General features: G+C 44.8%; 2 protein-coding genes, 1 long non-coding RNA gene and 1 other non-coding gene across 9 annotated transcripts in view; 1 reads left to right on the forward strand and 3 right to left on the reverse strand.

The window, feature by feature from the left end:
- Positions 1-4867: 4867 nt before the first annotated feature.
- On the reverse strand, positions 4868-28353 carry TRIM4 (tripartite motif containing 4). Of its 3 annotated transcripts, XM_057528926.1 has the most exons (7): positions 27770-28353; positions 25388-25462; positions 21221-21316; positions 20294-20524; positions 19244-19266; positions 18880-18977; positions 8405-11469 (listed from the first exon to the last, which is right to left on the reverse strand). In XM_057528926.1, the coding sequence occupies exons 1-7, from the start codon at positions 28160-28162 to the stop codon at positions 10883-10885; spliced, it is 1503 nt and encodes a 500-aa protein (XP_057384909.1). In that variant the 5' UTR covers positions 28163-28353; the 3' UTR covers positions 8405-10882. The 3 variants fall into 3 exon arrangements, with proteins under 3 accessions (XP_057384908.1, XP_057384909.1, XP_028023312.2); XM_057528925.1 differs by lacking the exons at positions 8405-11469; positions 25388-25462 and adding an exon at positions 4868-5443; XM_028167511.2 differs by lacking the exon at positions 25388-25462 and having other exon boundaries at positions 27770-28349.
- A 5292-nt stretch (positions 28354-33645) lies between these two features.
- On the reverse strand, positions 33646-38794 carry GJC3 (gap junction protein gamma 3). Its single transcript, XM_007186672.2, has 2 exons — positions 38711-38794; positions 33646-34718 (listed from the first exon to the last, which is right to left on the reverse strand). The coding sequence occupies exon 2, from the start codon at positions 34715-34717 to the stop codon at positions 33893-33895; it is 825 nt and encodes a 274-aa protein (XP_007186734.1). The 5' UTR covers position 34718; positions 38711-38794; the 3' UTR covers positions 33646-33892.
- A 9485-nt stretch (positions 38795-48279) lies between these two features.
- LOC114238424 (uncharacterized) overlaps positions 48280-70924 on the forward strand; it is a 25819-nt gene continuing 3174 nt past the window's right edge. For 2 of the 4 annotated variants that reach the window (XR_009005371.1, XR_009005370.1), the window contains exons 1-5: positions 48280-48437; positions 55485-55564; positions 55722-56602; positions 58698-58882; positions 60794-60883. This is a non-coding gene — a long non-coding RNA (uncharacterized LOC114238424). The remainder of the gene's footprint in view (positions 48438-55484; positions 55565-55721; positions 56603-58697; positions 58883-60793; positions 60884-70924) is intronic. The other 2 variants (XR_003623797.2, XR_009005372.1) reach the window with 2 other exon arrangements.
- Positions 65188-65294, reverse strand: LOC114238470 (U6 spliceosomal RNA). The gene has a single exon (XR_003623822.1). It is a non-coding gene; the product is annotated as a U6 spliceosomal RNA (small nuclear RNA).

Consider the following 70924-nt stretch of genomic DNA (forward strand, 5'->3'; position numbering starts at 1 on the left):
TATGTTTTCTTTTCTTTTTCTTTTTTCTTTGGGGGGGCGGGGTCTGTTTTCTTCATTGATGCATTCCCAGCATCTAAAACAAAATTTGAATTTTCTAACCACAAGCAATTTTATACAACCATATTACCAGGATTGGTTAGAAAATAAACCAGAAGTTTAATACATTTGTTTGAATTTCTCTGATCATACAGCCACATTAGAATTCACTTTATAATGATGTATATTACACATTAAAGTTATGTAATTTAATTAGAATATGACAAGCATTAGTGTAGTCAAGAATTTCAATTAAATAAAACATGTTGTATAGTGAAAATAGAATCAGAACAAGAGGGAAAGAGATGGCTTGAGTGTGGGAAAAGAATCCTTTTCAAATTGTTTAAAACATACGTGTAAGGACTTCTGACCAAGATGGAGTAACATGGTGGTGGAGAGGGGATTTTCCCTTCTGCCTGAAACAACTAAAAAAACTACACAGAATGTATGAAACAACAGTTTAAGACACTGGACATCAGACAAAATAGGACAGTGATCCTTGAGAGCTGGGGGAAAATGAGATGAGCCCTATAATTGTCTCATATTATTGTCTTGAGAGTTTTCAGGCTGCAGTGTCGGGAGGAAGAAACCAGATAGAGCCAAACCATTTCCCTAAATTGAGGAGATAAAGTTGAGAGTCTAGGGGAGATCAAGCTTACAGGAATTTGCAGGGCAGAGTAATGGAGAGAAAAAAGTTGCACAGAGAGACAAACCCAGAGATGTGCAGGAGCTCTTCCTTGGGTATTTAGCAGAGTATTATTCAGCACATGTGCTTCATGAAACCACTCAAGGCTAGGGAAAAGAACTACCTTGACCTGGACCTGAGCCAGGCCAGGAACAGTGCCCGTTCCCACCAGCCAAACTGGAAAACCAGTCTGGAGTACTGGGTGTAATACTCAGAAGGGTCTTGCCTCAGTAGTGAGGAATAATTAGACCTAGATTAAACCCTGCTATAGTTCTGCCTAACAAATCCTAAAAGCAAAATCCAAAAGGATCAGATTCCCAATGACTTCATTCCAAAACAAAGCTCAAGAATATTTATAGGAATACAAAAATATCCAGCATACTAGATAAAATTCACAATGTCTGGCATTCAATAAAAAATAACTAGGCATGAAATTAAATATAATGAATAGAAAAATCAGCGACTTGAAGTCTACTCAGAACTGATACTCAATAGAAAATTTGAGGTATTTTATTGATTATGTTGGTTAGGTCAGACAGAATTAGAAGACAAAAGGAGTTCCCTGGTGGTCTAGTGGTTAGGATTCCAGGCTTTCACTGCCGTGGCCCTGGGCTCAATCCCTGGTTGAGGAACTGAGATCCCATGAGCCATGAGGCACAGCCAAAAAAAAAAAAGACAAGACATTAAAACATTTATTACAACATATTCCATATGTTTGAAATACTAGAGGAAAGATTAAACATGTTAATAAAGACAAAGAAGATAAAACAAACACACACGAGTTTCTAGAGTTGAAAACTAGTGTCTGAAATGAAAAACACACTAGAGGAATTAGCAGCAGATTGGACATTGCAAAAGAAAATATTGATTCATGAAGACACAGCAATAGAAACTATCAAAAATAAAATAGGAAAAAAATCTAAAAAATTAATGAACAGAGTATCTGAGCTTTAGAAAAACCTCAAATGGCCCAATATATATGTATAATTGGATTACTGAAAGAGAGGAGACAGAAAGGACAGAGAAAATATTTGAAGAAATAATAGAACACTATTAACTAACGACCTAATTGAGAACACTCCACTCAACAAAAGAATAATACACATCTTTCAAGTGCATACGAAACATTTATCAAGATAGACCATATTCTGGGCCATAATAAGAGTATAAATAAATTTAGAATTTAAGTCATACAAAGTATTTTCTCAGATCACAGTAGAATTAGAAATCGTAAGAGAAAGATCTCCAGAAAAATCCCAAATATTTGGGAACTAAATAGCATACTTCTAAATAACTCATATCAAAGGATAAGTCAAAAGAGAAATAGGGGGGTATTTTGTTTAAAACACTTTGAGGTATGACTGACATACAAAAAGCTGTACAAATTTAAGAAGTAAAACTTGATAAGTTTGCAGATAAGTGTACATTCATGAAACCATCACCATAATTTATGCCATAAACATACCCATCACCTACAAAATTTCCTCCTGCCTTCCTTATTATTTTTTTGTGTGTGATAAGAACACTTAACATAATATCTCCCTCTTAGCAAATTTATACACAATACAGTATTGTTAATTACAGGATCTGTGCTGTACAGATCTCTAGGACTTACTCATCTTGTATAACTGACACTGTACATTTTGACTAATCCTCCCCATTTCTCCTTCCCTCAGCCCCTTGCAACCACCATTCTAATCTCTACTTCTATGAGGTAGACTATTTAAGATTTGTTACATAAGTGATATAGCGTAGTATTTGTCCTTCTGTGTCCGGCTTATTTCACTTAGCTGATGTCCTCCAGGTGCATCCGTATTGTCACAAATGGCAGGATTTCCTTTTTTTGTAAGGCTGAATAATATTTCATTGTATGTACATGCCACATTTTCTTTATCCATTCACCTGATAATGGATAATGGATAATGGTTGCTCCCATGTCTTAGCTATTGTGAATAATGCTGCAATGAACATGTGAGTGCAGGTATATCTTTGAGGTATTGATTTCAAGTCCTTTGGATATGTAGTCAGAGGTGGGTTTGCTAGATCATATGGTAGTTTTATTTTTAATTTTTTGAGGAACCTCCATACTGTTTGTCATAATCTTTTGTTCTTTTGATGATAGCCATCCAAACAAGTGTGAGTTTTATGGTTTTGATTTGCATTTCCCTGATGATTAGTCATGTTGAGCATATTTTAACCATTGGCCATTTGTATGTCTTCGTTGGAAAAATGTCTATTCAGATCTTTTGCCCATCCTTAATAGGGTCATTTAATATTTGGTATTGAATTGTAGGAATTCCTTATGTATTTTGGTTATTAACCCTTTATCAGATTATGCTTTGCAAATATTTTCTCCCATTCTGTAGGTTGCCTTTTCATTTTGTTGATTATTTCCTTTGCTGTGCAGAAGCTTTTTAGTTTGATGTAATACCGCTTGTTTATTTTTGCTCTTGTTGCCTGTGCTTCTGGTGTCATATTCAAGAAATCATTGCCAAGGCCAATTTCAAGCTTTTTCTCTGTGTTTTCTTCTTAGGGGTTTTATACTTTTGGGTCTTACATTTAATTACTTAAACCATTTTGAGTTGATTTTTGTGTATGGTGTGTGATAAGGATTCGACTTCATTCTTTTGTATGTAGATATCCAGTTTTCCAAAAACCACTTATTGAAAAGCCTTTTAATTTCCCCATTGTGTTGAAGAATAGTTAACCAAAATGTCAAATTTAAAATTATTTTTAAAGGAGGTATAGCTCTTTAAAGATCCAATAGCTGAAATAAAATAAACTTTTAATATATTCTATTAAGCCAAAAGAGGGCAAGAAAAGAGTAATAGAGAAAAAACAGAAAGGGCAAATTTTTTAAAAGCAAGTTGATAGATTTAAACTCAAAGATATCAATTTTCATTAAGTATAAATGGACTAAAGTCTTTCACTACACATGAAGTGACATATTGTTTGAAGGTAGATTCAGATCAAAAGCCAGAGATTTTTACAGTGGATAAAGAAGCAAGACCTGAAAGTGTGTGCATCATGCTAAATGAGAAACCAAAAATGAGATCATCTGTCAGCAAGCATTCTGTAGGTCTACACCATGACACCAATAATGGCAAAACTGTGAGGAAGAACAGATAAGATATACTTTCAAGTTTATTCAGAGGACCATGATCCCTTCGACTCTGGAAATCTTTCCCACTTCAGAATCACCTGTCTCCTGCATTCTTTCTCTTAGACTTGAAATGAGCCCAGGTTACCAAGAATTAAAGGCTGGACCCTCAGCATCCAGACTCCAGAGCAGCTCTGATTTTCTCTCTTTCCTGAGAGTCTCTGTTGGCTGCCTGAATGTAGTCTATCTTCTAAGTCATCAGCATGGATATTCTATGACAAACAGCTTTCCAAAATTTCTTATGATTCTTCAATTACCTGGATTTCTTCATCGTATCTCCTTTCCACTTTTTTTAAAATAAATTTATTTATTTTATTTATTTATTTTTGGCTGCGTTGGGTCTTCATTGTTGCACGCGGGCTTTCTCTAGTTGTGGTGAGTGAGGGCTACTCTTCGTTGCAGTGCACGGGCTTCTCATTGCAGTGGCTTCGCTTGTTGTGGAGCATGGGCTCTAGGCACGCGGGCTTCGGTAGCTGTGGCTCGCCAGCTCTAGAGCGCAGGCTCAGTAGTTGTGGCGCACGGACTTATTTGCTCCACAGCATGTGGGATCTTCCTGGACCAGGGCTTGAACCCATGTCCCCTGCATTGGCAGGCGGATTCTTAACTACTGTGCCACCAGGGAAGCCCCACTTTTTTTTTTTTTTTTTGGTCATTTCATACCACCTTAACACTTTTCAACATACCAGAAGAAGACGTTTAAAGCAAATAAGTGTTTAAAGCATTGATAGTAACAATGTATTGGGTGTTTATTGCATACCTAAAAGTGAAATGTATGACAAAAATGGAACAAGGACTGGGAATCAAGATCACACTGTTATCAAGTCTTTCACCACACATGAAATAACATACTATTTGAAGGTAGATTCAGATTTTTCAAAATGTACATTGTAAACTCTATGGCAATGACTCAAAAGTTTTTAAAAGAAGTACAAATAATAAGTATATAAGATAAAATTAATTTTGTTTTTTAAATAATAAAACTAGAGAAGGCAGAAAAAAGAAACAGAGGAAATGAAACTAATAGAAAACAGCTAGCAAGACAGTGTATTTTAATCCAACTATACACAGTATCTTTAAAGGTGAGTGGATTAAGAATAACTGTTAAGAACTGTTTAGAAAAACAGCAAGAACCAACTATATGAGGTTATATTAGTCATGGTTCTTCAGTGAAACAGAACAAATAGATCATTGGCCATTGGCTCATGTGACTGTGGAAGCCAAGAAGTTCCACAATCTGCTGAGAGCTGAAGAACCAGGAAAGCTGGTGGTTTAGTTCAGTCCAAGTCCAAAGGCCTGAGAACCAGGGGAGCTGATGGTGTAAGTTCCAACTGAGGTCCAAAGGCCCAAGGATCAGAGGGCCAATTGTGTAAGTCCCTCCGATTTGAAGGTCCAAGAACCAGGAGCTGAAGTCCAAGTCTGAAGGTCCAAGTCTGAAGGTCCAAGAACCAGGAGCACCGATGTCCAAGGGCAGAAAAGAAGATGGATGTCCCAGCTCAGAGAATAAATTTGCCCTTCTGCCTTTTTGTTCTATTCAGGCTCTCAACTGATTGGATGATGCCTACCTACAATGGTGAGAGAAATCTTCTTCACTCAGTCTATGGATTCAAATGTTAATCTCTTCTGGAAACACCCTCACAGACACCCCAGAGATGTTTTACCAGCTCTCTGGGCACCCCTTAACCCAGTCAAGCTGACACATAAAATCAACCATTACAGAGCTCTATGAGCAACCTATTTTAATATTATAAAAGAATACTTCCAGTTTCAGCTCCAACATGTAAAGAATTTGGAAATCATAACTCACATCCTTACAAGAAAAAGATGAGAAAACTGAAAATTATTGGCTTTTCTTGGGCCCATCAGAGAACTGAGGTTGCATGGCAAATTGCCACCCCAAAATCTGGATAGACAGACAAATCCACAGAGTTGAAGCTGAGATCTGCTTAACAGTGGAAGCAAAATCCACTGGAGCCATAAACTAGTAGGAATACTTAAATGGTAGTTTTGACGAATTGCTGGAGGTTGAGTGTGGGCTAGCTTAAAAGTAAGAAGCTTTGGGGAGCTGCAGTATGGGTGAGCTGCGTATGAGCTGAGTGTAAAGTTGAGAAAGATCACCTCATGGCTCTGGCAGGGGGAGGAGGACTAGAAATCATTGGAAAAATGTGGCCAGTGTTTTCCATAGCAAAAGCCTGGTCTCCAGGGGAAAAGACTTCTTTTGTAAAAAACATTTATTTATTTATTTACTTGGCTGCCCCGGGTCTTATTTGCAGCACACGGCATCTTCATTGCCGCATGTGGGATCTTCATTGCAGTATGCAGGATCTTTAGTTGTGGCATGCAGGATCTTTTAGTTGTGAACTGTGTAAGTCAGACTGGGACTTGAACCCACAGGCCAGGACTCGAACCCAGCCAAAACCCAGATTGGGAATTGAACCCACAGTCTTTTAACTGAGATCACACACCTGGTCTCAGGACTTAATGAAGCTCAGTTTCTTGATGTCTCATCGCAGAAAGAATTCAGTGAGAGACAAAGTGATGGGTAAGAAGTGGATTTATTTAGAGAGAAACACGCTCCACAGACAGAGTGTGGGCCACTCAGAAGTCAATAGCGGCACCAGGGTATGGGGTTGTCAGTTTTTATAGGGGTGGGTAATTTCATAGGCTAATGAGTGGGAGGAGCATTCCAGCTATTTTGGGGAGGGGGTGGGGATTTCCAGAAATTGGGCCAGCACCCAATTCCTTATGGTCGGCCTTGGAACTGTCATGGCACCTGTGGGCATGTCATTTAGCTTGCTGATGTGCTACCATGAGGCTCAAAGTCTAGTGGAAGTTGACTCATCTGCCATCTTGGACCTATTTGGTTTAATCAGTTTATGTCATGTCATCAGGCTATGTCATTCTTTTAAAGGTTGTGCCCTGCCCCCTTCCCTCCTGTTTCAGTTGCAGCATGTGGGATCTAGTTCCCTGACCAGGGATCAAACCCAGGCCCCCTGCATTGGGAGCACAGAGTCTTAGTCACTGGACCACCAGGGAAGTCCCTATCCAGGGGAAAAGACTTTAGCAGAACCTTATCCAGGGCCACAGAGTGTGGGTGGCTTATAGCACCAATGCATGTACCCACCAACTCTGGGGGCTAGAGGGGACAAGCTAGACTGAAATCTGAGATGGCCAAGATCACCTCAAGAAAGTGCAGGCTAAACAGTGGTTGCCAAACTATCTTCTGGGGAGTCTTCAATGCTGCTCCCAGAGCTAAAGTTTCTGTGGTAGAGAACTGTGTTCAGTAGCCTATGATAAACCATAATGGAAAAGAATATTTTAAAAAAAGAGAGAATGTATATATATATACATATATATATATACACACACACGTGTATATATGTATACATATATACATGAATCACCTTGCTGTACAGCAGTAATTAACACATTGTAAATCAACTATACTTCAATAAAAAATAAAGTTTCTGTGGTGAAATAAACTTAAGAAATGGTGAATAAATACCCCTCCTAAAGAGTCATATAACACACTAATGAAGACTCAGAGAAACTAAGTAAAATAGGAAACTGACTGGGACACATTCTCAATCCTGTTTGTACATCAGAAGCATCAGAAGAGTTTATTGTCAACCAATACAACAACTGGGTCCCATTCCATATCTGAAGAGATGAGAGACGGTCCAATATCAAGACCCAAAAAAGAGGCAAAAAATTGTTAATCAGATGGGTAGAAGAATTTTTATCTCAGTAAAAGATGCAAGTTCTTTGCAATAATAAGTAGTGATGGAAACCAGAACGTGTCACCCCAAAATATGCCTCTTTGACATAAAAATTATTTTGAGCTGAAGGCAATTAAGAGGCAGCAAACCCAGAAACCCTAAAGGCAGGATATAAATTCTTCTTTTACCGGAGACAGACTCAGCCCAGAGGCAGTGCCAGAAGAGTCTGCAAACACACATTGACCCATTTGTTTCCACACATATATTTACCTTCACACAGTCTGCCACCCTTGGAAGACTAAAACTGCTTTCCTTTGTCCTATCATCTCTTCACAATTTTACTGTTCTTTGTCGAAGATACTATGAAAGCCAGAATTCTAAGCCACGGCTTTGAGTTAGTATTCATTTTATGTTTCTCCTGCATGATGTGTTGCATGTGTTAAAGTTTTTCTTGTTAATTTTTCTTTTCGTTAGAGTCCCAGCTGAAAACCTCAGATAAGTAGAGGTAAAGTTTTACCTCCGTTACAGTAGTAGAAAGGGAGGCTTATAAAGGCCTTTTCTTTGAGAAAAGAGGAAAAGGTTTGGAATCACTGCCGTCAGAAGATGTAAAAAGGAATTTAAGATCAAGCCTGTCTACCAAGCAGCCCAAAGAGCCTACTTGAAGTCAGAGAACAAGTCTTTGTAGCAGAACCAACCAACCTGGTTCAACAGCCCAGAAAGAAGAGTGGAGGAAAGGTACTAATGAGTTTCCCAAGGACTGGAAATTAACAATGTAGGTATTGTCGACAAAAAACTAACTAGTCAATCTAAGAAAGAAATGCGAAATTTTATTCGAGCCAAATTTGAGGATTATAACCCAGGAAGAGCATCTGAGAAAGCTCTGAGAACCGTTCCATCCGTTAGAAGTCAAGGCACAGTTATACCAGTTTTTTGAGACGGGGGCTGTACATTAAATGACATATTAATGACAGTTTACATCGGATCTAAGCACCATGTGACCCCTTATCAAGAAGGAATGTTCTCTTTTAAGGAGCTGTCTTGTTGATGCTGGGAGAATGTTGCTCTTTATGGCTGAGCAGGTATTTCTGCTGATGGGGGAGGTGTGGTCGATGCATAATGCAGACACACAATGCACAGTGCAGGCACAGAGACCAATGGGCAGAGAAAATTTTTTATGTTTAAATTTTTCTTGTCTTGCCATAAAATATGAATATTATTTCACAGTACTGAAGGAAGTCCTGATGGGCAAGTGTGTTAAATTCCTAAGTTCCACAAACTGGCTGGCTTAAAACAACAGAAATTTACTGTCTCACAGTTCTGGAGGCTAGAAGTCTGAAATCAGCGTGTTTGCAGGGCCATGCTCCCTCAGAAGCTTCTAGGGGAGGATTCTTCCTTGCCTTTTCCAGCATCTAGCAGCCCCAGGCATTCGTTGGTTTGTGACAGCATAACTCCAGCCTCTCCCATAGCCATCTTCCCTCTGTGTCCTCACATGGCATTTCCGTGTATGTAAGTGTATGTGTGTGTGTACAAAATTCCCTCTAAGGATACTAGTGATATTGGATTAGGGCCCACCCTAGTGGCCTCATTTTAATTTCCAGATAAGGTCACATTCACAGCTAGGACTTCAACATATCTTTTTCTCTGGAGGACAGAATTCAACTCATAACGGCAAGTATCTTGGAGAGTTAAGGAGAACTCAGCAGAAATCACTGAATGAGGGGGATTGCTCCAGCTGCAAAGGAAGACAAGCCAGGATGGGCTGGGACACAGGAAGGGGAGGAGGGATTAGGGAGGGTGCTGGAAGTTTTGTAAGAAGCTGCCAGAAAGCCTATTGAAAGTCTGGGAGGAGACACATTAAAATGTTGGTAGTGGTGGAATTATCAATAACTTTAATTTTCTTCACACTTTTTATATGTTCCAAAGTTTCTATAATAAGTACATGATTTTATAACCAGAGAGAAACATTCATTATTTTTCAAATAACTATCCAGTAATAGTCACAATCCTCTGAGTGCATACAATCTAGAGCAGGAAGGTAAAGAGAGAAGAACACTCATACAGGGTAAAAACATGTAACAAAATAAAAACCTGAAACAAAGGTGTTGGAGATCACAATCAGCATTCAATATGTGCTCACAGGTGACCGTAGAGTAGAAAAGATCAGGACCTTCCTCTCAGATCTAGATTCAATCCCAACATGCCCATTTGACAGCTGGGCAGGACTGAATGAGTTAATCTCAAGGTTTGTTTTTTCTTTTGTAAAGACAGGATTTTAATTTCCATCTCATTTCCATCTCTGTTGCAAGAGTCACGTGGGAGCATTATGTGAAGAGGCTAGCACAGTGTAAATACTTAACAAGGGTTTCCCAACATTTTCAGGATGACATTAACAACCTTGTGCGCACAGTATACGAATCTGACGAATGGAGAGCATAATGAACCCTTGAGGGCAGAGACACGGTCAGGTGAAGAGTAACAACACGGGCAGAGGAGGGGAAGACTGCCTCAATCTTCCAATCCAAGAAAGTGAGGAATATCAGTACTTACTGGAAAGAAGAGGAATTACATGACTAAACAGAAAGGGATTCTATAAAGCTGTCAAATTTCAGGAAAAAAGTGAGATAGGCCTATACCGTGAGATGTCCAAGCTACGTGCCTATAGCACCGGTCAGGATGCTTCAGCCTGCAAGTGGCCAGAAGGCAACTAGAACTGCCTTATACAATAAAGAAGCAATCATCTCATATAACAAGAAATTCGGGATTAGGGAAATTCCAACCATTTTGTGACGCCAACAAAGACCACATTTCTCCTCCTTTTTCCACGGTTACTGCGCTCCTCTCAGTTCCAGTATACCTACTATAACATCAGAAGAGGGGCTGTGTCTTCCCAAACATCTCTTTCTAAAAGCTAAAAAACCTTCCTCGGAGGCACCTTGGAGAATTTCTCCCCCCACCTCACTGGCCAGAATTCCCTCCTATGGGCCTGTCTCTCCCCGAAGCATGTGGAGAGCACATCCTGAACAGTTCAATTAGGAAGAACCAGAAGAGAAGGAGAAAAAGTGGGCCAAGTGGCTACTGGAAAGATACCCAGCAGGGTCTTCCACATCTGTCTACACACATGATGTCCAGGGGGGCTGAACAAAACGTGAAGTTGGAATCTGAATGGACAGAATTGAGGGACCACCCAGGATGGATTTATATATGAAGTCAAAGATGAGGGCCAAGGGATGTATGTCCCTGGGCTGGGGTACAAGGCAAAGATTCTTGGGCAGGAGAAGAACAACCTCATTTCCCACCAGTCGCTGGTGGGATGACTAAAGATGCTAATGGACTCAACCAAAAAAACGGCCGGAGACGTGAGATGGAAGGACAGGAAAAAGTGTAGAGGTGCTCTCCATCCACAGCACTGTAGAACGAGATTTCCCCAGCCCTGTGATCTAGGAAAACTCCCACCCGGTGAAGAGCTGGCTCTAGCTTGGTAGGCCTCACAGAGATGCCTGTCAGGGGCCAATAGCCAGCAGAACTCCAACAAAGAGCCCAGATTCCCATGCGGGGGGACAGTGTTGAACCACCAGTAATCCCCATGATGTCCTCCCGACACAACCCCACAGCAACCTCCAGGCTACCTTGGTGCTCAACTTCCCAGTAATGTTTCCCTGAAGTGAAAACGTTTTTTCCCAAAACGCAGGGTAAGTGCTGAAATCTCTCCACAAAGTCTGTGGTCCTCTGAGGATTCCTCCATCCAGTGAAGTAGCTCCATGCTGTAGAAAATAGTGGCCAAGAACTGGCTGATGCTCCATTTTTCACGTATCTCCCTTCCTGGGAGAAGACAAGGTTGGGATAAGCAGTGTCCTCAGCTAGATTTACAGCCACTGCAGAGAAAATGAGAGCTGAGATCAATAATGCAAGAGCTTACCACCAACCCTCCTCCAGAAATGCCCGTCTGTTCCAGCTTCAGTGCCGTCCTTCTCCCATCACTCACTGTTAGGGATAAGACTCCTCACCGTCCTTCAACGGATCCTCAGCTGGGCCTAACAGGCCATAATATGTGCTAGTAACCTGAAATCTTCATTCCCCTTCTGCTTTAAAAGACTATGATCTAGAAAACGGGGAGCCCATTATTTCATGGCCCCAAGTCTTCACCATCAGCATAGAATTTGGAGAAACAGTAACAAATACTGACTTGTTGAATCAGGACCAGAACCAAAGCTGTCGACTGGCTGGTTCTTTGTACAGGAACACACAGATGTCATCATTAACAAGGTTTCTCTTTACTGATTCCAGCTGTTCACTGGGCATCTCCGCAAGCCCCCAGCAGGTAACTCAAAACCTAATTCAGGGGCTTCCCTGGTGGCGCAGTGGTTGAGAATCTGCCTGCCAATGCAGGGGACACGGGTTCGAGCCCTGGTCTGGGAAGATCCCACATGCCGCGGAGCAACTAGGCCCATGAGCCACAACTACTGAGCCTGCGCGTCTGGAGCCTGTGCTCCGCAACAAGAGAGGCCGCGATAGTGAGAGGCCCGCGCACCGTGATGAAGAGTGGCCCCCGCTTGCCACAACTAGAGAAAGCCCTCGCACAGAAACGAAGACCCAACACAGCCAAAAATAAAATAAATAAATAAAAAATAAGTAAAAATTTAAAAAAAGAAAGTAAAATCAATCCCCAAAATATTAAAACAAACAAACAAACAAACAAAAAAACCTAATTCAGAGCATCCCAAGTCCCCTTCCACTCTCGAGACTAATCCTCCCTCACATGCAGACTTCTTGTTCTCTATGCTCTCTAAGGTCTAAGAATATTAGCTCCACCCAAACACTCACACTTGGAAATCTTAAGGTTATTTGATTCTTCTTTCCCTCTGACCCTCGGTGGCTAATTAATCACCAAGTCCTATCAATTCTACCTCTGAAATATCACTCAGGTTCTTTTCTTCCTCTCCTTTCCCATCGCCATTGTCTTCACTCGGACCTTCAGCATCTTTCACTGTAACTGTGTCTATAACTTCCTCCCTGGCCTGCCTCCAACTTCTCTTCCCTCCCAGACTCTCCATGTCTCTTTAGTTTGCTGAAAAGTTGTGTTTTGTTTTGTTTTGTTTTTTTAATCAGAAATGAATGTTAAGATTTTTTTTATTTAGCATCGTCATTGGAGTATAATTGCTTTACAATGTTGTGTTAGTTGCTGCTGTATAACAAAGTGAATCAGCTATACGTATACATATATCCCCATATCCCCTCCCTCTTGCGTCTCCCTCCCACCCCTCTAGGTGGTCACAAATCACTGAGCTGATCTCCCTGTGCTATGCAGCTGCTTCCCACTAGCTATCTGTTTTACGTTTGGTAGAGTATATATGTCAATGCCACTCCCTCACTTCGTCCCAGCTTACCCTTCCCCCTCCCTGTGTCCTCAAGTCCTGAATGTTAGATTTTGACAAGGGCTTTTTCTGCATCTACTAGGTGATAAAATAGTTTTCCTTTTTTTAATTTGCTAACATCGTGAATTATATTGACTTTCAAATGTTAAACCAAACCTGCTTTTCTACAATAAACCCCATTTGGTTGTGATGTATTATACATTGTTGAATTCAATTTGCTAAAATTTTCTTTAGAATTTTTCTATGTTCATGAGGGACACTGATCTATAGTTCTCTTCTCTTGTAATGTCTTTGTCTGATTTTAGTATCATGGTAATGCAGGCCTCATAGAACAAATTGGGAATAGTCTCTTCAACTTTTTGTTAAGAGTTTATGTAGAATAAATATTTTTTAAATGTTTGGTGAAATCACCAGTGAAGCCATTTGGAAAGGTTTCTAACACAAATTTCTTTAATAGAAATAAGGTTATTCCAGTTATCTATTTTCTCTTGAGTCAGCTTTGGTCATTTGAGTCTTTTAAGGACTTTGTCCATTTCACCTATGTTGTCTGATGTATCAGCATAAAGTTGCTTGTAATATTCCCTTATTATCCTTTTAATATCTATAGATTTGTAGTGATGATGCCTCTCTCTCATTCTTAATACTAGTGATGTATCTGGTCATTCTGCTAAGAGTATATCAATAAAATTGATATTCTCAAAGAAAGAGCTTTTGCTTCCACTAATATTTCTTTTGTTTTCTGTATTCTATTGCAATGATTTATGCTCTGGTTTTTATTATTTCCATTCTTCTGTTTTGGGGGGCTTTATTTGCTCTTCTTTTTGTAGTGTCTTAAGGTAGATACTGATGTCACTGATTTAAGAATTTTCTTCTTTTATAATATAGGTGATTAGTGCTATACATTTCCCTGTGTCGCTTTAGCTGTATCCCACAAATTCTGAAATGTTGTGTTTTCCTTTTCATTCAGTTCAAAGTATCAACACTTTCTACTTCCCTTTTGATTTCACCTTTAATTCATGGGTTATTGAGAAGTGTGTCATTTAGTTTCCTAACATTTAGGGAACTTCCAAGGATTTTTTTTAAACTGATTGCTAACTCAAATGCATTGGGGTCAGAGAACACACTTTGTATGGCTTGAATCCTTTTGAATACTGAGATATGTCTTATGGCCCACCCTGTTCTACCTTAGAAAATGTTCCATGTATGTACACTCAAAAAGAATATGTATTCTGTTTTTGTTTGGGGCAGTATTCTATAAATAACAGGGTGGTCAAGTTGGTTGACACTGCTATTCAAATTGATAGTGTTATTCAGTCTACTATATCCTTACTGATTTTCTGCCTACTTGTTCTAAAAATTATTTTTAAAAGGTATTGAAAATTCCAGCTATAATTGTGGATTTGTCTGTTTCTCCTTGCAGCTCTATTAATTCTTGCTTAATATATTTTAAAGCTCTGTTATTAGGTGTATAAATGTTTAGAACTGTTATGTCCTCCTGATAAACTGACTCCTTAATCATTAGGACTTGACTTTATCTCTGGTAATAGTCCTTGCTCTGAAATCTTCTTGATATTAATACAACCATTCCAGATTTCTTTTGGCTAATGTTAGCATGGTATAGCTTTTCCAATTGTTTTACTTTTAACATATATGGGTCTTTATATTTAATGTGCGTTTCTTGCAGCATATAGTTGGGTCTTGCTTTTTTTATCCAATCCAACCAGTCTCTCCCTTTTGATTAGGACCATTTATACTTAATATGGTTATTAATATGATTAGGTTTGTGTCTATTATGTTATGTTTTCTATTTGTCCTATTCTTTTTTCCTCTTTTTTGCCTTCTTTCTGATTAACCAAGTATTCTTATGATTCCACTTCATCTCCTTTGTTGACTTATTAGTTACAACTCTTTTATTTTAGTGATTGCCGTAAGGTTTATAATATACACCTTTAACTTAACAGCCTACCTTCAAGACATATTATACCACTTCACATATAAGAATTGTATAATAGGGACTTCCCTGGTGGTCCAGTGGTTAAGAATCCACCTTCCAATGCAGGGAACGTAGGTTTGATCCCTGGTCGGGGAACTAAGATCCCACATGCCCCAGGGCAACTAAGCCTGCACGCCGCAACTACTGAGCCCACTTGCTCTAGAGCCCACGCTCTAGAGAGAAGCCTGCTTGCCTCAATGAAGAGCCTGCACGCCGCAATGAAAGATCCTGCATGCCGCAATGAAGATCCCGTGTGCTGCAACTAAGACCCAACACAGCCAAATAAATAAATACTTAAAAAAAAAAAAGAACTGTATAATGGTATACTTCTATTTCTCCCCTCCTAACATTCATGCTATTGTTGTTGTGCATTTTACTTGTAAATATGTTATAAACTCCACAATCTGTTATTTTCTGTCTGTTTACACAGTCAATTACTGTATTTGTCAGGGTTCTCCAGAGAAATAGAACCAATAAGATGTACGTGTACAGAGAAAGAGATTATAAGGAATTGTTTCATGTGATTATGGTAACTGGCAAGTCCAAATCCACTGTGTGTGACAGAAGGCTTACGACCCAGGGAAAACTGATGTTCCAGTTCAAAGGCCACAAGGCAGGAAGAACCAAAGCCGCAGGTGGAGTCCTAAGGCAGTCTGCTTTAGAATTCCCTCTTGTTCAGGGTGAAAAGTCAGCCTTTTGTTCTATTCAGGCCTGCAACTGATTAGATTAGGCCCACCAGCATTATGGAGAGCAATCCGCTTTACTCAAGTTTCCGGATTTAAATATTAATCTCATCCCAAAACACTCTTACTGTCACAGCAACACCCGAAATAATGTTTGACCAAGTATCTGGGCACCTTGTGCCCCAGTCAAATTAACACATAAATTAACCATCCCTATTACCTTTTAATGAGATTTAAGTAATGACAGAAGTACATATTTCTTTATGTCATTATCATTTCAGAAGATGTTTTACTCCTTTGTGTAGATCTGACTTCCATCTGGTATCATTTTCCTTCTGCTTGAAGGACTTCCTCTAACATTTCTTGCAGTGTTGGTCTGATAAACTCTTTCTGTTTTTGGATATCAGCAAACATCTTTGTTTCACCTTGTTTTTTTGTTTTGTTTTTTTTTTTTAAATTAATTAATTTATTTATTTATTTTTTGGCTGCGTTGGGTCTTCGTTTCTGCGCGAGGGCTTTCTCTAGTTGCGGCAAGTGGAGGCCACTCTTCATCGCGGTGCGCGGGCCTTTCACTGTTGCGGCCTCTCTTGTTGTGGAGCACAGGCTCCAGACGCGCAGGCTCAGTAGTTGTGGCTCACGGGCCTAGTTGCTCCGCGGCATGTGGGATCTTCCCAGACCAGGGCTCGAACCCGTGTCCCCTGCATTGGCAGGCAGACTCTCAACCACTGCGCCACCAGGGAAGCCCTCACCTTGTTTTTGAAGGGTATTTTTGCCAGGAATAAAAGTCTGGGTTAACAGTTATTTTCTTTCAGTCCTTTAAAGATTTTGTTCACTTGCATTGCTTTCAATGAGTAATGTGATGTCATCTTTATCTTGGTTCCACTGTAACATGTCCTTTTTAACTTGTTGCATTTAAAATTTTCTCTTTATCACTGGTTTTGGTGTAGTTTTCATCATGCTTAGGATTTGCTGAGTTTCTTGGATCTGTGTACTTACAGTTTTCATCAACTTTGGAAAGTTGTCGGTCATTATTTCTTCAACTGTTTTTTCTGTCTCATCCCCATCCCACTCCTCTCCCTGAGGGGTACCAATGACCAGACATAAGGCTGCATGAAAATGACCCACAGCTCACTGATGCTATTTTCATTTTTTCAGTTTTTTTCTCTGTGTGTTTCCGTTTGCATAGTTTCCACTGCTCTATCTTTTCAAGCTCACTAAGCTTTTCTTCTGCAATGACCCATTAACCCCAACCAGCTTGTTCTTCATCTCAGTTATTGCAGTTTTCATCTCTAGAAGTCTGTCTGGGATTTTTTTTATATCTTCCATGTCCCCATATGCCTCTTTACAAAATAGTTACAGTAATTGTATTAATGTTCTTCTATGCTTAGTCTAGCGTCCAGGTAAATCCTGGATCCGTTTCAATTGATTATTCTCTTCATCATGGGTCATGTTTTCCTATCTTTTTGCCTGCCTAGTAATCTTTGATTGGATGCCAGGCATTGTGGTTTTACATTGTTGGGTACTCATTTTTTTTTTAATTTTTATTATTTATTTATTATTTATTTTTGGCTGTGTTGGGTCTTCGTTTCTGTGCGAGGGCTTTCTCTAGTTGCGGAGAGCGGGGGCCACTCTTCATTGCGGTGCGCGGGCCTCTCACTCTCGCGGCCTCTCTTGTTGCAGAGCACGGGCTCCAGACGCACAGGCTCAGTAGCTGTCGCTCACGGGCTTAGTTGCTCCGCGGCATGTGGGATCCTCCCAGACCAGGGCTTGAACCTGTGTCCCCTGCATTGGCAGGCAGATTCTCAACCACTGTGCCACCAGGGAAGCCCGGGTACTCATTTTTTTAAATTCCTATCCATCTTGTTGAGCTTTGTCCTGGGATGCAGTTACTTGGAAATAATTTCATCCTTTTGGGTCTTATTTCATGATTTGTAAAGTGGGTCCAAAGCAGTGCTCAGTGTAGGGTTAATTATTCCCCACTAATGAGGCAAGATTTTCCTGAGTACTCTACCCAGTGCCCCATGAATTAAGAGTTTTCCAGAGGCTGGTAGAACAGGCATTGTTCCTGGCCCTGTGTGAGCACCAGGAACTGTTCCTTCTACTCATTTTGGAAATTTCCTTCCTCAAACTCAGTTAGTTCTTCACGAGCATGTACTGACCAGCATTCTGCTGAATGTTCACGGCGTGTCTCTGTAGATCATGTGGGTTCTCTCTCTGTCCAGCTCTCTCCTCTCCAGAACTCTGTCCAGTGCTCTGTAAACTCTCACAGCTTTGTTCTCCCTGGACTCTCAGCTCCACTCCTCAACTCAGGGAGTCCACCTGGCTCCACCTCTGTTACCCTCCCTGAGGTGGCCTGGAAACTCTCTCAAGGCTGTAGGCTGGGGCCATCATAGACGCACCTCATTGGTTTCACATTTCCCATGGATCGCTGTCCTTCACTGCCTGAGGTCCAGTGTTTTAAAAACTGTTGTTTTATGTATTGTCTGTTTTGGGTTTTTTTTTTTTTGGTCAACTAAGTTTCAGGAGTAAATCCAGTCCCTGTTACTGCATTTTAGCTGGAAGTAGACATCCACAACATGATTCTTAATCAGGTACATGCACATGAGAATTGAGTGCATAGCTTTACATCACGTACATGCCTTGGTACTTCCCTGGAGATCTAATAAGTTTATCTTCAGTCTTCCCTACACTCATCTTCTCAAACTCAGTTCGTGCCTTTCCCCATATGCACCTTATGGTTGAGTCACATCAGATACCCTCTTCTCCATTTTCTCCACACCTTAGCTCATGCTGCCGCCTCTGCCTGGAAGAGGATTCCCTCATTTTCCACTTGGCAAACTGCTACTCATCCTTCAAATTCCCAAACAACTGTCATCACCTCTGCTGTGAAAACTTTCCCACTTCACCCCCAACAGAGGTCTTCCTCTGTAGTTTTGCAGTATTTTATTCATACCACTGATCAACACTGGATCCCACTGTATTACAGTAAAGTGATATGTGTCTGTCTCTCCAATTTGTAAGCAGATAGGTCTTTTTCTTTTTGTATCACTAGTACCTTATAACACACAGTATGTGTTAAATGGATGTTTCTTGAATGAAGCATATATCCATTTATTCCTAAGTAGTTATTACCATTTTCCTGACCCTCATGTCAGCTGCATGCTCTGTTTTCTCTTTCCTTTCCCGACTTCTCCGTTCATTCTCTGAGCTCCAACTCCCAGACATTCTGCTCACCTTGGAATCGCTTCAGCATTTCCTTCATCATTGGGAGCCGGCACACAGTCTTCACCTTTAGAACTTCAAAGGAGTAGTTCACATCCTGGTTCTCACACCTACGAGAAGTGCAGAGGGCTGCTCTGCTTAGGAGACAACTAGGACACCCAAGACCCCCAACTCTCAACTGCAGGTTCAAATCCCAGAGCTCAGACTACTTCTCTCCCATTCCTCCTGGCAAAAGTGAACAGTGGAACTCCTCCCCGACAACCCCCTCACGTCAATGTCCACACTGGCCTATAGAGCCCAGGCCTCGTTTCCCCTCTGCTTGGCCTGTATCTTTACCATTCTACTCAAGCCCCCATAAGAAAGCAAGAGTTGGTACCTGGTCAACACATCTTTTGGATTCTGTGAAGAGAAGAAAGAAACAAGTTATGTACCTTCCCCTAGAGATCTGTTACTCAACTTTGTGAGCAGGTATTTTTCTGTCAGGTGCTTTTATTAACGTCACATACGCTCTCATGCTGCCAAACCCAATGCATTAACACAACGTAGTCTTTGTTTCATGTGACCCCTCTGAACTATTTAACAGTGTTGACCAATCCTTTCCTTGAAGCCCTCCTCTTTCTCCTTGGGCACTATGACATTAGCTCTCTCCTGGCTTTTTGCCTACTTCTCCGTCTACACTCTTTCAATCACAGACAAATGTTAGTGAGGATGTGGTGGCAATATAAAATGGAAAAAGGTAGTTTGGAAAAAGGCAGTTTATTTAAAAGTTAAATATAAATATAGAATACAGCCTAGCAATTCTGCACTTACTACTTACCCAAGAGAAATGAAAACATATGTCCACACAAAGAGTGACAGACAAATGTTAAAGCAGCATCCTTCCTAATAACCAAAAGGTGCAAACAACCCAAATGTCCATCAACTGGTGAACAGATATACAAAATGTGGTATATGCTACAATGGAATACTATTCTGGAATTAAAACAAGGGATGCAAATACAATACTAATATATGCTACAACATGAATGAACCTCAAAAACATTACACTAAATGAAAGAATCCATATACAAAAGAAATGTGTTATTTCAAAGATTCTGCTATAGTATATGTTTGGATATGTAACTGGAACTTCACTGTTCAGGCAAGTTGTAAAAGTTCTAGACAGTTCTTGGAATCTAAGTATCTCATATTACCTGAGCTCATCAGACCTAAATTTCACATTAATTTCCTTTGAAAGGTGAATCTTCGACTCTTTAATTGTATAATAAAAATAACAACACAATAGCAACACAGAGAAAACATGTCTTCTACTAAACCCACTCACCAGGAAGGACATTCAGTTCTAAAGGCAAGAGGGCGTTCAGTTAGGGATGTTAACTAACAACTCTGTAAAGACAGAGACTACGCCCTTCGCTGCCGGTCTCACCTGGAGCAGCTCCAGGGTGGAGCTCTGGCTCTTCTCCCCCACCTCGAAGATGAGCTTCTTCATGGAAGTGATCATTTGATTGAGCCTTAACGTGTTCTCATTCTGTTTCTTCTTTGTCTCTTCTTCTTCTTGGCTCAGTCTCTTAAGAAACAATTGCTCTTCTTCAGCCAGGAAGACGTGCAGCTTTGCAAACTCCGCACTGACTCTCGTTCGCTGATTCTTCATCTTCTCCTATAGCCACAGGAGACTGGCTCAGTCCTTGTTCTGCCTGGTCCTTCCTCCTAAATTCCTTGCACATGACTCCCTAACAATCCATGATCCTTCCATCCAAATCACCTCCTCCAGAAAAGTTCCTGCCCAGCCCCTACAAATTTCCCCTACTCCTTTCTTTACACCTACTTGATATCTTTGTACTAGTCTATATAGTATTAATTCATTCTTTGTAACATCTGGGTCTCTGCTATGATAGCAATGCCTTGTTTGTATACTTTTTAAACTAAAATGCACTTGCACATCTATTATTTAATTTAGCCCTCAGATCACCTACCGTTTAGTTATGTTACATCTTAGACGTGCATATGTGCACCCACATCATGCCTCCCATCTAGACTAGCATCTCTGGAAGCAAAGTCCATTTGCTTTCCACAGTGCCATAGACCCAAATCAACTCCAATGTAGGAAGCCAACCTAGGGAGAAAGCAGAAAGGAAAGGGACACTACCCTTGAGATATGAGGATGAAGTGTGTGGAACTCATGTTGCCCAAAGACACAGGTCAGTAGAGATAGATTCTTCCTGTTCTATCACCTTATCTGAAAGGGGCCTAACAACTGATGAGATCCACAAGCTCTTCCCAGCGAAAGCCCTTGAGCGGCCTCAGACTGAAAGGACTCAAGGGCAAGAAATACCCAACCAACTTCTGCTCTTACCTTCCACTCTGCAGCATTCTTCACTTCCATGTCCTGTAAATGCATGGCTTTCTTCATCTTGGCTGTCAGACTACGTTGAGTCTTCAGAAGTTTTTCCTGTCAGCAGAAACACGCATAAGTAAGAAATCATCTCTCCCAGCATCTTCCTTGTTCAAGAGCTAAAAGTCACCTAATTCAAACAGGGGATGAGATTGAGAAAATGCTGAAGATGACTACAGGCTAATGCATAAGAATTATTCTGGTCTAAAATCGTCATAACACAATATAGAGTATGCCTATTAGATAGACAAAAATTTTAAATTGCTAGAAGATTAATAAATGCCTAGTCCTGGCAAGGGAAGAGGCCTCTGGCACCATAATAGTAGGAGAGTAAAGGTCCCTTCTTTTTGAAGAGCAATTGGCAGGATTTAACAAAATTTAAAATATGCATAATCCTATTTCTAATAATATCTAACAAAACATTAGCAAAGATAATCAATATGTATAGGAATGTTAACTGCAGCATTATTCACTACCTATCAATGTAGAATCATTAAATTATGGTATATTGATACTCTACATCAATTTCAGGTAGCTCTCTATATAATTGTTTTGAAAAGAACAAATATACATGTGTCTGTGCAAGTGTGTGCGTTTGTATCTGAACAGAGGGAAAATCTGGAAGGGTATATACCTAAGTATTATTAACACTGCTTATCTCTGGGGAATAGGAATGGCTTGAAAGTTGGAGGGGGAGGACTAGAAATTTTATAAATCTCTGTTTTGTTTGAATTTCTACAAGAGGCACATATTCTTTTTATAATTAGAAAAAAACAAATAAGCTATTAAAAAAATTGAGTCTATCAGAAGGAACAAAGTAGACTGAGGAGGGGAAGCACCTAACAGCAGAATCTCAGGGATGACCTCAGAGACAGAGGCAGACAGGTTAGAAACACGCACAAATCACTGTCAAATCTGATGTACATGTGAAGGCTGTCATGAGATAAATAGCTCCTTTGAATGTGACCAAGATTTTTTTTTAAGCTTTCATTTTTGTTTGCTAATAAACATAAATATATTTGAAATAGAACTTTTCAGTTTTTAGAAGCCCTTAACAATTTTCAGTATGTATGAATTTTCCTGTTTTCATTACCTAAGCTTTTTTGTATCCTGCCACAGTTGGGCTCTTAAAGTGGTCCCCTGAGTAAACTTGGTAACGTTCTGGGATTAGAAAACTTATTCCCTGCAATAACAGAAACTGCCACGAGGTGGCAGGACGGCAACACAAGCATTTCAAAGCTGGGTAGACGTACCAAAGTTTAAAAATCACTCTCTTCATTTAACATCAGACAATTGTGTGTATATAAAACTATAATAAAAGAGCAGACATTTATAGAATGAAGACATTTGCTGACTTGTGATCATGTAGTTCAAATGACATGAAACTTCAAATCAGGTCTGAGTTTCAGTCTAGACTTTCACAAACTAGCTTTGGATCTGTGGTCAAGTCAGCCTCACACATTTCCCGGGCCACAGCTCCCTTACCTAGAAGATGAAGACAACTAGACTAGATGGTCTTTTCTTAAACACCATCCCAGCACTTAGGTTCTGTGAATTTCAGTCACTGTAACCTCTGTATCCAATCCAAGCAGGGAGGTCTACCTCCAAAATACATATCAAATCTGCCCATCTGCCATCCCCAGCCACCTCCTAGTTCAAGCCACCTCTTGTCTGGACAACTACAATAACCTCATGTCTGGGCTCCCTACTTCCAATCTTGTCCTTCTCTTATCCAATGTCCACAGAGAAGCCAGCACAATCTTCTAAAGACCAGTCAGATCGTGTCAGTCCCCTGCTTAAGATTCTCCATTGGCTTCCCGCATCACTAAGAAAATTCAAACACCTTGCGGTCCGACATAACCCCACTCTTGTCTGCATCTCCCAACTCATCTCGTGCTGCTTTCCCCCTTGCTCGTGATGCTCCAGTTGCATAGACCTTTCGGTTCCATAGATATGTTCTGCTCTTCCCAGCCTCAGGGTCTTTGGATTTGCTATCCGCTGCCTGGGATGTTCTTCCCACAGTTCCTCAGATGGCTGATTCCTCATCCATCAAGTCTCAACTGAAATGTCATCTCCTCAGAGAAGGCTACCGTGTTCCCTTATTAAAGCCCGTGTCACTTTTCTGGCACGGCACTATCTTTCTTTCACAGCACATATCACCATCTGTGGTCATTTACTTGTCCATGGTGTGCCTCTCACCCCCACCGCAGCCAGACTGTAAGCCCCATGGTCTTTTCACCACTGTTTGCCCAGTGCTGAGTCTGGTACTGTAGTACAGCAAGTGACACAAAATGGGTGGTTCAAGAAATACTGAATATCTGTTAAATGAGTTCATAGCAATGAAGGGATTAGCTCCCAGAGTCACAGACTAAATATTGGCTTGAGGGAAAGAAGAGCTGTGCCTGGAAGCCTTTTCCAGGCAAACAGTTTGCTCCCTGAAGCTTAGGACGCTATTCTCTTTCTCTGTTCTCTTTTTCTCCCCAGCCACCAATGATTCCATTAAAGACAACTTCTGCTCTGAAAGATTTTTTTGAGATTTCCCTCTGTGAAGATACTAAGATGTAGGTCCATGGTCCTCTATCCTATCTGTACACTAGAATCACCTAGTGAATTGTTAAACAATGCTGATGCCAAGGGCCCCACCAACTGAACCAAACACTCGCGGGGGTTGGGAGGTAGTATTGCTTAAAAGTGCTTCCAGGTGTATCCTGAGCCACTGGTGTGGCCCAAGAGGGTGAGCAGAGTGGGCTAGGAATTCATCAAAGCAGGTTTCCTGGATGCAGTGCTCAGGGGCTCAGGTCCTCAGAGAAAGCATCGAGCACACCGTCTGCAGGGCTCAGGTGTGGGCACAGGATGGGGGATATTTTCCATGGATTTAGGGAACTCCAAACTTTTAAGTCACAGTGTACCCACCTGAGTATGTGCTTGGAATGGGATGGTGGAAACAGAATTGCTCCACCCAAGAGCAACTTAATGTTTTCCTAGCTAACTTGGGGTGGGGTGGAGATGGATAAACTGAGCAGCGACGAAGCAGAGGAGGGTGCAGAAAAGGACAGACAATGGGCAATTGTACCTAATGACCGGAACACCTGACCAGTCAACCTCATGACATTCAACCCTCCCCAGCGTTACCCTCACCCACTCCCTACCTGTTGGCCCGTTTTTGTTTAATCCTGAAATCCCACCTCTTGCCGATTAGTCTTCTCAGCTAGATTAGCTGTAGCAGAGTGAAAAGTGATAATGGACTAGGAATTAGAGGACCTCAGTCCAAGCTTAGCCACTTCCTAGCTTCTGTGACCTTGGGCAAGTGGTCTCACATCTCTGGGCCTCAGCTGCCTCATCTACAAAATGGGGATAACAGAATCCATCCAACAGGGCTGCTATGGAAATTTAAAAATTACTATACGAAAAATGCTTAGAATTGTCAGTGATGCATAAGTAATCAACACCTGACAGCTATCATTAGTATTATGATTTTGTCAAAGGTTGAAGCTTTAAGGGTTATTTTCTCCTTTCATACCTAACCACTTACACTTGCCTCAGCCCTCCCTCATAAATTTTTTTTGGGGGGGGGGGGTTTCGGCCGTGCAGTGTAGCATGAGGGATCTTAGTTCCCAGACAAGAGATCAAACCAGCGCCCCCTTCAGTGGAAGCACGGAGTCTTAACCACTGGACCACCAGGGAAGTCCCATGTATTTTCTCTTCCATTTCTCTGATGGGTCCTTTCAATCGCTTTTGCTGGCTACTAAGCATTGGTGTTTCCCAAGCTTCTCTTCATGCCCCTCTTTTTTTTTTACCCTTAATGTGGTCCCTCCAGGAAAATCTAATCAGCTTACTTCTTCCATGACTTCAAGAGTAGGCTGATGATTCTAATCTAAAATACTGTGTTTCTAGCTTCCTATGCCCCCTGCCTCCTGTCCCTCTTCCTTGGACTTCCTGTCACAGTTACTTTACTCTCAACATGTCCCAAATGAGCACCAGATATCCAGACTGCCATCCTAGACTCCTCTCTCTCCCTGACCCATCAGTTCCAATTAGTCACAATGTCATTCAGCTCCAGCTCATCATAACTCCATGCCCTCCTCTTCTCCACCACCCCTGCCCTGCACTAATTCAGGCCCTTACTACCTCCTGCTTGAAGTAGTGCAACAGCAGCCCAACTGGTCTTCTCCATTTATCCCCATGGATGCCACAATGAACTTTCTAAAACAAAAGAACTGATCGTGTCATCTCCTGCCTTAAAATCCTTCAATGATCCCCATTCCCTGGAAGAGAAAGCTCGGTCTTCTCAGTATGGTCAACAAGATCCTCCACAACATGGACCCTGCCTCTGTCTTCAGCCTCAACTCCCACCATCCTCCCTCCCATGCGCTACCCTCCTGAAGCACAGAGCGACCTCTGGCCTTCTTATTTATCACATGCTATTCCACGTTGCCACACTACTGAATATGCTGTTCCCTTGGCCTGAATATCCTCTCCCCTACCTTGCTGTACTCATCCGTCAAGAGTGGACTCGTGTTCCACTCCTCTGTGAAGGCGGTCCTCACTCCTGTCTGATCACTCTAACCTCAGACCTTCTGTGTGTTGGTACAAACGTCAATAACTCTCACACACACTGAAATTACAGGACTACATGCTTATGCCCCATACAAGACAAGGCCCATGTCTTTCTCATCCATTTACGTGCAGATTCTAGAACAATGACTAGCATACAGGAAGCACCAATAAAGGTTACTGAATAAAAAAATGAATGTACACTTTCTAGTCTAACTTTGCATCTGTTTCCTGTTTGTAGTCAGCTGATAAAACTGTACAGCATTTCACAGTTTACAATACACTTTAACTTGTATCATTAAATTCGTGTTTTCAACAAGTACTTACTAGATACCAATTCAGATGGAGACCACCGGAGTGACACCGTCAGTAATGGAAGGGGGTGGGGCTACTCTGGAAAGGATGATCAAGGAAGGTCTTCAAGCTAAAGTCTAAAAGGATCTAAAGGATGGAAGGTATGAGTAGAGAGAGAGTGAACAGGCTTGAAACAAAAGCAAGAAGGCCAGTGTGGCTGGACCAGAGTATGATAAACCGATTTATTTGACTGAAGCTTCTTAACCCATAAGATAAGGCAGAACAGATAATCTCCAAATTCAAACATTAAGTGATTTTCCCAATTGATGAAGGAAGCTAGTAAAATCCAGACTCATCCCTACAAGCCAGGTTTTTCCCAAATCATTCGTGGTCTACGACATCTGTAGGTATAAACCCGTACTGTCCAATACAGCACCCATTAGCCATGTGAGCTCCTGAAATGTGGATAGTCTGAACTGATGTGTGTAAATGTAAAGTACACAGATTTCAAAGACCTATCATGAAAAAAAAGGTAAAATATCTCATTGATAATTTTTTATATCAATCAATGTTGAATGAATGTTCATTGCAGCACTATTTACAACAGCCAGAGCATGGAAGCAACCTAAATGTCCATCAACAGAGGAATGGATAAAGAAGATGTGGTACATATGTACAATGGACTATTACTCAGCCATAAAAAGGAACGAAATTGTGCCATTTGCAGAGGCATGGATGGACCTAGAGACTGACCTACAGAGTGAAGTAAGTCAGAAAGAAAAAAATAAATATCGTATATTATTGCATATATGTGGAATCTAGAAAAATAGTATAGATGAACTTATTTTCAAAGCAGAAACAGAGGCACAAACGTAGAGAACAAACGTATGGATACCAAGGGGGGAAGGGGGGGTGGGATGAACTGGGAGATTAGAACTGACATATATACACTACTATGTATAAAATAGATAACTAATGAGAACCTACTGCATAGCACAGGGGACTCTACTCGGTGCTCTGTGGTGACCTAAATGGGAAAGAAATCCAAAAAAGAGGGGACAGATATATCCGTATAGCTGATTCACTTTGCTGTACAGCAGAACTTAACACAACATTGTAAAGCAACTATACTCCAAAATGTATATATATGTGAAATCACACTATCTGTGCCCATCCAAGTCAGAGAACAGCTGTAAGAAGAACTTGAGTTCTCCATTTCCTGATTATATTTTGTTTCATGTTCACAATAAAGAGGAAACAGAATGAGCTTTAAGAAAAAAAAAATCTATGTTGAATGATATTTTTGATAATTGGGTTAAATAAATTATTAAAATTAACATCACCTGTTTCTTTTTACCACTAGAAAAAATTTTAATAACACATGTGGCTCGTATTTTTGTTTCCATTGGACAGCACTGGTGTATAACCTCTCAGGATAACCATCTTAAACTAGGAGCTCCCGGAGGCCAGTCCCTTTAAAATTCTGCAGTGATGACTGAGCTTTGCACCGGCCCTCCCAATCCCAGTTTTAACTCCAGCTCTGAGATCCGTGAGTCGCTTAACTTTTCTGAGCCTGGTAGGGGTAGGATGGGGGTTCATGCTTCCAACGTGAACAGTAAACGTTCCCAGGCAATACCGGCAGCCCCGTAAGGGCCGGCTCACCCGGTAGCTCGCGAAGGCCTCGTCGACGGGGGCCATGGTGTGGGCCTGGTGCTCCTGGGACTCCCTGCACACCAAGCACACGAGCCGCTGATCGTCCTCGCAGAAGAGCCGCAGCGGCTCCCAATGGCGGCCGCACAGGCCGTGGGGCGCGGGGCCCAGGCGGCGGCGCCGCATCCTCTCCGTCAGCCGGGCCAGGGCCCAGTTGGGCCGCATCGCAGCGGGCGCCGACGGCTGCCGGCACTCGGGGCAGGGGACCGGGCTGCCGCTCGGCGCCCAGCTGCGGCGCAGGCAGCCGCGGCAGAAGTTGTGGCCGCACTCGATGGACACCGGGTCCTCGAAATAGTCCAGGCAGATGGAGCAGGTGAGCTCCTCCTGGAAGTCCTCGGCCTCCATGCTGCTCCTCGGCCCCAGAGCCGGAGTCGTGGCTGGATGAGAGGTCTGCAGGCTGCGGGAGGTGGCCTTCGGACCCGCGGCCGCCGCCTCCGGAGGGAGGGAAAAGTGCAGCCTCTTCCGGGGTTCGCCACCCAGCGGGGCCGCGCGACAGCCGGGCGGCGGCCCTTTCCCACGCGTGCTGAGGGCGCCGACCGCGCGAACCTCCGGGTTTCCTCGCGAGGACGGCGCGCTAGGCGTGACGGGACTGCGAGCTGCAACTGGACGAACAGTAGAGATGCGGAAGTCCTCCGAGAAGCCTAGAGAGGCCTCGAGGAGCCCGTAGTTTCGGGGACGCGACGGAGTGTGAGGACAGCGCAGCTGCAGCAGCCGCTGGTGGAGCAAAACTGGGAGGCGCTAATTAACTTGGCCTGGCCTTCAGGTTTGTGGGGTGAGGTCAATGGTCGCCGTCCGCTCCGGAAGATTTAGGGTCTGGAGTCCTAGGCGAGCTGCCGCCCAGAAGGGCGTTCCAGGCGGGCAGCAGCCTAGCGGCAGAAGGGCCAGAAGGACGAGGGGCATCTGTGCAGCCGGGCCTGGAGTGGGGTTAAGGAGGCGCCGTGCCCCGTAGGCTAGCTCTTCTTGAAGTCTCTCCTTTTTCTTTCAGCCTCATTCTCCAGGAGAGGAAGCCGTTCTTGTCCTCCAACCCCAAGGTCTAGTTGAGTTTCAAGAAAGGCAGGATTTCTGGCTCCCCACACGAAGCCCATCAACTCGAAGCCTACAAACTCTCCTGGAGTTCGAGGATTCAGGCGAACTGGAGAGCCAGTTTTCTAAGAGGCGAGTAGGGAAGGGAGGGTTTAGCCCCACGACCTAGTGGGGAGCTGTCTGTTTACTCTACACTCTGATTTCCCTCTCTTTCTTCCCCAGCACAAGAGACACACCAGGTAAAGGAAGCCCATTCTTAGGGCAGGGGCCTCACTCACCCAGTGCAGATAGAGGGTCTAATAATTAAGTTAGGAGAAAGAATCTAGGGTTAGATGGTCTTCCCCAGGTTTGAGATTTCCCACCAGTATTTTAGGTGGTTCAATGCGGAGGAGGTCTGTGGGCTAAAGGATGCTCTAAGCCAGCTCTGGGTGGTCTGCTATGAGCGGCTGTCATCCTATATGCTGGGAAGGAGCAGATCCTGTAGCTGCTGGTGCTGGAGCAGTTCCTGACCATCCTACCTGAGAAGGTCAACACCAGGGTGTGAGAGCAGTACCTGGCGAGTGGAGCTGAAGCTGTAGCTGTTCTGAGGACATTGTGAAAAACCTGATAGGACCGGGAGAGCGGTGGGAAGGAAATCAGGTGTTTTAAGTTAAGATTCAGAAGCACAGATGCATTGCCTTTTGGTACCCAACTTGAAGACGGCAACCGTCTTGCTAACCCAAGGCACATCCATTGAGGTTTTCAACAAGCAGTGTGCTTGCCTGTTTCAGGGAATTATCTGTTTCTCTTCAATGGATTTTTGATCTTGTGTTTCTGAGGTACTTGGTTTTTTATTCTTCCCTCTATTCCTTTTCTTATGAAAGAAATTTTTCTTCCTGTGTCCCAAAATCAGATACCACCTTTCCTGTAATATGCTCCGTAAGTGGTCACTGAATGTATGATTAAATGATTTGGAAAGGGGGTTCCTGCGATCACTATTTTGGGGTTTTGGTGAAAGTTCCACAGAATGTCTTTAAATGTTTACAACAGATAGCTGCGTTTTCCTTACAAATTGAAATATTATCTTGAGAAGGAATCTGAGGGCATTCCCTGGCAGTCCAGTGGTTAAGACTCCATGCTACCACTGCAGGGGACCCGGGTTCGATCCCTGGTCCCTGGTTGGGGGAACTAAGATCCCACGTCCTGCAAAACACACGGCACGGCCAAAAGAGAAAAAAAAAGAGAGAGAGAGAAGGAATCTGAGTCTTAAATATGGACCAAGCAGAATGAGGTGCTCTTATCAGTTACTGATGTTTGCCATGAGTATCGGTGGTGTGAGTGTCTATGTATCTGTATGTCTGCCTTTGTATTGAACTATATCTTCTTAATGTCTTTGTGTCTTCAATCCTGCCATACTCCTGAAATGAACATCCGTCTTTACTGAAAATATTGAGGCTCCCTAATTTACAGTTTTATTCATATGGAATTCATATGGAATTTCAGGGGATCTCAATTGGCCGAACAATCTTGAAAAAGAAGAACAAACTAGGAGTACTCACACTTCCTAATTTCAAACGTTATTACAAAGCTGCAGTAATCAAAACATGGTACTGCTATAAGGACAGACATGTAGATCAATGGAATCGAATTGAGAGTACAAAAACAATGCCATACATCTACAAGCAATTGATTTTCAACAGTGGTGCCAAAACCATTATATGCAGGGAAAATAGGCTTTTCAACAAATGGTGCTGGGACAACTGGATATCTCCATGCAAAAGAATGAAGTTGGACCCTTATCTCATACCATATACAAAAATTAATTCAAAACCAAAGACCTAAATGTAAAGCTAAAACTATAAAATTTTTAGAAGGAAACATAGGTCTAATCTTCACAGTCATGGATTAGGCAATGGTTTCTTAACTATAACACCAAAATCATAAGCAACAAAAGAAAAAATTGATAAACTGGATTTCATCAAAATTAAAACCTTTTGTGCATCAAAGGACACTCAATAAAGTGAAAGACCACCCACTGAATGGGAGAAAATATTTGGAATATCAGATCCTTAAATCTGATAAGGATCTAGTATCCAGAATATATGAAGAACTCAACAATAAAAATACAAACAACCCAATTTTAAAATGGACAAAGATTTGAGTAGACATTTCCCCAAAGAAGCTATACAAATGGCCAATAAGCACATGAAAAGATGCTCAACATCATCAGTCATTAGGGAAATGCAAATCAGAACCACAGTGAAATATCACTTCACCCACTAGGATGGCTAGAATTTAAAACTCAAACAGAGAAAAATAAAAACAAAATACCAAGTGTTGGCAAGGATGCAGATTAAATTGGAATCCATTTGTACATTGCTGCTGGGAATGTGAAATAGTAAATAGTAAAGCTGCTGTGGGAAAAAGTTTGGCAGTTCCTCGAAAATTTAAACAAAGTGTTACCATATGCGCCAGCAATTTCACTCCTAGGTATTTACCCAAGAGAACTGAAAACATAAACAAAAACTAATACATGAATGTTCGTAGCACCATGATTCATAATAGCCCCAAAGTGGAAACAATCCAAATGTCCAGCTGAAAAATGAGTAAATAAAATGTGGTATAACCATACAATGAAATAATAATCATAAAAGGAATGAGGTACTGATACATGCTACAACATGGATGAACCTTGATAACAGGATGCTAAATGAAAGAAGCCCGTCACAAAAGACCACATACTGTATGATTCCATTTGTATGAAAAGCCCAGCCTAGGAAAATCTGTAGAGACAGAAGGTAGATTAGTGGTTGCTTATGTTTGGGGGCATGGGGATTTGCGAATAACAGCTAAGTACTATAGGGTTTCTTTTTGAATTGCTGAAAATTTTCTAAAATAGTGTTAATGGATACACAACTCTGACTATACTAAAAGCCATTGAGGGCTTCCCTGGTGGCGCAGTGGTTAAGAATCTGCCTGCCAGTGCAGGGGACATGAGTTCGAGCCCTGGCCCAGGAAGATCCCACATGCCATGGAGCAACTAAGCCCGCGTGCCACAACTACTGAAGCCCGCGCGCCTAGAGCCTGTGCTCCACAACAAGAGACACTGCAATGAGAAGTCTGCACACAACGAAGAGTACCCCCTGCTTGCCACAACTAGAGAAAGCCTGCGCGCAGCAACAAAGACCCAGCGCAGCCATAAATAAATAAATTTATTAAAAGCCATTGAATTATATACTTTTACTGGGTGAATTATAGGGTGTGTGAACCATATGTCAATAAAGCTATTTTAGGGACTTCCCTGGTGGCGCAGTGGTTAAGAATCCGCCTGCCAATGCAGGGGACACGGGTTCGAGCCCTGGTCCGGGAAGATCTCACATGCCACGGAGCAACTAAGCCCGTGCGCCACAACTACTGAGCCTGTGCTCTAGAGCCTGTGCACCACAACTACTGAAGCCCGCGTGCCTAGAGCCCGTGCTCCACAACAAGAGAAGCCACCGCAATGAGAAGCCCACGCACCACAGCAAAGAGTAGGCCCCACTCGCCGCAACTAAAGAAAGCCCGCGCACAGCAACGAAGACCCAACGCAGCTATAAATAAATAAATTTATTTAAAATAAATCAATTAATTAAAAAATAAAGCTATTTTAAAAGGGACACCATCAAGGAGGAATTCAGAATGATGACATTTGCTTTTTTTCTGTCCTTGGTCACTTGTCTGGGCTCTGGCTATGCTAGATACAGGATTCTTTATGAAACACTGTGTAGCAGAAAGAAAACTGTTACTTTGCTAGTTGTTGGCAAAGTGTCTTTGGGGAATCAAGTATCTTTCCTTAGGAATGAGCCTTCCTAACTTACTTGGGGATCATTTGAGATTCAGAGGAGACAACCAAACCTGGAAACTGCTCTTTGTTGAGAATTTGAGGGCAAGGAAGAACTGAGAAGGGAAGTGTTTCTGCAAAAAAGGTGGGAGGCTGAGATGCTTTTGGACAGAAATGCCTGAGAGACTCAAGAAAAGAGAAGCCTGCTATTCAGCATTAGATCATCTGCTGAATCACACTGTGATATAAATGTCCCTTACTGTTAGCCCTGAATCAGCAATAAAACTCTGCTGTCTTTTCTGTGTGATATTGAGGAGTATGAGTTTAAAAAGTAGCGACTTGGCCCCTCCCCCCCCATGCAACAATGGAGCAGCTGCAAAGTACAAAGCAGAGAATGAGGATGGAGCAGAAATCAGAGCTGTCATTGGTCCAGGGTATATAAGCCTCTGAATTCACAGGAATCTTCCAGAAGAGTGTGGCTGAGTGTTTGAATACATTGAATCTATATATTAAAGGACACTGGGTTCCATATGCTTGGCAAGCCAGAGTTTCTGAATATGACATATGTTGCAGGGCTGGGTGCCTTTATAGGTTACAAGATTTTAAAGGGGGGGGGGGAGCAGAGAATGTGGACAGCAGGAAAGAGGAGACTCATCGAGACAGGAAAGAGGATTGTCCTCAGCAACAGTGGTCAATATTTATTGCGCAGGACAGAGAGGCACGGTTTTATGGAGGTTTCTGCTGGCTGACTCTGGAACCAAGCCCATGAAAATTGTGATCCTGACACCAGGGAATTCTGGTGAGAAGGCACAAGCAGGAGATCTCCAAGGAAAAGCTTCAGACACCGTGGCCCCCCAAGGCTCTTGGATATGCTCCAACAGCCTTTAATTTGCCATGGAGATAAACACCCCACTCACTGGATGTTCCGACGAAGATCCAGTCATAGGGTTTCCTTCAGAGGTGAGCCAGGTGTCTTCATAACTCTGCAAAGTAGAGGATCAAGCAGAAGCTTAGACTTTTCCTAAGTGGGAAGAGACCTAAATGGAAGGGCAGGAGGTGCAATCAACTGAGCACTTGGGTCCTGGTTCATTGGAAGGAACCATCCAGTTGATGGGGATGCAGTTGGGCGATGGGGTGGGATGAGTGGTTCGGACACATCTGCGTAGAACCTGGTTTTCTGCTTCGTAACGTGTGGGAGTTGTGCTTCCCAGAGGGTGAGGGACCTGCCATGGGGGATCCTCAGGACCCATACATCAGGGACAGGTAGAAAGAGGAACATCAGTGCCCCTCTCACCTGCTTCTCCAAACCGTTCTCTTGTTTCCACCACTGGGAAGTTATCAGTCGGTTCCTTGTGTCTTTGGGCACTCTCTGAAGTTGGGAAGTAGTTAGAAGAGGGAGATTTGTGCTTCCAGATCTTCCACCATCTCCCCAGGCCCAGGAGCACAAGCTCCAAAAGCGTGAACAAGAGACAGAGCCCAGTGACCCCAAACATGGTCTTCAGGAAGATGGTCTTCTCAGAGGGGCGAGACAGATTACAGCTTATACTACCAAGGCAAGGCTCTCGACGACACGCAAAGGAGCTGGGCATCTTGAACCCGTACAGATGGTACTGCCCCCCCAAGGCTGCCCCTTCAAGGGCCAGTCGCACCCCCAGCTGTGCCACATAGGCCCAGAGCACCCTGGGGCTTCCAGCCCCCGAGGCATCTCTGCTTTTCTCCCCTTGGCGGATCAGGGTCTCCTCTTCCTTCTTCACCTTTTCAGATTCCTCCCAGTGCCAGATCACATGATACAGAGTGAAACCCATGTAGAGGGCACTGGGTACAGCCACCAGGGTGACCTGGAAGGCCCAGAAGCGCAGCGGGGAGAGAGGGTGGAAGGCATCGTAGCAGGCAGCCTTGCAGCCCAGCTGCTGCGTGTGACACACGAACTCGCTCTGCTCGTCGCCGTAGACCCCCGTCCCGCTGGCGGCCAGCAGCACAAGGCGGAACCCCAGGAGCACGGGGAGCAGGAGGCGCCCCACGGGGGTGGAGTGCCGGCTCTCCTCCACCGCCAGCCGCCTCAGGAACCGGCCGCACATCCTGTTAGGGAGCAGAGGACAGTGGTGAGTGTGGGTGTGCTGCCCACTGCCCTGTGGGAGAAGTGCCAGGCCAGCTCTTCACTCCCAGTCCGACGATGACTAAGGCAGGCTTCCTTGCTCCTCTCCTAGGGCCTGGCTGATCAAATACCGTGACCCGAGAGCACCTCTGTATAGTTAACAGAATCATCTATGTAAAATATTAATAGTGAGTGTGGGTGTGGCTTTCTCTTCTGTCCCCCCTCCTGTACTGCTGGAGGGGAGAGGAACTCTCGGCCTGCGGGGAGACCAGGGTCTGTCTTTGTCTCTCTCTGTCCCTCCCTCCCGCTCCTGCTTCTCAAAGGCTAAATAATCAGAGACCCGAGTCCTCTGAAAACCATTGCTTCCCTAGGTGATGGCTGCTAGGTCTGGTGCTACTGTCAGTGTCACCTGAATGAAATCAGTGCTGCCCCTGGGAGGGGTGGGCATTGCCTTGCCCATCTGCTTTTCTCTGGCTTCAGGCCCCCAGGTGCTCGCAGGTGTGTCAGTCTGGCCCCCATTACAGTGGTGAGACTGAGGTGAGGTTAGGTTAAGGGGCTCGATGGGGATCCAGTGAACAGAGTGAATGTCAAGGCTTGCTCTAGTCTGATGTTCTTTAGACCTCACCAGCTTAGGAAAGGAGAATACTTTGAAGAAAACCCAGCAGAATCTACTGGTTAAACAATGGTGTTTGGGCCAAAGCCAGAGGTGACGGGATAAAAATTCAAACTTCAACTCTGCTTTGTCATTGCTCCTTGGGTTTATATCTCCCTCGTGGTGAGAGGTGACCATGGTCGAGGACAGGCTTCAGAAATTCTTCTGTTCTCTGGACAAAATGGCATCATGCTACAAGTCCAGTTTGCCATCTTCTTCTCTGTCCTCCTCAGCAGCCCTCCTCAACGCCAAGCTGCTCTTCCTAACCCTCCCCCTTCAGCCCAAACTCTTACATACCTGGTTCCCCTCACTCTCAGAAGACCATGCAAAGCTCTGATTCCAGAGAAAATAGACTCATTAGTGTGAAACCCTGAAGCTCCTTCTTCTCGTACCTTCACAGTCACGTCCTGCTGTAGCATCTTAGACAAAGAAGTGTCTTTCCACTTGTCCAAGGCTGCCCTCCCTTTCAAGTCTGTGTCCCTGGGTCACTCCTTCGAGCTTCTTCAAGAATTTGACCCCCTAATTATCTTTCCTGTAATTCAGACCATCCTTGTTTCTGCTCTGACCTTGAACTTGCTTAGGTTTCTTCCTGTTAAGTCTAATAATAATAACCTGAATTTCTAAGTTAACATAGCAGCAAGTGAGACATGCCTAATTTTTCTCACGTCGGCTTCCCAATTATAATACCCAGAGAGATACACAAAACAATCTTAAATGAGTATTAGTGTTATAAGCTACAGATAAGAATGGACCACATGCCAAAACTTAGGCAGAACGGTCACTTTTGTGCAATCAAAAGAGACGGATTGAGATGCTTCCAAGGGACAGTTCTAAGGGCCTCAGTTGACCAGAGGATTATGTCACCATCCACCAACTGTGAGGAACCATATTTGAGCCGCTAAGAATCAAGAGTCCGAACCTCTGCCTGCCCCTCAGTCCCTGTCTTTTTTCTTCCTTCATAGAGTGTGAAAACTTAGAAGTATATCAGGCTGCTGAAAATTCTTTTCTATAAAATTGGGTTAAAATTTTTAGAAGAAATTTATTTCCAGTCTCTAGAAAGATGCAAAATTGGTCCCATGATTAAAGATGGCGTATTGAAGATAAAGATTTATCCCTTCTCATCCCTAAGACTCCTCAAAAATGAGAGTAAATGGATCTTTACATGTGTACACCCACTATAAATAGAGTAGGAGAAAGATCACCAGCTTGATCTTTGAAGGCAATAAGACAGATTCTGGGGGAAATTAGATCAGGGTGCTAGAAAGCACATTGGATAATTCTTCCAGAATTCAAAGGAAGAAGATGAATAATTGAAAATAATAAAAGGTAAATAGATAAGGAACAAAATCTGTTTCTAATTTGGAAATCAAGACAACAGTAAAAGTCACTAGCTTATGTATTGGTGGGAAAGCGCTTAGTGAAGTGTCTGGGAAAGCAGTGGTTTCTCCATAAATGTTTCAGTTTTGTTTGGTGAAAACTGAGCTCCACAGCAAGTTTCAAGGCTGGTCCTGGGTTTCTCAACCTTGGCACTGTAGATGCTTGGGGACTGATAATTTTTGTTTAGGGGTAGCAGCGGTGCTGTCCCATGCTTTGTAAGATGTTTAGCAGCATTCCTGGCCTCTATCCACTAGATGCCAGTAGCACACTTCTCCCCTCCCACCCACAACTGTCTCCAGATATTGCTAAGTGTCCCCTGGGGTCAAAATCACCCCTGGTTGAGAACCACTGCTTTAGGGTAGCACTGGTCCATCACCTCTCCACTCTTGGCTTCAGTTGCCAGCTCTGTAAAGCAAGATGTCTGCACCAGACCATCTCGGAGGGCTTTTGTAGGGCATGATAATCAGCCCATTTCCAGGCTGGTTGTACGTCCTCCTGTGAGGATGCCTGCAGCCTCTCCCACCTCATAAGTTCAAAGGGTCCCAGCACTTGGGATTGGGGGAGAGCCCTGGGCTCTGGGGGTTTCTGCCCTGGCCCTCCTGGCGAGTCACCAGACTAAATGCTAACTTGGTAAATTCTCAAGTCAAGCTCTCCACTTCATCTCATTTCCAAGTGCAGGCCCAGCACTGTCTACACATGTTGCCAGCACATCCCCAGCAGACCTGGAATTTAACACAGAGCAGCCCTGGCATATTCCAAGTGTCGGGAGTTTGAGTAGCTTCTTGAAGCCCTCTCTCTGGTTCTTCTTTCCCGTGCCCACCCAGACCTGTAGCCAGACACCCAGATGTCCTCTGAGAGGCTCTCAGAACCGAGCTGAGGTCTCCAGGGCTCACCACAGAGCTTCGGGGGTTTGGAAGGGAGAGAACAGAAAAAGCAGGACAAGAGGGCTTGCTTGAGATCCCTTGGTTTGGAGCACCCTTCCTGCCCTTTGCCCCGCGGCTGTTATAACCGAAACAATGCTTATTCCACACACATTCCAGGGCCTCCTGGAGGGTGCAGACAATAAATATCCTCCTCCATCTCCCCGAGTCTGCAGACCAAAGGGAGTTTCCTATAAACCGAAGCTCAAACACAGCTGTCCGTCCTCCCTCCTCCCCTGCTTTCCTGGGACCCTGTGGTCTCCCCATCTGTTCCAGCCGTCCCCAGCCCACCCCTCTCGTTCTCTGAGACCCGCGTCCTCCTCCCACAACCACGTCTGCAGCTTTGCCCACAGGGGGCCAGAGACCCCAGGCCAAACTTCAAGACCTAGGTAGCTGAGGGCTCAGTATTGTTGAGAAAGCTCAAGGGACCACTCTGTTTCTCCAAGGGGAGAAATAGTTTGCAAATCAATTTATTCGGGAGGGGGCTGGCGGGATCTGAGCCCTGTCAAGATTTTAGAAGCAATTCCTATGAGCTCAAGAGTTGGGAGAAGGAGGAAAACGCAGAGTTTGAGGGGATTTTCAAATACGTAAACAGATTTTTTTAAGTTCCATAGCAATTTTGTTAAGAATTTTTCTAAGCATCTCTTGTTCTTTGGGAGAAAAATTTCAGGATACTATGGGCGGCAGAATCCACCTCAGAGAGTTAAGGCATGAAGGAAGGATGTCCGCTGAGGCCAGCACTAGAGCAGCTCCCTGCTTCCAGCTCACCCCACCTGGCCTAGAAAACATTCTAGATCTTTTACTAAAGTGCGGTCCACGGTGCAGCAACCCTGTCATCACCAGGGGTGCAGAACTTCAGGCCACACATCCCAGGCTTAGCAAGTCAAGTCTGAATTTTAATAATAATCCCCAGGCCGTGGGCGTGTGCATTAGAGTTGCAGATGCACAGCCCAGAGCCCCAGGTGGTCCCCACCACCACTGCCCCAGGCCCTGTGCCAGCCCAGCTTTGCTCTGCCTGGGCACTCACCTGGCAGCTTCGAGCAGAAACACCAACAGCCGGGGAGACAGGCAGAGGTAAGATCCCTCAGGCTGGAGCCCGCAGGGTCCCAGCTCTCCCCCAGGCCCTGCCTCCACGCCTCCACCCACTCCTTCCCCCGCCCCTTGTCTTTCCTGGCAGCCTTAGCGCAGGGTCAAAGAATCGCAGCCAGAGGGGCAGGCAGCCCAGCTGCTAAAGAATGGGCTCTGGAGAATAACCCTCTGTTGTCGAGCGTGAGGGCTCTGTCTTCTAAGTGAACTGAAGTGGGGATTTTCAGATCATCTGAAGGGGCAAAGGCTTCGGCATGTTTTCAATATAGCGGCCTGCAGGCAACAACAGATAGAATTCCATACATTTATCCCTGGACATCCTCTCTTCTTGGCTGGGAGAAACGGGCTCTCTGCAACTCAGGGAGCCCAGCCCCTCTCCACCAGGCCCAGGGAGAATTGCAACACCTGAGTTCCAGATACTGCCCCTGTGGAGATCTGAAACATCATTCCACTATTTTCTAGCATTTAACATTGTTATAGAGAAGTTCAAGTCCAGCTCAACAGTCTTCATCTTTTAAGTGATCTGATCTTTTTGACAGTTTGCCAAATGGATGATTTTTTACCTTTGAAGCCTGTTCACTCCTCCAGGGGATACTATTCAGCTAGACATAGAAACCTCTCACTGGCTCTTTCCTGTTCACATGTGGTACACAGGAAATATGGATGCATCCTTAGGGCCAAGAAACTCTGGGCATACAGGCCATTTCCAACGCAGCCGCATCTCCTTCCGTTCATCTGCTGGATATCCTATCTCCTGCCTTTTTGATTTAGCAGTCGGGAGTCAACACACTGGAGCCCCTCTCACCGGGCATGAGATACAGGAGGCAGCACCCTCACGCCTTTCCCTTGGGGAGAACTAACAGCACATCTCTTTCCAAGGCAGCTTCTCTCCAGAGTTAATCCTCTCTCCCTCTAATTTCCAACAACTCTGCCATTTTATACAACTTAGACGTGGGTGTAGAGTTAGAGTGACATAACTTATTTATTTGGTTTTCCTTTGAAATATTGCATTTTAGACTAACAAATCACTTTAGAATGTCGTATGTGTTGTATTTTCTAAAATGTTGCATCTTGAAATCCCAGTCCAAATTTCCAATATCTTGTTACACCAACATTTATTTAGTTGCTTAATAAATGATGGATATTCTAAGTGCTAAATGGTTACTAATTCACACTTCATAACAACTTTATGAAGTAAATACTGTTACTGCCCTCTTACAGAGGAGAGAAATGAAGAAGAGAGAAGTTAAGTAACTTGTAAAAGGTTGACCAGCTAGTGAGTAGAGGAGATGGGATCTGAAAAAGCAATCTGGCTGCAGATAGCAAACCCCTAAACGCTACTATACTTCTAGCCTCACCATATTTCAAATTACCAGCCTTTAAACACCTTTTGATGGTAAATCCACTATAATTTCATACCCTCAAGAAAATAAAAATCCTCTGCTGGCATTTTCTCCATCTTAATGACTAGCTATGCCACCAACCCTGGATTCCAAGCAAAAACTTAGGTGTCATCACTGACAACTTCTCCTTCGTTGAGCACATCTTATCATTCTACTAGTTGTACACATTTCTGTCCCATGAATTAAGAAGGTGCCTTAGTTCAAGACTGAGTTACTGGGACTTCCCTGGTGGCACAGTGGTTAAGAATCCGCCTGCCAATGCAGGGGACATGGGTTCGAGCCCTGGTCTGGGAAGATCCCACATGCCGAGGAGCAACTAAGCCCGTGCGCCACAACTACTGAGCCTGCTCTCTAGAGCCTGTGCTCCACAACAGGAGAAGCCACCGCAATAAGAAGCCCGCACACTGCAATGAAGAGTAGCCCCTGCTCGCAGCAATGAAGACCCAATGCAGCCAAAAAGAAAGAAAGAAAGAAATTTACAAAAAAAAAAAAAGACTGAATTACCGAAATGTCACCCTAGTGTCGCTGTTTCTAGACTTGTCCACCTCTAATGCATTCCTTGCATTGCAGACAATATTTAATTCAATTCTTATTTAGATTTACCAACATGTTTACCAGTTTCTTTGCTCAGTGTTGCTTCTTTAATTTTATGCCTTCCTCTGGATTAAATCTTTTTCTCCTTCTCTCTCTCTTTTTTTTTTTTTTCTTGGTGACCGTGGTCTTAACCATTTTTGTGTTCATTTTAGTAGTGTTAAATATATTCACATTGTTGTTGTTCAGTGGATTTCCAGAACTCTTTCATCTTGCAAAACTGAAACTTTGTACCCATTTCTACCTGCCCTCAGCCCCTGGCAACCATCATTCTATTTTCTGTTTCTATGAATTTGACTACTTTAAACCCCTCATATCAGTGGAATCATAGAACACTTTTGACTGGCTTATTTTACTTAGCGTGATCTCTTCAAGGTTCATTCATGTTGTAACATCTATCAGAACTTCATTCCTTTTTAAGGTTGGATGATATTCCATTGTGTGTATGTATGTGCCACATTTTGTTTATCCATTCATCCATTGATGGACAGTTGGGGTGTTTCCACCTCTTGGCTATTGTGAATAATGGGCTATGAACATAGGTGCACTAAATTTTCTTCTTGAGGTACAACCTTTAGTATTTCTTCTACTAGGGAACTGTCTAGGGGTAAACTCTCTTTTTTTCTTTCTTTTTTTTTTTATTGAGGTATAGTTGATGTACAATATTATACAACATAGTGATTCACAATTTTTAAAGGTTATATTCCATTTATAGTTACTATAAAATATTGACTATATTCCCTGTGTTGTAAGATATATTCTTGTAGATTATTTATTTTATATGTAGTAGTTTGTGCCTCTCAATCCCCTACCCCTCTCTTGCCCCTCTGCCCCTTCCCTCTCCCCACTGGTAACCACTAGTTTTTTCTCTATATCTGTGAATCTGTTTCTTTTTTGTTAGATTCACTAGTTTGTTGTATTTTTTAGATTTCTCATGTAAGTGATATCATACAGTATTTGTCTTTCTCTGTCTGACTTATTTCACTTAGAATAATACCCTCCAGCTCCATCCATGTTGTTACAGATGGCAAAATCTTATTCTTTTTTATGGCTGAGTAGTATTCCATAGTGTCTCTGTGTGTGTGTGTGTGTGTGTGTGTGTGTGTATCACATTTTCTTTGTCCATTCATCTGTTAATGGACACTTGGGTTGCTTCCATATCTTGGCTATTGTAGATAATACTGCTATGAACATTGGGGTGCATGTATCTTTTTGAATTAGTGTTTTTATTTATTTTTTTTTTTTTTAGTATATACCCAGGAGTAGAATTGATAGGTCATATGGTAGTTCTATTTTTAGTTTCTTGAGAAACCTCCATACTGTTTCCATAATGGCTGCACCAATTTACAGTCCCACCAACAGTGTAGGAGGGTTCCCTTTTCTCCACACCCTCTCCAGCATTTGTTATTTGTAGAGTTTTTAATGATGTGTTTGCCCCTTTTAAAAATCTCCTTCTCCCAACCCTCCAGGGTATCCATCTTCCTAAAATATATATTTATCATACCTTTATTTTTTTATACTTTTAACACATATCTACTTTGTTTAAAATCTGTTTTTTTTTTTTTTTTTTTTTTTTATTTATTTATTTATTTATTTATTTATTTATTTTTGGCTGTGTTGGGTCTTCGGTTCGTGCGAGGGCTTTCTCCAGTTGCGGCAAGCGGGGGCCACTCTTCATCGCGGTGCGGGGACCGCTCTTCATCGCGGTGCGCGGGCCTTTCTCTATCGCGGCCCCTCCCGTCGCGGGGCACAGGCTCCAGACGCGCAGGCTCAGCAATTGTGGCTCACGGGCCCAGCTGCTCCGTGGCATGTGGGATCTTCCCAGACCAGGGCTCGAACCCGTGTCCCCTGCATTAGCAGGCAGATTCTCAACCACTGCGCCACCAGGGAAGCCCTAAAATCTGTTTTTAATGTTGCCTGCCTGTTTTTACTTTTTATATATGTGGTGGAATTATACAGTTCTGTGATTTCCTTTTTGCCTCTGTATTATATATTTTTAGACTCATACATGTTAACATGAGTATGAATATAAGTAATGCTCATACATGCAGTTGAAGTCCATTAGTTTTCACTGCTGTGTAGTTCTTCATTGTTTAAATAAACCACAATGATTTATATGTTCTAATATTGATGATATTTGGGTTGTTTCTCGGTTTTGCTATTTCATCAATATTGTTATGCACATTTCTCATACATTTCTATATCTGCACCCATGCAAGATTTTCTTTAGAGTTTTCATCTTTGAGGAATTACCAGAATGTAGGCTAATGTTACATAGAATATACCCAATCCTATAAGGCAATGCCCAACAGTTTTCTGTGATGATGCCCTTTTGATTTTAAGTTGCATTTTTCTGAATATTAATGATGTTGATCTACTTTTCATATGTTTGGGGGCCATTTGTGCCTCCTTTTCTTGGCTAGAGTAGACTGGGTAATGCCACCCAAGATATGCACATCCCAATCCCCAGAACCTGTGAATGTTGCCTTATATGAAAAACGGACTTTGCGAATGTGGTTAAGGATATCGTGGGGCTTCCCTGGCGGTCCAGTGGTTAGGCCTCTGCGCTTCCACTGCAGGGGGCACGGGTTCAATCCCTGACTGGGGAACTAAGATCCTGCATGCCACTCAGTGTGCCCGGGGGAAAAAAAAAAAAGTTAAGGATCTCGAGATGCGGACATTTCCATGGCTTGTCTGGGTGTGCCCAATGCAATCACAGGGTTCTTTATAAGACGGTGGCGGGAGGTCAGAGAGTACAGTGGGAGATGTGATGTCAGAGGCAGGATTCTGGAGTGATGTGTGGAAGGGGCCATGAGGCAAGGAATACAGTGGGGAAGTGTCCTCTACTTTTCCAGACTTTATAGACTGACTTCAGTAAGAAAAGACCTGCACCTGCGGTGAGAGCATGGTGGAGTGTGCTGTGACCCCGTATTACACACAGGCCAGGAGGAGAGAAAGGGGTGCGTTTTACAAGATTCTTATACTGTGTGGTGAAATGGTCTGGTATCACTTGAAGGTAAGCCGTGATAAGATGAAGATGTACAGTATAAAAGAGTCAAAAAAGGATTGTAGCTAATAGGCAACAAAGGAGACAAAATAGAAATATAAACATATGATCAGTTCATCCAAAAGAAGGCAGAAAGGGAGGAAAAGGGAATAAAGCAGATGAGACAAATAGCAAACAAATAGCAAAATGGGAGGTTTAAATCTAACCATATAAATAACCACATTAAGTGTAAATGGTCAACCCACTCCAATTTATAGGCAGAGAGACAGACTGAGCAGAAAAGCAAAACCTAACTATATGCTACGTACAAATAACTCACTTTATTTTTTAAAAATATTTATTTATTTATTTATTTGGTTGTACTGGGTCTTAGTTGTGGCATGTGGGCTCCTTAGTTGCAGCTCAAGGGCTCTTTAGTTGCAGCTCGCCGGCTCCTTAGTTGTGGCACTCAGGCTCCTTAGTTGTGGCATGCAAACTCTTAGTTGCTGCATACGTGTGAGATCTAGTTCCCTGACCAGGGATCAAACCCGGGCCCCCTGAATTGGGAGTGCAGAGTCTTATCCACTGCACCACCAGGGAAGTCACAATAACTCACTTTATTTTTTATTTTTATTTTTTAAAAATAAATAAACTTATTTATTTATTTATTTTCGGCTGTGTTGGGTCTTCATTGCTGCACACGGGCTTTCTCTAGTTGCAGCGAGCGGGGGCTACTCTTCGTTGCGGTGCTGCGGGCTTCTCATTGTGGTGGCTTCTCTGGTTGCGGAGCACGGGCTCTAGGCATGTGGGCTTCAGTAGTTGTGGCACGTGGGCTCAGTAGTTGTGGCTTGCAGGCTCTAGAGAGCAGGCTCAGGAGTTGTGGCGCACGGGCTTAGTTGCACCATGGCACGTGGGATCTTCCTGGACCAGGGCTCAGACCCGTGTCCCCTGCATTGGCAGGCGGATTCTTAACCACTGCGGCACCAGGGAAGTCCTGCCAATAACTCACTTTAAATATAAATTCACACATAGTTTAAAAGTAAAAGGATGGAAAAATATACTTTGCTAACACTAATCAAAAGAAAGCTTGAGGGCTTCCCTGGTGGCACAGTGGTTGAGAGTCTGCCTGCCAATGCAAGGAACACAGGTTTGAGCCCTGGTCCAGGAAGATCCCACATGCCGTGGAGCAACTAAACCCGTGTGCCACAACTACTGAGCCTGTGCTCTAGAGCCCGCGAGCCACAACTACTGAGACCATGTGCCACAACTACTGAAGCCCACGCACCTAGAGCCCGTGCTCCACAACAAGAGAAGCCACCACAATGAGAAGCCCGTGCACCGCAACGAAGAGTAGCCCCCACTTGCCACAACTAGAGAAAGACCGCGTGCAGCAACAAAGACCCAACACAGCCAAAAATAAACAAATAAGGTAAAATAAATTTTTAAAAAAAGAAAGCTTGAGGGACTATATTAATATCAAATTAGGTTTCATAGCAAAAATATTACCAGGGATAAAGAGGTCATTCCGGTATTATAAAGGGGTCAATTCATCAAATCCTAAGCATTTATACACCTAATAACAGAGTTAGGTGACAGCAAAGAAACAAAGTTTCAGAAAGGTTGAATCACTTGTGAAGGCCACACAGGCAGTAAGTAGAAGAGGCAGGATGGGAACCAAGGGTGAATCTAGGGTCCAACTCTTTCCCCCTCTCAAGGAGGAGCCACTGAGCCAGGTGCCTACAGCACCTCTTTGCTGACGGCATGTGATCACCTCCTTGGAAACAGAGAACTGTGAGCCCGCCATTCGGGGCTATGCAGACGGTCCAGCCACAGAGGCCAAAGTCCTTGACTAACTGTCTGTAATGGGGGTGGGAAGTGGGAAGATACACAGGACTTGGGGAATAGGCACATTTTTCACAGTTGCCTGGATTTCTCCTGATTCCTCAATGGCTCCATTTATAAATGTCCCCAGTGCCTGGGTCAGTGTGGGTATCAGGGCAGGAGGTTAAGGTTGGTGCTGGAGGCTGGGGGAGGGGGCTTCTGCCTAATTATTTCTAAGCTTCTGACAGGACCCTAAAGCACCAAGACACACTTCTCTTTCACAGTAAGTTTCTGAGGATTGGTGCCAGGAAAGAAGCCCCCAAGGGTCAAGAGAACTCACCTCCCACTTCTTTATTCCACCAAACAAGGCCCTCTTTGTCTCCCCTCCTCCCAGCAGATGAGACCAGACTCCTCCCACAGCCATATGTTGACGAAACGTGCCAGGACCTGGAGCAGCAGGGTGCCCGGGGTGCAGGGGTCACCCAAGGCTGGGGAGCATCTCTGTACCCTCATGGTGATGGGGGGAGAAACCTTTCTTCCCTCCCTCCCTCTTTCCACAGCTGGATGTGTCTATCTGCTTTGGGGGAGAGTGAGAGACCACCAGGAACGAGGATTGAGGAGGAGTCGTGTTGCCGAAATTGGGCATCTGTACACCAGTGCCGGGTTAAATCTCAGAGACAGAGTTTTGGGTGAAGTAGAAAAGAATCGCTTTATTGCTTTGCCAGGCACAGGGGGCCAGAGCGGGCTAATGCCCTCAAAACTGTGTGTCCCTCCCCGGAGGGGGTGGTGAGGAGTCTCACAGTGTTCTAGGAGCAGGGCGTGGTCAACTCGTGGACATTCTTCTGATTGGTCGGTGGTGAGGTCATGGGGAGTCAGCATCATCAACCTTCTGGTTCCAACTGGTCTAGGGTCTACCTGTGTGGTCAGCACACGGTTAACTTCTTCCACCTGGAGGAGGTTTCAGTATCTGCAAAACAGCTCAAAGGACATGGCTCAGAATATTATCTATAGCCCTTGAGGAAGAACTGAAGGTCCTTGACTTTGTTTAATGGCTAAAGTGTTATTAGTTTGTCTTGCTTGACTGTTTTCCTTTCTTTCTGCGTTTTCTCACTTCTCTGATTAAATTTATTCATTGACTAAAGTTTTTCTACAGACAAAAGGCAGGCGGAGGACATGGGGGGGGGGTGTTATTTTGGAAAGGCCTGATAGGGCCCTGCTCAGTTACAGTCAGTAGAAGGAAAGTGTCAGAACAGAAAGAAAAACATCTCCCCAGAGAATCAGATTAGACAGCACTGGGCCGGGGATACTACGTGACCTGGAGAGAAGGGAGATAAGCTAGTCCTGGGCCCATCATTGCGTGACAATCTGAAAGTCACAAAAATATAAGCTAGTAATTTTTTAATATTATGCAGGTTTAAAACCTGTAACATTTACAAAGAGTCAGCAAGTGCATTTCCCACCAGTATGGCAAGGATTCGACTTAGCAATGAGTTTAACTCAAAGGACTGGTGAAGTTTAATGGGAGCAGCATCCTGGTTTTGTCCCATCTGGTTTATTACCTAGATTTCTAGAAATTTCTCCATCCTGCACTTTCTACCACATGAAGGCAAGTCGTTGCCCCTGTGAGCATGCATTGCTGAGAGGCTGACAGGAAGAAAAGGCTAGAGACCAGAGGCTGTGGACAACTGTTGATCCCAGCGACCAAGAATGACCTTCTTGGCCCTCTGCTGCCCCTCAGTGGGACTCACAGTAGACCCACACCTCAAAGGCCTCTCCAATTTTGTAGGTCCTTACTCTGTGACTTTCTTTACAGTAGATTTTCCAGGCCCCATAAAGTGTTCCCCATGTTTTAGGCCACTGCCCACCCCAATGTTCAGGCCTTCTTTCTCTACGACTGTGAAGGCAGTAAGCCCCTGGGCCCCTAGAGCCAGGTGGTACAGATGGAGGACAGGAGGAGAGCCAAGTTCAGAAGACCAGAGAGGACGTCTTCATGGCGACCTTGAAAGACATCATGGACCATTCCAAGGGCAGCAGGCTGGTGGAGTGAGGGCTGTGGATGGGAGGTAGGGCTAGGCCATTTTCACAAGTTCAAGGGCCAGTCCCAGGTAGACATGAGAAGGGGAGATAGCAGGAAGGAAATATCAGAGCCCCCAAAGATACACAGACATTTCTGCCTTTCCCCAACCCCACACTCATCTGCTTTCCTCCTTCCCCCACCTCTCCCCCATCCCCACTCCCAGGCCTCAGCTCACACAGGAAGTGATGTCAGAGTCAGCTCTGATCCAGGCACATCTGACCTCTCAGCTCCACACCCTGCATCTGCCTGAGGCTGTTCCCACTTCAGAAGGTGTCAGACTCACCCCTGTCCAGGGCTATTGGGTGGAAAGTGAGCCAGTCTTGGGGTCAGTCGGACCTGGGTTCACATGATGGCTCCACCGGTCACTGGCTGTTTCTTGGTGACTTAATCAAGTAACTTAATCATCTGGATAGCATTGCCCCCATGAGTCCCCTCATGGTTGTTATGAGAATTCAATTTTAAAAAACTAGCCTGTGTCAGCATCATGAGGACAGGGAGGGTGTGTCTCTTGATCTGCCCTGACCCTCATTGCCAAGGGCATTGCTTGGCGTTTAGAACTTGCTCAGTACATACGGTGCATAGTTCATGGTTCATGCCAGGTGCTCACTAAATGTTTTCCTTTCCATAGATGGTCATAGCTACATGGAATCCCACGAATCCTCCAGGCCATTTTATGCATGAAGAAACAGACTCAGAATAAATAATTTCTGTGGGTGATACAGACTCCAAGATCCAGACCAGGGCAAGAACCAGTTCCTCAGATCCACTGCTACAAGACACGGAATAAGAGGTAAAGAGCGGCGTTAGAGAAAAGAATGCCCAGAAAGCTGCAGAGAATCTGGAATCTCCAGAAGGAGAGATCAGGAAAACAGCCTGGATCATGTCTCCTAAGTAGGAGTAATTAAGGCACAGAGGACTGGGAGAGACGTGGGCTGGAACAGGATTGTGGTCAGAGTCATGAGTAGCAGGGGTGACAGATAGACAGAAAGAACAGGACACTAGGTAATTATAGTATTTATTGCATTTATTTATAGCATTTATTGAGCAAGTACTTTGTACCAGGTACATATTATCTCACTTAATTCTCACGCCAAAAAACTCTATGATAAAACTGTTATCAAAATATCCATTTTGGGCTTCCCTGGTGGCGCAGTGGTTGAGAATCTGCCTGCCAATGCAGGGGACACGGGTTCGAGCCCTGGTCTGGGAAGATCCCACATGCCGCGGAGCAACTGGGCCCGTGAGCCACAACTACTGAGCCTGAGCGTCTGGAGCCTCTGCTCCGCAACAAGAGAGGCCGCGATAGTGACAGGCCCGCGCACCACGATGAAGAGTGGCCCCCACTCGCCGCAGCTGGAGAAAGCCCTCACACAGAAACGAAGACCCGACACAGCCAAAAATAAACATAATAAATTTTAAAAAATATATCCATTTTATTGAGGAAGAAGTTGAAGCACAGAGGAATTAAGTAATTTGCTCAAGGTCACAAATTTAGCCAGTGGTGATGGAACTGGGATTCAACATTCAACTGGACATGCTGTCTGTAAAACCTGGATAGTTAACCAAAACACTCATATTGGGTTAAATCCTAGTTAGAATTACTGTTCTGAATAGACAGAAGGAGGAAGGAGGAGGAAGCCCTGGGTAGGATTATACTGATCCCAGGTGTTCAGGGAGAGGAAGAGATATCCAGACATTTCTGCCTTTCCCCACCCTCACACACATGTGCTAATCATGAGGGCGATGCAGATTAACCATGTGTAAAATAGATGGCTAGTGGGAACCTGCTGTATAGCACAGGGAGCTCAGCTCGGTGCTCTGTGATGACCTAGATGGGGGGGAGAAAGGGAGGGAGGGAGGGCCAAAAGGGAGGGGACATAGGTATACATACAGCTGATTCACTTCATTGTACAGCAGAAACTAACACAATCTTGTAAAGCAATTTTTCTCCAATAAAAATAAATTTTAAAAATTAAAAAGAAAAACCCCACAGTGAGATACCACCTCACACATGTCAGAATGGCTGTCATCAAAAAGACAACAAATAACAAGCGTTGATGAGGATGTGGAGAGAAGCGAATGTTCGTGCCGTGTTGGTGGGAATGTAAATCGGTGCCGCCGCTGTGGAAAACAGTATGGAGTTTCCTCAAAAATTTAAAAATAGAACTACCATATGACTTCTGGGTATTTACCTGAAGAATTTTCACTTCTGGGCCTTTACCTGAAGAAAATAAAATCTAATTCGAAAATATATTTGCACTCCAATGTGCATTGCAGCTTTATTTGCAATAGCCAAGATATGGAAGCAAACTAAGCGTCCATCGATAGACAAATGGATAAAGACGGTGTGGTATAGGGAATTTCCTGGCGGTCCAGTGGTTAGGACTCCACGCTTTCCCTGCCAAGGGCCCAGGTTCGATTCCTGGTCAGCCAAAAAAAAAAAGAAAGAAAAGAAAATGTGATATATATATATATACAGTATGTACAGTATATATATATATATATATACACACACACACACACACACACACACAATGGAATATTCCTCAACTATTTAAAAAGAAAGAAATCTTGCCATTTGCGACAACATGGATGACCTAGAAGGCATTATGCCAAGTGACATAAGTCAGAGAAGGACAAATAGCACACGATCTCATTTATATGTGGAATCTAAAAAAACAAACAGTCAAAACAAAAACAGACTCACAGATACAGAGAACAAATGAATGTTGCCAGAAGGGAGTGAGTAAGTGTAGGTGAAATAGGTGCAGGGGATTAAGAGGTACAAACCTCCAGTTACATAATAAGTCACAGGGATGTATAATAATGCACAGCATAAAGAATAATATGGTGAGTAATATAGTAATAACTTTGTATGGGGACTGAAGGTTACTAGCCTTATGCTGATCACTTCACAGTGTATGCAAATGTACAATCATGATATAGTACAGCTGAAACTAACATAATATTGTACATTAGCTATATTTCAATGAAAAAAGAAAGAAAGAAAGAGATCCTATTCAGCCGACTCAGGAGTGCCCACCGAGCTGATTTTCCTCTCCCAGCCCACTGATAGGCTCCTCTTGTGGCTAAACGGGATATTACCTCTAAGAGTCTAAGAAACACCAACCCAAGTGTCAATGTTGGGTTTGGACCTTACTAAAGTGAAGGTGTGTGGTGTCCCCCACAAGAGTTCCAGGAGGCCGGCAGCGAGGGCTGGATCATCCTGACTGTTTTCCCTGCAGCGGTGGACCTGGTTTCCTAAAAGTGCACTGACATATCCATGGCTGGGGTGCACACAGGTGGGTTGATCAGCTTAGCACACAAAGTACCCCCAACACACACTGCCAGCAGAGAATCAGATGCAGGCAGGGGAGGGGTGTGAGACCATCCCCTGGGGCAGGTGCTTGTCAGACTCTGGAATTGAACCCTACTTGTAAGCCAGTGAATTAGCCTGTTATGTTTCATGGATGTGACAGAGACAGGACAGCTCCGGAACGGAGACAAAGAACTGATGGTTATGGCACAGCAAGCAGCATGGCCCCTAAATCCCAGACAGTGACTCCACAGGACCCAGGTGGTAGGCTTGGAGGGAACACGGAGCTTGGGGAATGACAGCGAGCTGGCACAAGCCTGATCTTTTTCCAGAGGGGATCAATACCTCATCCCTGGAGGTGGGTCCACGCAGTACCCTGAGAAACAGCCTGGGTAAAGATGACACAGGACTTTGCATTGTTGAGATGCCCAGAACATGCAGGGAATTCAAAACCCACGGCAGATTGCCCCTCCCAACAGCACCCTCCCCAGCTCCTTGCCCCCAACCCCCACCTCTATGCCAGATTGGCCCACTGTCCACACGAGCTGATTGCTCCTGCTGGTGAGGCAGGACTGCATCAGAATGATGCTAACACACTGATCTTTGGTTGCTCTCATGGGCATGGGATGCAGGACGGGTTCAGGATTCTGGGCTATAGCAGCCCACAGCCCTACCCTTCTGTGTGAGTTTGGAGGTCGCGGGGAGAACCCGTGAGGTGCCCCCTCCAATCCGCAGCACCCCAGGGCAGTGAGGGTGGCAGCTGGTGTCCAGCAACCTGGACGCCCCCCTCTGTTTCTCAGATCAGGCTGGGGAGTGGGGAGAGCACCTATCTTTGTAGCTGGGCTTTCCAGATGAATTAGGCAGAGGAACATCCTCACTTACGGTGATCAGTGTGGTGACTCAGTGCTCTCCTGGCCAGGCATAGCCATGAGGATTGACTGCTCTTCTTGCTGCCCCCTTGGCCCTCCCCCTCCTCCTCCTCCTCCTCCTCAGCCATATGGTTGGTGAGGTGTGGCTCAGGGTCCCCCTGTCTCTTGGGGATCCCCTTCCACCAAGGGGAGGGAGGGTCCTCCCGTCATTGGACATCTGCCTCCAGCCCCTCTCACTGGCCCTGGAAAGCTCCAGGTGGTCCATAAGGCACAGGAACAGAGCAATGGGTCATTCTGTTTCTGTAGCCCCTCATGGGGGGGTGGTTTGAAGAAATTTCCCAGAAACTATAGTAAAAAGAAAAAGAAATAGAAAGTAGGAGAAAAGAGATTTAAAAAATTAACCTGGCTGGCAGGTTCAACAGCTACACAATAGGAGTTCCCTAAAGAAAGAATTGAGGAGGAATAGACTCATATCTAGCATTCCAAAATGCTAGAGAAAAAAATTAATTTTTTTACAAGCTTCCAGAGGGCACAAAAAAAAAAACAGGTCACATACTAAAGAATCAGAAATCAGAATGTCTCCAGACATTTCAAGTGTACCAATGAAAGCCAGAAGATAACAGAGATGCCTCAACTTCTGAAGAAAATAATTTCTAACCTAAACTTCTATACCTAGCCAAACTGTCACTCAAGTGTGAGGGTATAATACAGACATTTTCAGATATACAAGCACTCTAAAAATTTACCTCCAGAAGCTTCTTGATAATGTGCTCCATCGAAATGAAAAAGTAAACTAAGAGAAGAATATATATATGGTATAGAGGACATAGAAGGTGCCACACAGGTAAAAGATGGAATTCCCAAGATGAGGATGATGAAGGGAGATCCCAAGTGTGGAGAGCAACCTGTCTAAACCCGAGATTTCTGAATGTCTTGTGATGAGATTAATATGACTGGTGAGAAGCTTGCAGTTGAATAAGAACATCGAAAAGTAATAACTATTAGCTCCATTGAAAATAAAAAGTTGTGTGGGAAAGTAAAATGATTATAGTTTACTACACAGCAGAGCTGTGAATATATTACAGAGTCATAATAATGAAAATAATGACGATCTAACCTAAATTCTCATATAAGGTATTTATGTTGGGAGGATGGATGACGGGAAATGGACGTGTGTGGTGGAGGCAGGGAAAGGATGAAGGTAAATCATCATCTTCCAGGATATTGACTTTATAATGAAATATCAAGAAAGCATTTTATTTAGAGACATGGAGGTAAGTATCTGCAAAATAACCAGCTAAAAGATATGAAAAATCATCGCGTGAAATATAAAGAAAAAATATTTTGGAAACCATATTACTTTTTGCATAAACCAAGCATTGGGAAAAAATACTTATGGTCTTAAGCAAAGAATTTTTACTGGAACGTAATTAACAGAAAAAGGAAAGAATTGCGAAAAGGTCATGTAATTGGAAGTAACTGTGTGGAAATTTATTTAAAACAAAAAATGTGGCTCACACTTTGCTATACAGCAGAAACTAACAGAACATTGTAAAACAACTATACTCCAATAAAAATTAATTTTAAAAAAATGTGGGGCTTCCCTGGTGGCGCAGTGGTTGAGAATCTGCCTGCCAATGCAGGGGACACGGGTTCAAGCCCTGGTCTGGGAAGATCCCACATGCCGCGGAGCGACTACGCCCGTGCGCCACAACTACTGAGCCTGCGTGTCTGGAGCCTGTGCTCCGCAACAAGAGAGGCCGTGACGGTGAGAGGCCCGCGCACCGCGATGAAGAGTGGTCTCCGCTTGCCGCAACTGGAGAAAGCCCTCACACAGAAACGAAGACCCAACACAGCCAAAAATAAATATAAATAAATCAATTAATTTTTTAAAAAAATGTGGCTCAAGGCTCAACTGCTTTTATAGCTTTATAGGATAAAATAATAAAAATGAAACATTAAATTTTTTTAAAAACAGAGATGGAAGTGATGTTGTTAACGAAGCAGGAAATGAAGCCAGACCACCTGACTGTGTACGGGGTCCAGGAGGCCATACGTTCAGGGTCTCACACCTTCCAGGGAATGTTGGGTTGAAAGCTCTGGAGTAAAAACACGAATAAAAAAACAAAGCAGGGTAGCACTCTGGAGGTATGCGTACAATGGACAGATTCATCACGTTCAACAAAGAAATCCCAGCCTGAGTCCCTTTGGACCCTGCAGCCCCAGACACCCATCAGAAGTGGGAATCAGAGAGCAGCTCAGTGAAGTGGCTGAGGCCTGCCTGGAGGAGGAGTGCCCTGAGATGCTCAGAGGGATCACCTACTACCTGGACTAAGTGTTCACTTCTTCTTATGTTCTACTCATCAGCATTGAGCAAAAGAAGGGCCAAGAAACCTTGAGGAAAGCAGACATAAGAGGGTGCATGACTCAGTGGAAGGGAAAGAGGAAGGCTTAGAGGTGTGGAACAGTGTTCCTCAGAATCCTGCTTAACCCACTAAAAGTACTCTCAAAAGCTGTAGGTTCAGGACAAGGTTGGGGACAGGGAAGGACATTGTCAGCCCACTCCTGAGACTCAAGAAAAGGGCCTAAGTCTGGATTCTGTCCTTGTCCTGAGCTCCAGGGAGACACTGGCCTGGATAAGCCCCATGGTTCTATAATTCTCACTCATAGTAGTATTTTTTTCTTACCCTGTATTTGGTGGACAATACGTGGAAATGCTGTCTTTAATAATTAGTCATGGAAGAAGAACCAAATAACTCAGAAGGAAGTAACACAGCCAGTGATATTTCAAAGCAACTTCTGACCTTTGAACAAATAAAGAATAACACGTGACAGGAGAAAAGTTTCAGATCAACGAGGAGACAGAGTCCACGTGAACAGGCCAGGGCTGAGGCAATGTGAGATCTGCCCCACTTACAACAGGAGAGATGGGCAAGGGGGAGAAAACCTCAGAAGACCTGAGTCCTGGCCAGGTGTGGGGACAAAGAGAGGGCACAGAGCCACTCGGACACCCAGAGAAACTTCCTGGAGGAGTTCAGATTTCAGGGGAAGCCTAAGACAGCTTGCCAGGAAGAGGTTAAAAAGATTGTTCCTGACCAGTCGGGTGTGAGACAGCTGAGATGTGAAGGTGGCAAAGTCCTGACAAGGGAAGCAACCTGAGGGTGGGCCGGGCCACGGGCATCGACTGGGCACAGCAGGGAGGAAGAAGGAGTCCAGAGAGCCAAATGTGGGTCCTGCCGTGGTCACCTCCTGCCCCCCCAGCAAAGACCCACCAGCAGATTCCCTGCGGGCAGGTCCAACTTCCGGTGCAATCTGAGGATGTCCCACCCCAGGAGAGGCTCGTTGCCACAAATTATCTCCTTCTCAACAGTTCCTCAGTCCCTAAGTACTACCTCGGCTCTCTATGGAGGATTTCTCTGGGGATAGTTCACCAGCTGGATTGGAGGGATGGCATGCTCCGAATTAGGCAGGAGACACCAAGTGGGTATAGGACTTAAATACATTCTCTGCTAATGCTCTCTTCAATTCAGCTGAATGCTGAGTTTTCAACCTCATTTCTCGCTAGAACTGGCTGTTCCAGCCAAATAGACCTTACTGTTCGTCGTCATCACACATATTTAGTGTTTTCACTCTCTTTCCTTTGTTCATTTAGTGGTGAATTCATTCAAGAATTCTATATTGAGTATTTTCTGCTTGGTACTCTAATAAGGACTGGAGACCCAGTAGAACAAGGTAGGTACAACCCCTTCCTGCATGGAGGTTACCCCAATTCTGCTTATTGAAACAACCCTCACTGTTAAGGTCCAGCTCCAATCTCACCTCCTCCCACGACCGCTTCCACGATAACCAATTCCAACATGCACTCTTTTCATGCTGAGATTTCTTTCAGATAGAAATATCAGGGGAGATTTCAAGAAGTTTGAGTGAAGCCAATCTCTACACCATCTGAGGATGTCACAGGAGATCCCAGACCACCCATCACCGAGTCTCTTTTTTTTTTCCTTCCCAAATGAAAAGAAAGAGAAAGAAAAGTGAAGAAATCGAAGCTGGGACTATCTGAGGGAAGAGCATTTGGGGCAGAGGGCACAGCAAATGCCAAGTCCTGGGGAAGGAACCATCTAGGTGTTTAAAGACCAGTGGGGCTGGAGCATTGTGAACAAGAGGAAAGCCCTAAGAGAAGATGTTGAAACCAGATCACGTAGGACTTTGTAGGCCTTGGAAAGGAGTTTCTATTGCAAATGGAACTCCTGGTGGGTTTTAGCCAAGGTGGCAATATGATTTAAGTTTTTAAAACATCCCTTCAGCTGCTGTGTGAACTGACCACAGTGATGCAAGGAGGGAGATCAGGAAACCAGATCCAGGCCCCAGTGAAGGGCTTGGACCAGAGTGGCAGCAGTGGAGAAGGTAGTAAGCAGCCAGATTAGGATATATCCTGGAGATGAAGCCTACAGGACTTGCTGATGGATCTGCGAGCACTGGGTTTGCTGATGGGCTGGATATGAGCTGTTGAGGGGAAGGGACCACTCAAGTCTGCATCCCAGGTTTTTGCTCTGAGCCACTTCCTGCAGCCCCACCTCTGCAGGCTGTCACGTTGCACACGGGCTTCCTGCCTCAGCTGCCTTTGATGGAAGCCCGGGCCCGGACTGTGGCAGAGACGATGCTCTGTGTCCACCAAGCCAATCCATCATCCTCCTGGATACACAGGATGGCCTCAGTCCCCAGGCCCCTGACATCTAAGCGGGGCCATACGTCTCGGTCACTAACTGTGAAGTAAGTGAGAAACACACCTTTATTTTAAGCCTTTGAGATGCAGAAGGGTTTTTTTTTGGATAACTCAGTTTGCCTTTCACGATTAATGCATGGACCTTCCTCTATTTTCTGTGCCCACCCTCTCCTAGGATTTTCACTCCATCTGCATGGATTTGAAGCCATCAATCTGCTAAAAGCTCTCAAATTTGAATCTTCAGCCTAGGTGGCTGGATTAATATCCCCGACAGCAGGAGAGCCCCAGGAAGTGGAAATACTTTCTACCGGGGAGGTTAATAACTGCTATCGATCATTCTTAAACAAAGTGGCCCAAACTGAAGAGACCCAACTGAACTTTTCCCTGAAGCCCCCTTGGCAGATGTCTCCTCATGCCCCTGGCTGCCCCAGAAGGGGCAGAAGGAGAGAAGACAACCCCCCCCCTCCCAGGCAGCCTCATTTTATTTTATTTTCCTCTTCCCCGTATGGAGGTTAAAGTTCATCATAACTGAAATACACAGCACAGGATCAGCCTGATGACTCAAGGCCCCTAGGGTTTTCCTTTATGCAGTTACTTCGCAAATTTTCTCACATCCTCACATTGCAGCCCCTTGGCTGTTTATAGGAGATGAACCTCTGCCCCACACACCACCTTCTAGTGGGTTCTCTTCCTGCCGGGCAAATGAGTCAGGGTGAGCAGCCTCGGAAGCTGGGGTGAGGGGCACTTTCTACCTTTATATCCACCCTGAGTTATGAAATCTCTACGCTGTGACTCTAGCTTTGGGAGATCATCGCCCCCTTGAGAATCTGATGAAATGAGCAGGCCCCTGTAGCAGATGCCTTTGGTAACTTGCCCATAACCTGTCAGCACCCGATGTTCTTGTACATGACTGTATTAGTTTCCTAGGGCCGCCGTAACAGAACACCACACAATGGGTGGCTTAAAAAACAGAAATTTATTTCTCCCAGTTCTGGAGGCGAGAAAGCTGAGATCAGGTGTTGGCAGGGTTGGTTTCTCCTGAGGCCTCTCTCCTTGGCTTGCAGACGGCCACCTTCTCCCTGTGTTGTCACGCAGTTGTCCCCCTGTTCACGCACACCCTGGTGTCTCCTGTGTGTCCAACTTTCCTCTTCTTATAAGGGCACCAGACAAATTGGATTAGAGCCCACCTTAATGGCCTCATTTTAACTCCGTTACCTCTTTAAAGGCCCTATCTCTAAATGCAGTCATATTCTGAGGTCCTGGGAGTTAGGGCTTCAGCACATGAATTTGGGGAAACACAATTCAGCTCATCACATTGCCCTTGGATTGCAAACTCCTGCTTCTCTGCTCTGGGCTGATGCTTATTTTACACACTGCAAAACTATAAAGGCCTTTTGGGTAACAGTATGTCTTCTTAAGGATTCCAAGAAATGGAGAATTAAGTCCTAAACATCTGCATTTTAATATAGGAAATTAACCTATTTAAATATGTTGTGATTTCTGACACAGTTAAATTGATTGCTTTCATCTCATCTTCTGTTTCCTAGTTACTGTGTTTTCTTGTTACTTCAAATGTACCCCATGTGAGACACCCAGCTTAGGACACGATGGTCAGCGTGACAGGCACAGCCCCTGCCTTTGCAGCACCTGCAATCTTGCAGAGCTGTATTCAGGAACATTCTTCGGCGCCACTTCTCTTTAGGAACCAGGGTCAGGGCTCTCCCAGCTCTCCTGACTCCAGCTGTCAGGCATCTCCCATCTTCCTCTCCACCCCGCTGGTTAAGAGAACCAAACGCTGCCAGGTTGCAGTGGCTTGAGCAGTGATGGTGGGGCAAGAACTGGAGATAGTCAGTGCTCACAGGGCTTTTTTCTGGAAGGTCTAAGAATTGAACAGTGGTAGACAGCAGGGACAAAGAGGTGACACAGAGGAAAGTTAGGAAGGTAACCGGGGGCTGCATTCCTTCCTGCAGCCCGGGGCCCCTCCATGCCCTGGGCTCTAAGACCTGCCATTGCCATGATCAGAGCCTCTCCCAGGGCGCTCCTCCCAGGCATTACCTCCTTGCCTCCACACTGGCTTCGGAGTGATTCTCCAGCCCCACCCCTTGCTCAGGAAACCATGTTTCTGCTGCTTCTCAAACGCAGGCAGGAGGACTGCCTCCAGCTGCTGGTCTTCTTTCCTCTGAGGGGGAATGGAAAGCGAAGAGGCAGACACAGCTGTGGCTGGAAGCAGGGCCTGGGGGAGAGCCGGGGTTCAGGTGGCCTCCGGCCAGAAGGCTCTTTTCTCTGTGCACTTCTGCCTGTGGACAAGCCCTTGCTCGGGCCTCCAGGTGAGTGACACGGGCAGAGAGCAACCAGGGGAGGATACCCAGGACGGGGCAGTTCACCACATAGCCGCCCCTCACTGGCATTCCTTCTCACATCTCTCACCCTCTCTCCCCATGGTCACCAGGCTTGTGAAAGGCCCTTAGTGAAGCCATGTGACAGTTTTTCAACATTTACATATTTTAAAAATCTGTCCCCGGAGCCACCGCTGTGAGTATCCCCAACGCCACCCCATCACTGACCTTGATTTTGCCTTTCCCCACGCTAAGGGGGGGGGGGGGGGTCCCTCTCTCTGCTCTGTAAACAAAGCCAGAGCCTCTAAATCTTGCTTTATCAACAAGTCCAGCTCCTTGGCAAGATGTCACCCTTCCTGCCTGTGCACACTCCGTGTCCCCAGTGGGCTGTGGATTATGTGGTCTCAGGCTCACACGTGACCGAGAGCCCTGGGTCCGTGGCTGGGAGGGAGGAAGCTGGGTTCACAGTGTGGGTGTGTGCCCTCGAGGCCGGGAGCACCGGGGCAGGATGCTCTCCCGGGAAGAGGGGAAGGAGGAACGAATGCTTGGGCTGCATCTGTGCAGAGAATTCACTGGGAGACCCGGAGCTCTGAGAACCAGGGGAGTGTTTAGTCTAAGCTGCGGGAGGCCTCCCAATCAGGAAAAAATCGTGGTATGTTGTGGATAACAGGACAGGGGAGAATTCTCAGAATTGACGAGAAAAGCTCAGTCTAGACTGTTTCCTGGGTTCTGTTGTGCTGCCTTCTCCCCCTTCCTTCCTCTCCTCCAAACCCCCAAGGCATGAAGCCAGCTCTGGGCACCTCAAAATTCAGATGCCGGGGATCCGGCCGGGGCTGGGTGGACGCAGCACTTTTCCTGATGGGGGAGAGGATGGGATTTGGAGCTCCTGGGAGCTGCTCAGATTCCCGACACACAGAAGAGGCCAGGCCCCTCGGTGTTAAGTCCCAGGCCTCGGAAGAAGGTGGGATTAGGAGACGGGGTCTACTTCTCAGAAAGAGCCGGGGCTGCGGCGGGGGCCGGGCAGAGAAAAATGATGGAATTACAACATTGCCCTTGCGGCCCTCAAGGGACCACAGGGATGAAGGAGCTCTCACCGCCCTGGGTCTTTCTTCTGTTTGTGAGGTTCCCGGTGTGTGAATGCTTTCAAATAAACAACGGGGTTTACAGCAAAAGCATCGGACTCCTTTAAGTTAGGCGTGAACCTTCCGCATTGGTCCCCATTTCCACTTTGCTGTCCCGCAGGGGCCTCCGAGGCTCACGGCATCTGCTGAGGGGGCGGTTAGCTTCTCTGGACCCTCGAGCACGCAATCCTCACGTGCAGGATCTTAAAACCCATCGTGCGGGTCAGTCATAGTTCTTTCTTAGGCTAATGGACCGCAGCTGCGGCTTTCAGGATGATCAGCGGCAAAGGCATTCCCGCCCTAGGGTGCAGGCTCAGTTGCAGCTGCAAGTTATCGCCAGGAGAGGGCACTGTGTGTCCAGCTAACAGGCTCGGAGAGGTTCTCCCAGCAGCTCTAAGAACCTGCAGGGCTTGGCCAGGAGCCCTGGGTGAGAGGAGAGAGGACATCTCTCATCCACTGTATTTGTTGATCCCTTTTATAATTATGGGATCATCTCACTCTGTTTTCACACCTATTCCCCAGCATTGCCACCTGGATGTCCTGAAGACGTCTCAGAATCACGAGTCCCAATTCCAGCATGATCTTCCCCACTCCACCCCACCCCCAACGAAAACCAAAACTATTTTCCCTCTTCACCATCCTCCTCTTCCGCCTCCTGCTCCTTCTCCTCTGGGTTTCTCCTCCCAACCTCCCAAGCTAAGCTTCCTGTCCCCTACCTTTCATCCCCGGTAGCCTAGATGTCACCGAATTATGCTCTGACTCGGGCCCTTTTCTCCCGCAGACTGCGCCTGTCTTGCTGCACCTCCATCAATTATTCAGTCCTCACAAGTCTGTCTCCTTTCCTAACATGCTCGATGCTCTGACAACACAGGTAAGATCACGTCATTTCTCTCTTAAATGTCAAGATGAGGTGGAAACAACCCAAGTGTCCATCAAAGGGTGAACAGATAAACAAAATGTGATGTATCCAAACAATGGAACATTATTCAGCTTTAGAAAGGAAGGAAATCCTTACTCATGCTGCAATATGGATGAACCTGAGGACATTCTACTAAGGAACAGAAGAGCTTGGCTTAATCCAGAACTGGCTGTTGGACCCAGAGACTTCTTGTCTGACTTACTTCACTTAACATAATGCCCTCAAGATCCCTCTATGTTGTCAAAATTGGCAGGATGTCCTTCTTTCTCATGGCTGAATAATCCCCTATACCAGAAGAAGATAGATATCGCATCGTCTTTATCCATTTATCCCTAGATGGACACTTAGGTTGTTTCAGTATTTTTACTATGGCAAATAATGCTGCAATGAACAGGAATGCAGATATCTCTTTAAGATCCTGATTTCATTTCCTCTAGATATCTACCCAGAAGTGGGATTGCTGGGTCATATCGTAGTTCTATTTTTAATTTTTTGAAAAACCTCCATACTGTTCTCCATAGTCATTGTACCAATTTATATTCCCACCAATAATGCACCAGGTTCCCTTTTCTCTACATCCTCACCAGCTTTTGTTATCTCGTCTTTTTTTTTTTTATCATGAATGATCCTAATGTTACTGTCATTTACATTTATTTATTTATTTATTTTATTATTTCTGGCTGTGTTGGGTCTTTGTTTCTGTGCGAGGGCTTTCTCTAGTTGTGGTGAGTGGGGGCTACTCTTCGTTGTGGTGCACGGGCTTCTCATTGCAGTGGCTTCTCTTGTTGTGGAGCATGGGCTCTAGGCACGCGGGCTTCAGTAGCTGTGGCTCGCCGGCTCTAGAGCGCAGGCTCAGTAGTTGAGGCGCATGGACTTAGTTGCTCCACAGCATGTGGGATCTTCCTGGACCAGGGCTTGAACCCATGTCCCCTGCATTGGCAGGCGGATTCTTAACCACTGCGCCACCAGGGAAGCTCCTCATTGTCATTTTGATTTGCACTTTCTGTATGATTGGTGATACTGAGCATCTCTTCAAGTACCTGTTGGCAATTGGTATGTCTTCCTTGGAAAAACGTCTATTCAGGTCCTCTGTCCATTATACAATAAACAGATTATTAGGTTTTTGCTGTTAAGTTGTATAAGTTTCTTATACATTTTGGATAGTAACTCTTTATCAGATAGATGGTTTGCAAATATTTTCTCCCATTCCATAGGTTGCCTTTTCATTTTGCGGATTTTTTTACCCTGAGCAGTTCTTTATTTTAATGCAATCCTACTTATTTATCTTCGCTTTTGTTGCTTGTGCTTTTGTTGTCATCTTCAAAAAAATTGTTGCCAAGACCAATGTCAAGGAGCTTTTTCCTTGTGTTTTCTTCATTAGTTTTATGGTTTCAGGTCTTATATTTAAGTCTTTAATCCATTTCAAGTTAGTTTTTGTGAGTGGTAGAAGATAGGAGTCCAGTTTCATTCTTCTTCAGGTGGTAATCCAGTTTCCCAGCACCATTTACTGAAGACACTCTCCTGTGCCTACTGAGTCTTTCTGATGAGAGGCAGCCCCGGGCAGCAGAAAGTGCACTGACTGTGGTGGCACAGGTCCGGGTTCTGACCCACTCTGTCAGTGAGAGGCCCTGAGCCCTGAGCCACGGAGAACTTTCTCCAGGTTGTTTCCTCCTCCTCTGCGGGGAGCTAGGATAACCCACTGTGCTCCAAACCCTTAGCTGAAACAGGCCTGAATACATTTAAGGGGAGTTTCTCTTGCACATAAAAGTTCTGTATTTGATTTCCAAGTTGTTTCTTTCGATTCACTTTGCTGCCCCTGGAGTGGGGCACACGCCCTGGGAGACGAGGTCTTGCCGGGTCTGGTCCTGGTCCTCTCGCGCCACCTGAGAGTCTGGCGAACCACTGAGGTGTGGGGCCTCCTGGGTCCTAGAGAGGACGCCTCGCCAGGCTGACGCCGACTTACTTCCGGCCTTTGTGTGCCGCACTCGACGGCGGCCCGGGGGGGTCAGTTCTCCGCGCTCACGCCTGCGGGGGTGCGCGGTGAGGCGTGGCTCTGAGGCCCCCAGGATGAAGGCGTGGGTTACCAGGTTACGCGGTGCCGGTCTCGGCCTGTGGGGCTCAAGAAGGCCCGGCGGCCAGTTGCAGGCACCACGTCTCCGTTCCTACTCTCACATTTTCGGTGTTGCCCTCCTTTTGTGCTCCCAGCCAGCCGGGGGGGACTTACGGAGACTTGGGGCGGGAGCGGGGGTGGGTCCGAGGTTTGACCCCTTGTTCTGGCCTCCTTGGAGCCAGCCTGGCAGCGGAGTTCAGGCCGCCCCCGCCCCCTCCCAAGTCCACAGAAACTCCTTTTGAAACGACCCTGTGCGAAGTCCAGGTTGTTGAACCGCAGAACACACGCTGGATCCCTCGGCTTTGCATGTTCTTTATTCTTCCACATGCACTTAATCAGCCGAGCACTGGCCTGGGTGTAGGGGGAATAAACATAAGGCTAGATTTTTGCATTTCCCGAGCTGGGCGCTCTAGCAAGGGAACTGACGTGTGTTGTCGATATAATGTGAGATACCACCGAGAGATGGAGAGATAACGATAAAGAGCTGCGGCGGCTGAGATCAAATCCTGAAGATTTTGCAAAGGGGGGTTTGGGCGGGGGTGGTATTCGAAGGAGAGTAAGAATTGGATCTGTGGCAATGCCCTACCAGCCAAGGATATTCCGGATAGAGCTGGTGCAAAAGCCTAAAGGTGAAAGGGTGGGGAGTACAGCAGAGAGAGCGATAAATATTTCAATACCATTCCGTTAAATGTTTATTCTGCACTGGGTAGTGGAGATTAAAAAATGTGTGGCCACAAATCCCTGCTCTAGAGATTTCTGCTAAAAATAGTGAAAGTGGTCCAAAGGTACAAACTTTCAGTTATAAGACATTCTGGGAATGTAACGTACAGCATGATGACTATAGTTAATACTGCGTTATATATTTGAAAGTTGCTAAGAGAGTGGATCTTAAAAATCTGCATCACAAGAAAAAAAATTGTTAACTATGTGAGGTGATGGTGTTAAGTAATTGTGGTGGTTATTTCACAATATATATATATATATATACTATCAATCATGTTGTACACCTGAAACTAATACAGTACATGTGGGATCTTCCTGGACCAGGGCTCAAACCCATGTCTCCTGCTTTGGCAGGCGGATTCTTAACCACTGCGCCACCAGGGAAGTCCTGTACATTTGTTTTAAAAGAAAAAGTAAACAGAAGTCTCATATACACAGATAATTTGCTCAGACAAATATGAATCCTGCTTTCATGGCAGTTATTATAATAGTCTCTGAAGCTTTTTAAGTTATTTCTAAATGACTCGAGAAGTCTGAATTTGTTTAAAATGGCATTCTTGGCACAATCCTTCCCATTCACCATTTTAAAGACATGGTTTAACACAAATGTTTACTTAGCTATGTTCAAAGAGGAACTCTAAGCCTGCTTAAGCTCTATAAAAGCTCTATCCTTTGCTTGGGGCTTTGTCCTTATTATTTCTGCAGACTGCCCTGATATTTCTTATCCCGTCTATGTAGTAAACGTATTTACAGGAGTGAAGTGATTCATACACACTTGTTTTCCAATTTCCTTTGGGCAATGGATAGGAAAACATTATTTCCTGGATCCACTCTGTCCTGTCATCACTTATCCCTCCTGGTCCCACTTGGAACGTCAGAACACCCTCTTTCTGGGAGCAGGTCTGTAATCACAGTCTGTTCTCAACCACATGGTCCTGCTGCTGGGATGGTAGGACAGGAAGTAAAACCACAGCAGGGATGAATGCTCTTTCAAGGAAGTTCCATTCTCAATGGCTCTATCTGTGGTAGAGCGTTGCCCAGTGACGAGAAACGCTACGCCACCAAAGTGTCCATCCCAGAGGACTAGACTGTGCTGAGCCTTGGTTTTGTCTGTTTTTAAGTGGAGACATCAAACTCGCCCTCCCACCTCAATGAAGAGTCGATGAGAAAGGACAGATGAAAGCACTGTGGAAACTACAGAACATTAACACATGTCACAGCCACAAGGCATTAAGCACCTCTAGGACCCACCCATGGTACTAGATGCTTTGCAGCCACGATAGGATCTTTTTTTTTTGAAGACTGTAGAGTTTTTATTTAACTGCATCGATCTTACGTATATGTCTTCTTTGGCTCATGCTGAAAATCTCAGTTCTCAAAGAAATCAATATAATCATTCATTTACTTTATCCCATGATACACAAAAAATATGGAATGCTTCACGAATTTGCGTGTCATCCTTGCTTAGGGGCCATGCTAATCTTCTCTGTATCGTTCCAATTTTAGTATATGTGCTGCCGAAGTGAGCACAGGATCATTTTTAAAAGTCAGAACAGTTGCCAAAATGCATCAGCTGCAGAGTGGCAGAGGCTAGTCTGTTCAGGTTCAAAGCTCAGGCTCTTTTCACTAAAATCCTCCAGATATAGGCTCTTACTGTGCTCACATTTTAGAACAGGCCCCAAGCCATCTGGAAAACCCAGGGGCTCTATGCATTAGGGGGAGTTTTGCTGCACAATATTCAAGAGGAAAATTGAAGTGTTTAAGACAAGAGGGCAGTATGATCTTGCGTTCCAGAGATAGCCAGAGATGCTGGAATATTCTTTACCCCAAATTTTGTCTTCTTCATATTATCATATAGATGCACAAATGACAAACGACATGGAAAAACAGAAGGACTTGATTGGTTTTTCTGAAAACTGCTAAACAACAACAGCAAAAAAAAGTTTTTCCTTTTTTTAAGAAATGCAAAGGAGTCCTTTTCCACTGGGGCTAAAATGTTTTCTTTCGGTTTTGAGAACAGTTCAATTTATCACCTGAATACAGGCATGTATTTTACTCTTTAGAAAAATTCTGGAGCTCTCGCTTCCTGCCCCAGAAATGCCCGGCTGCTTCTCAGTCCCGCGCTGGTGTCACCTTGGGACCATCCCCACCCCCCATATGTTGGATTTCCTGCTTCGGGATCCCCTTTCTCTCCTGATTATTCCTCCTTTTGGTGAAGCATACTCTTCTATAAGCATCCTGAGATAGAGTGCCTGTTGGAGTTCGTATTTTGAGACCTTGCATATCTGAAAATGTCTTTTTGCTCTCCTTTAAAAAAAACTCTTTTTTTTTAGTTTGGGCATAAAATCCTAGTTTAGAAATTATTTTCCCATGGAATTTTGTCTCCTAACTTCTAATATTGCGATTAAGCCACCCAGGAACATTCTGATTCTTCGTCCTTTATATGAGAACTCTTTTTGATTTCTGGAAATCTTTAGGCTCAAAAATTTCACATCTATGGTTTGTTTCTTTCCCATTCATTTTGCTGAGTATTCAGTGGGCTGTGCATGTTCTCTATTTCTGAGAAATTATCTTAAATTCTTTTACTTATAATTTCCCCCACTTCATTTTCTCTGTTCTCTCCTTCCAAAATTCCTAAAATTCAGATGTGGGACCTCCTGGGTTGCTTCTCTCATTTTCATTTTCCACTCATTTTTTAAAATTTCTTTGTCTTCTTTGTGCTATTTGCTGTCCTATTTCCTTCACCTTCTGTTGAATTTTCCATTTTTGCTCCACTAATTTCCATTTCAGAGATACTCCTTTTGTTTTCTGAGTGTTCCTTTTATAGAGCACCCTGCAGTTTCTTCTCATATCTCAGGACGTTAACAGCAGAGGTTCTTGTTCACGACTTTCTCCTGCTCCCTCCATTGTCATGGCTTCCTGGTCTTTCTCTTGTTGTGGCTGCTGTTATTTCATGGGCTAGAGATGACCTCAGTGTTTTTTACTTCTTCACAGCAGGCTCCAAGCCCACCAGTGCTAAATTCAAATCCTCACACATCCGATTGCTTTAAATATAGCCCAAAGAAGGGTATTTTTAGCCACCTGAGCCTGCCCGCTTTGCAAAACTGCACTGAGCATCAGCTTACCTTAGATAAGACAAACCCTGGGGCCATTAAAGACCCCAAATCCGCTCTTGCCCTTCAGGATTCTCTGACTTGGAAACTCCCCACTGCACTGCTGAGTGATGCCACGGAGACACAAAAGTCCCCTCTGTGATTCCACTCTCTCCTGGGAGTTCCCTTGCCCTGTTGCCCCTCTGGGTGCCGCAGCTGCCCCTGTAAGGTCTCCTGCAGCTGTCTGTAAGGTCCTTTTCACGCAGTCCCGACCCAGTAGGCCTGTTCTGTGATCCTGACACGTCGTGGTCCTGTCTCTTCCTTGGTCAGCCCTGAAATTCTCCACCTCACCAGACCTAAAGGTGGGGGCTTTGCTCACATGTCTCGGCCGTCCACTCACATGTCATCGTGGGGCTCTGGAAGGCCCTGGGTGTGGGCAGGCCTTGTCCACCACGAGCTTCCCTCAACTCCCAACTGTCAGCATCTAGATCTCGTCTCTTGGTCAGTTTCTCCAGGGGAAAACCCTCCAGTCTCCCTCCTGAGGAGTCCAAGCCTGGCTGCCAGTACTCCGGATGCCCGGGGAGGAAAGGACCTGACCCTTGAAGGGTAGGGGGTGAAGGACAAGGCCACTCATCCACTGTGGGTCTGGGAGCCTGCACCCCTCAGGCTACCAACTAGACCCAGCTGGATCGAGGCCACCAGGCGCAGCTGAGGTGTGGGTGCTGTACCAAAAACAAGGGGTGACATAAATATCTACCTCCTGAATGGTGAGACCCTCCCCCCAAGCCCCTGTCCCAGGCACATAGTTTTTCCTAGGACAGGAGATGGCAAACTTCTTCTGTAAAGGGCCAGACAGCAAATATTTTAGGCTTTGCAGGCCACGTGGTCGACGTTACAACTCTTCAACTCTGCCATCCTAGCGCAAAGGCAACCGTGTAAACGAAGAAGCATGGCTACCTTCCAAAGTCGCTTTATTTATGGGCTGAAATTTGAATTTAATATAATTTTCACATGTCATGAACAATGATTCTTTTGATTTTTTTTTCCCAAGCATTTAAAAACATAAAATTCTATATATAAAATAGATAACCAACAAGGACCTACTGTACAGCACAGGGAACCCTACTCAATATTCTGTAATGACGTATATAGGAAAAGAATCTGAAAAAAGAATGAATATATGTATATGTATAACTGAATCACTTTGCTGTACACCTGAAACTAATACAACATTGCAAATCAACTATGCTCCAATAAAATTTTAAAAAATAAAAATAAAAACATAAAATTCTTAGGTCGCTAGCTCTACAAAACATGGAGCAAGCTGCAGTTGGCCCAGTGGTGGAAGTTTGCCCATCCCAGTCCTACAACATCATGGTCGAGGGTTTATTGTCAAAGGCCTCTGAAGCTCTCTTACTCCTCCCCTTAGCAATGCTCCCAGCGCTGATTTTTATCTGTAGGTATAAGGGTTACCGGTTCTCTCTCCCTCGTGCAGCCTCCAAGACATGCCATGGAAACGTAGACATTTATGAACTGCCTTGGAGTGGAAAAGGTGGTGACAGCGATTCCGAGAGTTCCTGCCAAGTTCTACCCCGGGTGGAACAAGTCGCTGACTGTTCTCTTTCCCTGGATTTTACCCAAGGTGATACAGGAGTGCAGGGAGAGGAGATGTCTGGGGAGGGTGGGGCCCCTGAGACAGAGCCCTGACTCCCAGGCCTGGAGCTTATGAGTCAGAACCTCTGTCTCCGGCAAGAAAGATTGCTTTCCGTAGGCCAGGACCTTCTTAGCTCAGCTTCCAACTTGTCAAGGAAAGAAATCCTCAGTTGCGGGGGCAAAATGGGGGTTTGGCAGAGAGAAGAGCTGCTTCTGCCACTTCTTTTTATTTTTTAGTTAATTTTTATTGGAGTCTAGTTGATTTACAAGGCTGTGTTAGTTTCAGGTGTGCAGCAAAGTGCATCAGTTATACATACACATATATCCACTCTCTTTTAGATTCTTTTTCCCATGTAGGTCATTACAGAGTATTGAGTAGGGTTCCCTGTGCTCTACAGTAGGTCCTTATTAGTTATCTATTTTATATATAGCAGTGTGTTTATGTCAATCCCAATCTTCCAATTCTTAATGTGCATTCTGGGGGCAAGTCAGGTCTACCTGCTAAGCCTCAATTTCTTTATCTCTAAAACGGGGATAATCATTCCCTACCTCATTGGGTAGTTGTGTGGATTAATAAAATAACATACCCCCTAAAGTCCCCATCACATCAAAGGGGCTCAACAAATGGCAGAGAGTATAGTTCTAATTTATCTGGACAAGGAAACTCAGAGAGGTTAAGGCACCATCCCAAAGGCACACAGCTCATTAAGGGTGGAGGCAGGAATAGAGTTTGTTTTCTCGACTCTCCAGCTGATATTCTTTCTTCTACCCTGCACTGCTGGAAGAGGAGGTCTTAGTTCTTTTTCTTACCACACCTGAAATTCTATAGTAGGGAAGGTGTCAGGGCTTAAGGATATCAGGTCTGTTCCCCCCCTTTTCTCACAGCCCGCTTGGTTTCTGCTGCAGGGGACAGACCCACTCCTCCCATGGCCAGACACTGGGCAAAGCAGACCTCTCTGCATCACACAGCACAGGGAGTATTGATGGGCATCACCTCTTCGCCACCTCCCCTCTCCCCCCGCCCTGCAGCCACCCCCATCTCCACCACCACCCGCTTCCTGATTCAAGCTCCCTTCCTCTGGACAGTTACAAAGATTCTTTGTAATGTGTTTACACGGGGAGGAGTGAGAGCAGGGGCCTGGCTATACTCAAACCACAGGGGCCCCCAGCCCTGTTTACATAAAGAGAGAAGGAGCCAAGACAGATGACCCCGTTGCCCGGGGGCCCGGATTGAAAACAGAACCCAAGTCCAGAGCCAAGGCTCCTCGTTTCCTGGGGTACATCACTCAGAAGCAGCACGGAGGCGCCGCTACCCAGGAGGCCTGTTTACTCGGCTGGGTGAGAGATGTTTGCACAGGGAGGGAGGTGGCTGTGCCATCTGGCCGTTCTCTGGCTGAGCGGGGAAGCGGGCGGGGGGCCTTCGCAGGTCAGGCCCCGTCTGTGTTCCAGGGCCTCGGGGAAGGCAGGCCCCTGACCAAAGTCTTTTGGAGACACTCTTGTCTCTTCTTTGAGAGTGAATCTGGCGGATTTGGGGAAAATTCTCAAAACGGTGCTAATTATTTTCCCCTTTAATTCATACCCACGCCAAATAAATCATCTAGGACCTTTCAAAGTGGGGAGAAATGCCATTTTCAGCACTCAAGGAATGGTGATGTTTCACACACGAGGTACAGTTGACAAAGCATTGACATTTCCACCGTTTCACGTGACCCTCAAGACAGCGAGGAGGTGGGTAGCTGTGGCCAAAATCATCCCTGTTTTACCGATGAGGAGCGGACACTTAGAGAGTCAAGTCACTGGCACGAAACCACACACCCAACAAGAGGCAGAGGCCCAGTGACTGCAGGTTATGAGCTTTTTCTACTCCGTCCCCTGCCTCCCACTTGGCTGTAAAGCAAGGTATGCGGAGACCTTGTTCCAATATGTTACGTCCTTCCAGTGGCTCCTGGGAGAGAGCCTTGCATCTCAGGGACCTAGCGGAAAGCAAAGGCGGTGTGAGCTGCAGGGCACTGTGCCCGGACCACAGGGTCTGTCCATGGGTACCGCCAATGGGGCGTTCCCCGGGCACCAGACAGAGCCTTATGTGGACCAGCCGGGTGAAACAACATGGAATGTACACACTCTTCTACCACCAGCGGAATCATGGCGGTGGGGGAACGTGCTATAGGACCACTGAAGCTTTCCTCCAGGTTCATTTCTCCTTGCCTCCTCTTGGGCTTGTACCCCTGCATTCAAACCTGTGCGTGTCTACCTGAAGCCGTTACCTGAGTTCCAGCTCTGTCCCTTAAGTCCAGCTGCCCTGCTCCATCCAAATTGCTTTGACCTGTGAGGCCAGCTGGAACTTCTCAGCTCTGCTCCCACCCACACTTAGCCCAGCTCCAGCACCTGACTCAGCACCTGGCCGGCCTCACTTAC

Source organism: Balaenoptera acutorostrata, chromosome 15, assembly GCF_949987535.1.
Source record: "Balaenoptera acutorostrata chromosome 15, mBalAcu1.1, whole genome shotgun sequence".
Taxonomy (NCBI): domain Eukaryota; kingdom Metazoa; phylum Chordata; class Mammalia; order Artiodactyla; family Balaenopteridae; genus Balaenoptera; species Balaenoptera acutorostrata.

What these genes read in the sequence shown, in the direction of transcription:
- TRIM4 (XM_057528926.1), bottom strand. Translation starts at nt 28,162, where the DNA reads ATGGAGGCCGAGGACTTCCAGGAGGAGCTCACCTGCTCCATCTGCCTG. An exon ending in CCAAAAGATGTGTTGACCAG is followed by an intron (nt 18,978 to 19,243) that starts GTACCAACTCTT and finishes CACTTCTCGTAG; the next exon opens with GTGTGAGAACCAGGATGTGA. An exon ending in AATGCTGAAGCGATTCCAAG is followed by an intron (nt 11,470 to 18,879) that starts GTGAGCAGAATG and finishes TTTTCTCTGCAG; the next exon opens with TGGCTGTAAATCTAGCTGAG.
- GJC3 (XM_007186672.2), bottom strand. Translation starts at nt 34,717, where the DNA reads ATGTGCGGCCGGTTCCTGAGGCGGCTGGCGGTGGAGGAGAGCCGGCAC.